This window comes from Amaranthus tricolor, chromosome 8, assembly GCF_026212465.1.
Source record: "Amaranthus tricolor cultivar Red isolate AtriRed21 chromosome 8, ASM2621246v1, whole genome shotgun sequence".
Lineage (NCBI taxonomy): Eukaryota > Viridiplantae > Streptophyta > Magnoliopsida > Caryophyllales > Amaranthaceae > Amaranthus > Amaranthus tricolor.
This window is the reverse complement of record NC_080054.1, coordinates 16,466,417-16,538,505: the sequence shown is the minus strand read 5'-3', so window position 1 is coordinate 16,538,505 and position 72,089 is coordinate 16,466,417. Positions and strand designations below refer to the sequence as shown.

The 72,089-nt window shown below is 31.3% G+C and overlaps 3 protein-coding genes across 3 annotated transcripts; 2 read left to right on the top strand and 1 right to left on the bottom strand.

Moving 5' to 3' along the window:
- The first annotated feature begins 16,796 nt into the window (after nucleotides 1-16,796).
- LOC130820953 (probable 7-methylxanthine methyltransferase PCS2) lies at nucleotides 16,797-27,216 on the top strand. The gene is made up of 5 exons (XM_057686521.1): nucleotides 16,797-17,027; nucleotides 18,427-18,538; nucleotides 19,624-20,046; nucleotides 21,535-21,807; nucleotides 23,714-27,216. The coding sequence occupies exons 2-5, from the start codon at nucleotides 18,464-18,466 to the stop codon at nucleotides 24,053-24,055; spliced, it is 1,113 nt and encodes a 370-aa protein (XP_057542504.1). The 5' UTR covers nucleotides 16,797-17,027; nucleotides 18,427-18,463; the 3' UTR covers nucleotides 24,056-27,216.
- Nucleotides 27,217-33,932: 6,716 nt separating this feature from the next.
- LOC130821359 (probable 7-methylxanthine methyltransferase PCS2) lies at nucleotides 33,933-40,240 on the top strand. Its single transcript, XM_057687089.1, has 4 exons — nucleotides 33,933-34,081; nucleotides 34,477-34,899; nucleotides 36,383-36,655; nucleotides 39,682-40,240. The coding sequence occupies exons 1-4, from the start codon at nucleotides 34,007-34,009 to the stop codon at nucleotides 40,021-40,023; spliced, it is 1,113 nt and encodes a 370-aa protein (XP_057543072.1). The 5' UTR covers nucleotides 33,933-34,006; the 3' UTR covers nucleotides 40,024-40,240.
- A 12,695-nt stretch (nucleotides 40,241-52,935) lies between these two features.
- LOC130820781 (germin-like protein subfamily 1 member 17) lies at nucleotides 52,936-55,434 on the bottom strand. The gene is made up of 2 exons (XM_057686292.1): nucleotides 55,226-55,434; nucleotides 52,936-53,755 (listed from the first exon to the last, which is right to left on the bottom strand). Exons 1-2 carry the CDS (start codon nucleotides 55,344-55,346, stop codon nucleotides 53,205-53,207), a joined length of 672 nt encoding a protein of 223 aa, XP_057542275.1. The 5' UTR covers nucleotides 55,347-55,434; the 3' UTR covers nucleotides 52,936-53,204.
- Between the last annotated feature and the right edge of the window lie 16,655 nt (nucleotides 55,435-72,089).

Below are 72,089 nucleotides of genomic sequence, written 5' to 3'. Positions count from 1 at the left end.
ATTTGAGGAAAGTGTGTATGTGTGCTTATTTCCCGAATACGATTGAACCTTTTAGGAAGTCGATTCGTGACCGGGAATTGAATAGGACGCTTGAGAGTTGGTTATCTTGCTTAAGGTATGTACACGCAGCGAAGTTCGCATTTAGTCCGATGTATCATATAATAATGGTAAACAAAAGTAAAGTATGGATTAATAGTATGAATAATGTTATCTTTCCGAATAAATAATTTTGATACATTGTTTTGATAAGTAGAGGTAGTATGACCTCACTAACCTTAAAGTGGACGTAGTATGACGTCAATTGGTGGAAATGAATTACTCGCGGTATATGGGGGCATTATGAGCCACCGCGGGGGTATGCATACTTAACCATAGGCACCGAAGTAAGGCGAGTGTCTATGGTAGAGACTTGTTTAGGGGTTAGCTTCCCCTAATGTAATTTCTCACTTATGGAGATTGGAGTTGTACCGGCAGTATGGCTGGATAGTACAGCAGTATGGCTGACTAACCCTTACATGAAATTGATTATTCTTAATTAGCGTGATCGAAGCGTATTTTCTGAAATCGACAGCTATTAAATCTTTCTCTTGTTGTATTTAATCAATTTGTATGTGACGTTTGCTGACATGTACTTTTGGTCTTAACGACCCTGCGATGATGTTGTTTTCTTTCTGGGCAATGACTAGCAGTAAGTTAAGTTGCAGGTCTGGGGAGTGAGGATTGAACTTGGAGAAATAAATCGTTAAGATACAGAAGCCTTGATAAGAATTCGAATAAAGTTTAAAGAATATTTGGTATTATGAGGCGATTTTGTTCTCAAGTTATAATAAGTAGATTTAGTTTTACATACTTATCCGCTGCTAAAAAATTTCTTATATCTAGTGGTTTATAATGACACTAATAGAACTCGATCCGCAAGCTTTCTTTGATTTCAAATCCGTTCTATAACTGTCTTCTAACATCCTGGTTTGACTCGAACTTTATTTACCTTTCTTTTTTTTAAAAAAAGCCCTCTTTTCTTTTCAAAAAATCCGAGTTTTTCCGAGATGTTACAATTGGTATCAGAGCGGGAGTTTTATTTAGTGTTATTTATCTAAATCGATAGACTAACGCAAAAAAAATGATGACGAGAGTAAAGGGGTAGACATTAAGGGGATATGATGTGTTTTGCTTGGTGTCTTTAAGCATGATGTCATGGATAATTTTGATTTGTGCATTGTAGAATTTCTGTGTATATATCTCTGATACTCTGATTTATCTATCTTTGTCTTATCTCAGAAATTAATTTTCTCGTTTTCTTTCTTTGTGAGTCAGAAATTTCAATTATTATCTTTTCTTTCATGGATAAAGGAAAGAGACCGGCTGAGGAATGAATTAATACCCGAGAGCAACCCTTGAGAGCTTTAGTTAATGCCCCAGCCTGGGCAGAAATAGAGGCTTTGGGAATTTGGGACAGAAAAGAGGGGGAAAGCGATTTGGATTACACCCGACGAATGGAAATGATTTACAAGAGATCTAAACAAGTATATGAGGGGATAATGGACGAAAAGATGACTGAATTGAAAGAGAGGAGTGAACAGTTTCACCTAGATCTTGACAGAAGGGTTAGAGCAGTGGAGACTGTGGGTCGGGATGGATTTGACGTTCCAGAGTCTAGTGGGGCAAGAGCAAATATTATTGAGGAGGTTGTTCTCATAGTAGACCCAAACCCAGTGTTACTAATAAACTTCGATGAGTTGGATTTCGAGGAGGATTCCGAGGAGGATCTAGAAGAGGACCCGGAGGAGGACCCCGATGAGGACCCAAAAGAAGAATCTGAGGAGAATTTTGAGGAAAATTTCGATGAGGAACAGGGAGAAATTATGGAGGAAGATTCCTTAGGAGTGGTAGAAGAACCTTATGAGGATAACTTGGGAGATGGTTATAATGCTGATGGAGAAGGGGGAATAGCTGATAGAGATGATATTATGAGCGATACTGATAGAGAATTATTCTAGGGGGTTGGCCGGTGAGGCGAGAAGATCTTATGAGTGAGGAGGAAAGTGAAATCATTATGTGGGAGGAAAGATCACCTGAACCAATAATTGTAGAACTTTCTGATTCCATAGGGCGACTTACTATGAGTGATTCCTTATCTGTAGGAACCCCTTCTGATTCTGATAGCACGTCTAGCGATGACTCTGGTGATGCTGATTTTGACCCTGATCGATACATGGAGGATCAGGACCGTCTGGATGCGTCGCCTTTATTTGCCTGATTGTTTCTAATTTATTTGATTATGCATGTGTACGAGTTCGTATGTCTAGTTCCTTAGTAAAAATAAATTGCGAACAATTTTGTTGGTTGAATGATTTGGCTGTTTACTTCGGACTTTTGTAGTATTTGAACAGTGGTTATGTGGGATTTTATACCCAAGAATATCTTTTTAGATTGGAATAATATGGTATTACTATTTTGAATTCGATTTTCGTTTTTAAAAGTTTAAACATTAGTAGGTAGAATCGATTAAGTATTGAATCTATGGAAAAATGTGAAGATTTGATTATGGCCTCATTGTTCAAACTCTTTACCTTTTAGGACTATTACCTTGTTTTTTTTAGAGCAATAATAGTATGAGTTTTTCCTTAACCACAAACGCTGTAGAAATGTATTTACATACCTTGTTTAACCTAATGCAGTATACCTGCCAACATGCCACCCTTTTTGAAAAGGTCCGTGCCAAGAGGAAACTCTGACCGTGTGCTTCGAAACTTAGTTAAGGCCCTAGCTGGCGCAAGGAATCCGAGACAGAAATCCTTGGAGGAAAAGGCTTCATCAATTAGTAAGAGAATAGCCCAGAGTAAACCCTCGACTTATAATGGAAAAGGTGAACCTTCTTTGTTGGAAAACTGGCTGAGAGAATTTGATAAACTCTTTAGTGCGGTGAGATGTCTTGCCGAGCTCATGGTGGACCAAGCCGCGTTTTTCCTATTGGAAGACGCTGATTATTGGTGGACACATAGTAAGATAAGGTTGATATCAGAAAACGATGGTGACTTAAGCTGGGAAGGTTTTAAGGATGCATTAAGGGACCAATTCTATCCGCCTCATGTGAGAAAGGACAAATCAAATGAGTTTGCTAGGTTCGAAATGGGAAACTTAACGGTGGATGAATATTATCAGAAGTTTATGGAATACCTGAAGTTTTGTTCTGAGGACGTCCCAATTGAGGGAAAGAAAATTCAGCGTTTTGAATTAGGTCTATCGTATGAGATTCAAAAGCACATTGAGACTGATAGATATGATACTTTAGACAAGCTATACAAGAGAGCTGCGCAGATTGGAAATGTTATTAGGAAAGAAAAAGAGAAGATGAGCCATAGCGGGGAAAAGAGGAAAGAACCCATGCTTCAGAATGATATGAATATGAGTAATCAAGTCTAAAATCAATTTAAGAAGCACAAACCGTTTGGAGGCTTCCAGGAAAAAGGTTTCCATTCTGGTCAGAACAGCAAGAGTGGGGGAAATTCGAGACTAGAGGCTAGAATGCAGAAGCCTTTGTATGATCGCAATGGGAAGGAAAGAATTTATAATTGTAGGAGATGCCAGAAGAATCACCCAGGAAGGGATTTCCGGGGTGCGTTAGTGAACTGTTCTTACTGTGGTAAGCCGGGCCATAAAATGTATGAGTGTTATACTCGCATGGGACAACAAGAGCTGCAAGGGGGAAGTCATAAAGACTTCCAACAACAATGTCTCAATAACGGACAGAGTGGTAATGAAGCTGGAAGGAGGAACCACAATGGTGGTAGTCTTGGCCGAAACTTGGGGGGTGCCTCGAACCCTAGGTTTCAGGGAAATCACTCCGGTGTCCAGCAACGACAGGGGAATGATAGAAACGAGAATTTCTTTTCAAGTCAACGTGGTAATCAAGGAGGTGTTACTACTTCTACTCAGAATGATGGCAGACTTTCAGCAGTTAACTCGAGGGAAGCAGCGCAAGCGTCGGATGTGGCCATAGGTACGTTTTGTATTAATACAAGGTCCGTTAAAGTACTTTTTGATTCTGGTGCATCGTGCTCGTTTGCTTCAAAGTCTAGAGTTAAGGACTTAGAATTGGAGAACCCCGAGTAAACATCTTTTTCAGTCGCTACTCCTTCTGGGGAGATTTTTCATTGTAATATGCTGTTCCGTGAAGTGCCGGTTAAGATAGGAAAAGTAAAATTTCCGAGTGATTTGTTCTCTCTAGATATGGATGATTTGAATGTAATACTTGGGATGGATTGGCTAAGTAGATATAAAGCAAAAATAGATTGTGAAGAACAGTCAGCGACTTTAAGTGGACCTAGGGGGGAGAAGGTTAAATATAGGAGTCTTCCTAAGGGACCGAGGATAAAAATCGTGTCGTCATTGGAAGTCAGGAAATTAATCAAGCAAGGGAAACCGTGGTTTCTGTGTAGTATAAGTAAGGTGAAGGAGCGGGAGGTGCGACTTGAGAACATTCAGGTGGTCTGTGATTTTAAGGATGTTTTTCCAGAAGAACTTCCTGGTATGCCGCCAAGAAGGGACGTGGACTTTTTGATTGACTTAATCCCTGGGACAGGGCCAATTTCAAAAGCTCCTTACCGAATGGCCCCAAGGGAGGTGGAAGAATTGAAAGTCCAATTGGAGGAGTTGTTGGAGAAGGGTTATATAAGACCCAGTGTGTCACCCTGGGGAGCCCCAGTGTTGTTTGTAAGGAAAAAGGACGGAACGATGCGTCTTTACATTGATTACAGAGAACTTAATAAGGTCACTGTTAAGAATAAGTACCCATTACCACGGAATGATGATCATTTTGATCAGTTACAAGGGGCAGGAGTCTTTTCCAAGATTGATCTGCGGTCAGGGTATCATCAATTACGTATTAAGGAGGAGGATATTAGTAAATAAGCTTTTAGAACCAGATATGGACACTTTGAATTCACCGTGATGCCTTTTGGGTTGATCAACGCACCAGTGGCGTTTATGGGATTGATGAATCGGGTTTTCAACGCATATCTCGATAAGTGTGTGGTGGTGTTCATTGATGATATCTTGGTGTATTCTAAGAGCCCAGAAGAACATCGAGAACATTTAAGGATAGTCTTGCAGATTCTGCGAGAGAATCAGTTGTATGCTAAGTTTTCGAAGTGTGAATTTTGGTTAGAGCAAGTGGCTTTTCTAGGTCACATTGTTTCTAAGGAAAGAATTTCCGTTGATCCAGCAAAAGTAGTAGCTGTTCGGGACTGGTCTACACCTCGGAATGTTACAAATATTCGAAGTTTCTTAGGATTAGCAGGGTACTATCGTCGTTTTATGAAGGATTTTTCTCGTATCGCTCGTTCGCTAACATCCTTGATGAAGAAGGAGAAGAAGTTTGAATGGACTAAGGAGTCTGAGAAGGCATTTCAGTTGTTGAAGGAGAAGTTAACTACAGCCCCAGTGTTGACCTTACCTGATCCATCTTTGGAATATTCCGTCTACAGTGATGCTTCCAAACATAGATTAGGTTGTGTTTTAATGCAAGATAGGAAAGTGGTGGCGTATGCTTCGCGTCAACTAAGGACTCATGAGGTGAATTATCCAACACATGACTTGGAATTAGCGGCTGTGGTTTTTGCATTGAAAATCTGGCGACATTATCTTTATGGTGTCAAACGCAAGATCTTCACGGACCATAAAAGCTTGCAATTTTTGTTCACTCAATCTGAGTTGAATTTGCGCCAACGACGTTGGTTAGAACTTATAAGTGATTATGACTTGGAGATTGCCTATCACGAAGGCCGTGCGAATGTAGTCGCTGATGCTTTGAGCAGAAAATCGAGGCATTCAGTCTCAACGTTAATGACCTCTGAGGAGTTGTGTAAGGAGTTTGGGAGAATGAACTTGGAGATAATCCAAGAAGGGGAGTTGGAAGCCAAGTTGAGTGCATTGTCCATTCAGCCTACTTTTTTTGAAGAAATTATGGCTAAGCAACTGGAAGACCCCAAGTTCATTAAACTTCGGGAGCAGATCAGTGAAGGGAGAGCTGAAGGTTTTACAATTCATGAGGACGGTAGTCTTCGTTTTAAAGGACGGTGGTGTGTACCGGATGGGTGTGACTCATTGAAGGAAAAATTATTGAATGAAGCCCATTATTCTAGATACTCGGTTCATCCTGGTGGAGATAAGATGTATCAAGATTTAAAATGCATGTTTTGGTGGTCAGGTTTGAAAAAGAATATTGCAGATTTTGTTTCCAAGTGTTTAACGTGTCCAAAGGTTAAGAGTGAACATCGAAGACCAGCTGGGTTACTGCAACCTCTAGAAGTCCCGGTATCGATGTGGGATTACATTTCTATGGATTTCGTATTAGGTTTGCCACGAACTAAGGCTGGTAATGATACTCTTTGGGTTATTGTGGATAGGCTTACTAAGTCTGCAAGGTTTATTCCGATGAACTGTAAGTGGGATATGGAACAACTTGCTCATGCCTACATTAGATACGTTGTTCGATATCACGGGATACCTCGTACTATTGTCTCCGATCGTGATACTCGATACTTATCACATTTCTGGAAATCATTACAACAGGCTTTGGGAACCACTCTTCTTTATAGTACGTCTTTTCACCCTATGACTGATGGTCAGACTGAACGTGTCAATTAGATACTAGAGGACATGTTGAGAGCAATAGCCATGGAATGGCAAGGTTCATGGGATGAACATTTGGATTTAGTATAATTCTCTTATAATAACAGTTATCAGGCAACGATTCAAATGGCTCCGTTCGAAGCACTTTATGGTCGTAAGTGCCGTAGTCCTGTATGTTGGGATGATTTTACTGATTCTGTCACCTTAGGACCTGATATACTTGTTCAAATGACTGAGCAAGTAATGTTAATTCGCGAGAAAATGAAGGCAGCCCAGGATAGACAAAAATCATACGCTGATCTCCAACGTCGACCTGATGAATACGAAGTAGGCGACAAAGTTCTACTCCGTGTGTCTCCGATGAAAGGTGTGGTTCGTTTTGGTGCTCGTGGGAAGTTAAGCCCACGTTTCATTGGCCCCTATGATATTGTGGAAAGGATTGGGAAGTTAGCTTACCGGTTAGCGTTGCCTAATGCGCTGGGTAAGGTTCATGACGTTTTTCATATCACCCAGCTAAAACGTTATGTTGCGGCTTCTTCGCATGTCTTAGACCCGGAGCCGTTAGAGCTTGATGAGAGCCTAACCTATGAAGAACAACCTGTTCAGATTTTAGATAGAAATGTTTGTCGTACTCGGCGAAAGGATGTTGCAATGGTTAAGGTTCTATGGTCAAATCATCGGTCACAAGAGGCGACATGCGAAACAGAAGCTTCCATGCGAGAGAAGTATTCGTACCTTTTCCCACATGTTAGTAAGTTACGGGGATGTAACCTTTTAAGAGGGGTAGAAGGCGATAGGATTTTCGTGCGATTCATGTTTTTGGGTTATTTTGTGTATGTGTGCGTTGTTTTGTGTAGGTGTGCATAGGTGATTAATTTTTTTTAATTTCGTTCTACTTGTTTTGTGATTATGTGTGTAATTTTCGTGTTATGATAAGTTGTGGTTTTGGGGTCAAAACCCTTTTAAGTGGGGTAGTCTGTAACACCCTGATATTTTTTCCCGATATTTTTCCTCGATAAATTTAATAGTTTACTAGTAATAATAATATTATTATTATTATTATTATTATTCTTTTTAGAAGAGTGTATTTTTATTTGTTATTGGGTTAGACCATGAGATTTCAACTCTTTAAGGCAATTAAAACCATTTTAAGCCCAAACCTTTTTCCCTAACCTATCTTTATTTTCAAAAAAAAAATAATAATAAATAAAAGAGGGAAATGGCAAGGGTTTTTGCCGGCCATATGGGGTTTTGGTGGGATTTTGTAACTCCCATTTGGGTTATTGAAAGGTTAAGGCAATTAGCACATATAATAAATCTCACATATTTCCTTAATTATTTTCTTACCTTGTATCCTTTCATTTCAAAAAAATTTGCAAGAAAACTCACTCAAACTCCTCCTACCACACGCCTAGTATCATCATCCTTCATTAATTGGTGTTTTGTTCTTTTGCAAATTGCGAGTAAAATTCTCAATCTAATTTTATTTTTAAGTTTTAATTTAAATTTCTATGATTATTATATGTGTTATCTTATAATTTATGATTAGTTTATGATTTAAAATTCATGTATGAAAGTGTGATGTACTTTTCTATCTAAATTAATGTATGGTTTTTAGGGTTTTAGATATGTATATATGTGTGTGAAGGATTTGTTTGATGGATGATTGTAAAGTATGAATATAAAAAATGGATGCTCATAAAAAAATGTATGTGGTGTTAGAAATTTATTTTATTGTTTGATAGGAGGAATTTATAATGTTGCTAGATATATATATATATATATATATATATATATATATATATATATATATATATATATATATATATATATATGTGTGTGTGTGTGTGTGTGTGTGTGTGTGTGTGTGTGTGTGTGTGTGTGTGTGTGTGTGTGTGTGTGTGTGTGTGTGTGTGTGTGTCTGTGAGTGTGTGTGTGTGTACATTTGTGTAAAAAGAATTATTGTTGTGGGATGAAAATTAATCTCATAGATGGTCATGAAAATTATGTAAATATTGTCGAAATAAAACATTGAAATTTGTATGTATTTGTAAAAAAAAAAAAAAAATAGACAAAATCCCGTAGGTTTTGAAAATGGTGAAAAAAGGGTGTTTTTGGAATATTTTTGACTTTGAAATTAGGTTAAAAATACTTACACTATGTTATAAATTATGGAAATTGGTACCCGGGGGTTTTGATGCATTCCGGACGCAACGGTGAAGTCAGATTTTTAGTTTGACAGTTTTAAATTGCGTTTCCGGACATATTATGTATGATGTCCTGTTTTGTGCGTTTACCATGTTATAGTATGTGATGGATGTTCATGATGTGTGTGGTATTCTAGGTGTGGTTGTAATTGTATGTGTGTGTTATGGTTGATTTGAGGAAAGTGTGTATGTGTGCTTATTTCCCGAATACGATTGAACCTTGTAGGAAGTCGATTCGTGACCGGGAATTGAATAGGACGCTTGAGAGTTGGTTATCTTGCTTACGGTATGTACAAGCAGCGAAATTCGCATTTAGTCCGATGTATCATATAATAATGGTAAACAAAAGTAAATTATGGATATATAGTATGAATAATGTTATCTTTCCGAATAAATAATTTTGATACATTGTTTTGATAAGTAGAGGTAGTATGACCTCACTAACCTTAAAGTGGACGTATTATGACGTCAATTGGTGGAAATGAATTACTCGCGGTATATGGGGGTATTATGAGCCACCGCGGGGGTATGCATACTTAACCATAGGCACCGAAGTAAGGCGAGTGTCTATGGTAGAGACTTGCTTAGGGGTTAGCTTCCCCTAATGTAATGTCTAACTTATGGAGATTGGAGTTGTACCAGCAGTATGGATGACTAACCCTTACATGAAATTGATTATTCTTAATTAGCGTGATCGAAGCGTATTTTCTGAAATCGACAGCTATTAAATCTTTCTCTTATTGTATTTAATCAATTGGTATGCGACGTTTGCTGACGTGTACTTTTGGTCTTAACGACCCTGCAATAATGTTGTTTTCTTTCTGGGCAATGACTAGCAGTAAGTTAAGTATTGCAGGTCTGGGGAGTGAGGATTGAACTTGGAGAAATAAATCTTTAAGATACAGAAGCCTTGATAAGAATTCAAATAAAGTTTAAAGAATATTTGGTTTTATGAGGCGATTTCATTCTCAAGTTGTAATAAGTAGATTTAATTTTACATACTTATCCGCTGCTAAAAAATTTCTTATATCTAGTAGTTTATAATGACACTAATAGAATTCGATCCGCAAGCTTTCTTTGATTTCAAATTCGTTCTATAACTGCCTTCTAACATCCTGGTTTGACTCGGACTTTATTTACCTTTCTTTTTTTTTTTTAAAAAAAGTCGTCTTCTCTTTTCAAACAATCCGAGTTTTTCCGAGATGTTACAAATTTCAACTTATTGTAGAAGATTGTTAAGTTGCTTGTGGATGCTCGATTATAGTCTCTCTAACTTTGGAGAATGTAGCGAAGGATGTCGCGATTCGACCACTTTAAGAATTGTCATCATGCATTAGAGGAAAAAACCTCATTTGCTGCGTTTTTTTAGTCATAATATGCTGCGGCTTTGGCCCCAAGCATTAGTGATAGCAGCGGATGGCCGATTTTAACTGCTGCGGTTTTAAACCGCAGCAGAAAAGGACACCAAATGCTGCGGGCCATAAGAAAACCGCAGCAAATAGTTTAACACTATATGGTGCGGGCCACCAAAAAACCGCAGCATATAGTCTTAAACTATATGCTGCGGTTTTTTGGTGGCCCGCAGCATATAATTTAAACTTTTTTTTTCTTTTTTCATTTAATACTAAATATAATCCAATAATAATGTACAATGTAATAAACAATGATTAATCCAATAATCCAATGATAATCACAAATAATAAACAATAATCACCAATAATCTCTTTGTAATAATAAACTCTCGATCATATATATAATATAATAATATGTACGTACATATATACATTAAAGTCCTAAAAAATCTAAACTAATTACAATTTACCAAGAACAAAAATTAGTAAGATACGGGGCAGTCTTGTCTTTTAATTCGCGTATTTCTCCATTTCTCAAAGGGCGTGTTTCCCTTGGAATGTCGTATAAAACCTATAATATAATATAAAATTAAAAGATTAATAAACATTAGAGTTTACCAATAATAATAGTGTGTGTGTGTGTGTGTGTGTATATATATATATATATATATATATATATATATATATATATATATATATATATATATATATATATATATATATATATATATATATATTATAATTTAAGAACGTAACAAATACTTACAACATCTACATTTTCGACTCCAACCTCCTTCACGGATTTTAAAATATCATCCATGTATTTCAGAGTGTAGTACCTACAATCAACGGAATTTGAAGGTTGTCCAAAGCACTAAGAGAAAATAGATGTTAGTGCCAAAAAAGCTTAAAAACACATAAAATCTCAACTTAACACGTAATTTCTAGTATATGACTATGATTTTCAATACTAACCACTTGAACACAATAATATATACCAAATAGTGTTGTGTGCCAAGTTTCGTGCAAAACAAACCAAGTTTGAGCTACTTTATGTGCGAAAGTGCCAAAAAAGCTAAAAAACGTATAAAATCGCAACTTAACACGTAATTTCTAGCATATAACTATGATTTATAATTCTAACCACTTCAACACAATAATATATACCAAATAGTGTTGTGTGCCAAGTTTCGTGCAAAACAAACCAAGTTTGAGCTACTTTATGCGCGAAAGTGCCAAAAAAGCTAAAAAAACGTATAAAATCGCAACTTAACACGTAATTTCTAGCATATAACTATGATTTATAATTCTAACCACTTTAACACAATAATATATACCAAATAGTGTTGTGTGCCAAGTTTCGTGCAAAACAAACCAAGTTTGAGCTACTTTTTGCGCGAAAGTGCCAAAAAAGCTCAAAAACGCATAAAATCGCAACTTAACACGTAATTTCTAACATATGACTATGATTTATAATTCTAACCACTTCAAAAAAATAATATATACCAAATAGTGTTGTGTGCCAAGTTTCGTGCAAAACAAACCAAGTTTGAGCTATTTTATGCGCGAAAATGCCAAAAAGCTTAAAAACGCATAAAATCGCAACTTAACACGTAATTTCTAGCATATGACTATGATTTACAATTCTAACCACTTCAACATAATAATATATACCAAATAGTGTTGTGTGCCATGTTTCGTGCAAAACAAACCAAGTTTGAGCTAGCAATAACAAACCAAGAAACAACAAAGAGGGCAGATCAGAACAGCAATCTACCCGCTGACCAGCCTACCTTGCCGCTTGGTTTGAGCCTTAACAAAGGATACCTGGAGCCAAAAAACCATGGAAACGTGATTTTCATACATGGACCAAGCCATCAAGGCCCAAGAACCATGATTTTGGTGCACACAGCTCACTAGGATACGAGCGAGACTTAAGTGTGGATTGTTGTTTTATTTTCTAAGATAATGTAAATAGTTATAACTCAAAGTTATTTGAAGTAAGGAAACGGTTCACATAACTCTTTTATTCTTTTGTCGATGGAAAGACTTGTGTTATTGTTGAATTAACGATCATGTTTGGTGTTGAATGAGTTGCATACGTGCTAGAATTAATTGAAAACTTGTCATGACTGGATGATAGTGGTTACTTTGGCTTTTAGCTGGTATGAAAAAGTAGTTTAGGGAACTTATTAGTTCTATTCCTAACTTGCATAGGTTCCCAGTTCATAAGAGGAAAGTAGAATCCTTGTTGGGTGATTTTATAACTTTTGGTCGTGCAGTAGTGACGCTTGCAGGTACGTACACGCAGTAATTAACCCTTATACACAATTTTCCTTCAAGAGATCATTGTTATTGTTTATTGTGATATTATGCATTGTAAACTGTGAGTTACTAGTGAATATACTTTATACGAAAAGCTATCGACTATGAAATCCTTGTGTTTAGAATAGTTTTAGAGAATGAGAGTGTTAGTAAAAGGCAGGGACCACCCCCTTATTTATTTAAGAATCGGAGGCCTTACTTGGAATTAGAATGACTCCTTTATAGGTGAATTTCATATTTTGCTGAGTGGCTCAGTGGGTTTTGGCGTGCTGCTATCCCAGGGCGCTCATTAATAGTCGAAAGTGGGAATTATTCTCATCTGATAAAGTATTAGATTATGATTAGCTGGTGTGACTCAACTGGATTATGTCCGGTTGATTTAGTAGTCCCTTAGGTGAGATCCGACGGGATCACCGTAAGGGGGGTATGAGCATGCTTTTGTCATTGGGCGCCGAGTGGCCGATACTGCCCCTTGACAGAGGTGTTACCATGCGGGCCTTGCAAACCCCAATATGGTGGCCTCTTTACTAGTTTAGTATCCCAGTGTATTAGTTTTCCTCTAAGGTAGGACCCGAGAAGGTCAGTTGGAGGGGGAATGAGCTCATACTTTTCCATGGGCACCGGGTGGCCGATAACGTCCTTGGCCGTGTCACTATGCCAGGAAGTAGAGAAAAGATCCTCTGATAGAAAGTTATTCAGTGATAGAAAGTTTATTCATTGATCGAAATTTATTTAATGATAGAATGAAGGTTCATTCTTTGATAGAAAGCTTACACATTGATAGAACGTTTACTCGTTGATAGAATAGTTTATGCTAGTGAGAAGTGTGCCTAAGTTAAGTTACCTCAAGGGTATTACAGACTATGATCACACTTACCTTAAGATAGACAAGCTCTATAAGGTCATGTGTTAGGTATTCTGTTAATGCCTTGGTTGAGTTGATACTATACGTGTTTTGCAAGAGTTTTATGTTTTGAAAAGAGGAGCGTGAAGACCTGCAATCTACCCAAGAACACATGGTTCGGGTTGGAAAGGACGTAATGAGATCAAGAAGTATAAGTGGACGATAAACGGTTACTATCTTGCTTGTGTCTTATGAAATCATCTTATGTTGTTGTATAACATAATGTTATCTAGTAGTTGGCCTTATTATATTTGATGCTAGTTACTGACGTGTACGTGTTTGTGTTTATGTTTGATTGTTGATGACCTTCTATGATTGTCTTGCTATGTCACATTGGTCTTTTGTCAAATGTCGAGCAGCAGAAGGATCATAGACAGGCGTAGCAGGTATTGGAGCTTCTTTTGCATTGCATTGCATTGGGAGAGAGGGATGAGGGCGAAGCATAACCTGTGTCATACCGTTGTCTTTTGATTTTGTAGCTCTTTTTATCTTTTGTAAACTTTAGTTGTATATGTTTTGTTATGAGGCCTTGTGTCGTCCCTTGTATATTTGTATTTCCGTTGCGTATTTTATAACTTTGTATGGTTTTAAGGAGTTAAGTCATTTTAAAACGCAAGCGTCGACACTGGAACCACGATCCATGCTTGGCACCTTGATTTGAGAAGTCGGCGATGAATCATTCCGCCGTGGTGTGAGATTTTAAAGGCAATGATGCCTTAGATTAGTTTAATGTTTTTATTGTGCTAATTGCTCTACCACATGTTCGATTTTTAGAAGAGATGCTGCCAAATTTCCACTCATTTTTTTTAAGTTAATATTTAACGTTTATCTAATTTTTTTTCCTTTTTTTTTATATAACACCTAAATTTCCTCCCGTCCTTTACGGTTTTGGTTTCGTTTAAGGGGTCGGAAATTCAGGGGTGCTACAATCAATCAATAAAATTTCCATCTAACAGGGCTACGTGAGACCTACATGTGGAATATTTCAGCTTTTTATTAAGATTTATGATTCCAATTAATAATCATTCTTATTATCTCTCATTATTATACTCTTTGGTTCCTCCTCAAATTCTAGACCAAAAGAAAGTTAAAGATATAGAGATATAGATATTCATTCTGGTCTTTAAGATGATTTTGGAGCAAATCTTTTGAGAAGGTGAAATGTAAGCCTCAAAGAGGTTTAACATTGAAAAACAAATGAAAAATATAATGCAAAGATGAACACAAGTGTATATGAGGTATCTTGAATACTTCCCCCTCAAATATAGTTTATTATAATGAATTCAACAATTACAAGTATAATAAACCTCCCTTATATTGAGAACAATCTCTCAAGATCACAAATATTAAAGCAAAGTAAGAACACTCTCAAGTTTCTAACAATGCAATAGCCCTCTAAACAATATGTGTGCTTTTTGTGGTGAATGTTACTATGAGTGATGAATCCTAATTATAGGCAAGGTATTCATCACTCTTAATATTCCCTCTTAAATCACCATAAACTCACATGTAACATTCCAATGAACACGCTAATTAACTATGACAATAAACATTACAATAAATAATAGAGTAATGCACCATATTATTGCATAGTCACTACAAATTCTGACTAAAAACAGGATCAAATGTAGTCTGCTGGACTTCCGCTCGACCGAGCCACTACCTCGCTCGGTCGAGCGAGCTTCCAGTGAAGCTACTGACTTGTTCTGGACACCTTGCTCGACCGAACCAACACCGCTTGATCGGTCAAGCTAGGCTCAACTCGATCGAGTAGTTGGTCGACCCACTCACAGTCTGCTTTTTTCTTTGTTGCTTTGATCAAGCAACTCTTATCAACCGTTCCGAACCTTAAATCACCCATATCCGACATATCTTTATCGATCCTCTTTAAAGTATAAGACAAAGCATGTTCGATTATATGTTTAAAGTAAATGTCATCATTAAGATTATTGGCACTTGCTTTAACAGAAGGAATTGAGTATTATGTTCAGATTAATTTTTACATAATTATAAATGTATTTTCAAATTTATAAAATCCAACAAATATTAAATAATCTACTCATTTTAAAAGCCTTTACGGAGGGAATAGTATTTTTACTTTAATTTTCGTTATACGGCAGTTCTCCAACTTTATTTGGTTTTGAAAATGATAAGGAATACCAGATCACTAAACAAAGTGACATTAAAAAAAAAAAAAAAGCACTGAACAAGTCAAATTAAGAAATTATCTAAAAAGAAAAGTCAAATTAAGAAACAGTTGAGTAATGGAGTGGTTGGGGATTTGGTGTAAGCTCATTTTTCACGCAAAAGGGTTTGGTCATTTAAATAAAAAAAAATCTTACTGGTCTATAAACGAATTTAATATTGAATTTTAATTAAATAAAACAATCTATTACATTAATGTCGTTAAATGTCATCGCCTATGCAGGACCCCTTAATATTAAAAGAAAATAAATTCAAATATTGCAATGTATGCAAAAGTTTAACCATCAAGTTTAAATAGTATATCGAATTTCATTTGATTAGTATTATAAATTTTATTGTCACATAAATTAATTTTTTATTATTTTTAGACGCAAATTCATCACAATAACTTGTACAAATATTTATATTGAAATTAGGGCATTCGTCCCTTCCGCTCTCGGCTCTACTCCAGATACGCAGGGTAGGTTCTTAAGACATTCTGGATAGCCGACCGCCTAGGGACCCCAAAAATAAGGGGTCACAAATATTAGTCCTATTGAGGCCCGGTTCTGAGCCACACTTTTAAAGTGATTTGTTTGTAAGCCATTTTTATATTTGAAGTAATATAATGTTACAATACATTTTGTTTTAAATTATTTTCTTGAAGTAAAATTTTTTTTATCTTTTAATATACTAAAGGGTCCCATTTTAAAAGACTTTACAAAAATAAATAAGACCTCCAAAATTTTTACTTCGCCCCTCCATATACGGTCTTGCTTGTGAAAGATTTGTAAACAAGGGTGACCTATGTGAGATGGCTCATAATATTCAACACCTCAACAACCTAGAGACTGGAGCGGTATATATATATATATATATATATATATATATATATATATATATATATATATATATATATATATATATATATATATATATATATATATATATATATATATATATATATATATATATATATATATATATATATATATATATATATATATATATATATATATTATATATATATATATATATATATATATATATATATATATATATATATAATAAAAATAACTCAAAGCTGCCTCAAACCCTCACTGCCTCAAACCCTATATATATATATATATATATATATATATATATATATATATATATATATATATATATATATATATATAATAAAAATAACTCAAAGCTGCCTCAAACCCTCACTGCCTCAAACCCTTCCCTCACTACTCACTGCCTCCTCCCTCACGAGTCAAGCCGTCATCACGACTCACTCACTGCTCACTCCTTCCCCCTCACGCAGCAGTAGCCCGGTAGCAGTCATCAGCATCACTCATCACTCGAATTTTCACAGTGACACTCGACAGCCGGCCACCGCATACTCCTCCCCTCTCCTCACAGGCGGATTTGAGGGTAATAAACCCTAATTTTGATTTTTTTTTTTCTACAATACTTTTGATTTGTGTTGAATTGTTGAGTAGTTTTTAATTTATTTGAGTTTAGTAGTTGATTTATGTTGAGTTCAATGGTAATTTTTGATTGATGTTGAGTGGTTGATTTATATTGAAATGTTGAGTACTTGAGTTCGATGGTGATTTTTGATTTATGTTGAGTGGTTGATTTATGTTGAAATGTTGAGTACTTGACTTCAATGGTTATTTTTGATTTATGTTGAGTGGTTGATTTATCTGAGAGCTGACTTTTTTTGGCATTGATTATTTGTTGGATTGGAAATTGTGATTGAATGTTGAAGAATGACCACAAATTAGAGAAAAATATGTATACAGTTTGTTGCTTGTAGACTGGTTTAGAATGGCTCAAAAGCCTCAAATGTAGGTTATGACGTTTTTTATTACACATATAGATTGTGTTGTGTTGTGGTGTTATTGATTTAGATTGTGTGAATGTAAATTGATAAGAAAAGTAATTTAGGAACGTAAAAATTATCAGCAGGTTATAAGCCTTTGGTCTTTTGGTTTTTCCAGACTATCTTAAGTTAGGAAAGATCATCAACAAGGTATCAAGAAGCAAGCTATTGTCTATTTGAGAGTTTAGATATTGGAAATCTGGATTGGAAAATCTTCAATTTTCTTAAAATAAGAATCAAAGAATTATCTAGTCCACATATTTTCACTGTAGTTACAATTCAGCTATCTCTCCTTTTGACACCATGTTCTACAATTGTTGGATAACATTGCCAACCTATAATCTTCATCTATAATTCTATGCCTAATTGGTTTTTTAGGATAAACAACAATTTGTGTGCTCTCTACTTCTATAGTGAAGATTCAAGGGCATTTGACCTAATGTTTTCACTCATAATTCTTCCAATTAAGGGTTGGTTATACAGGGATTTATAGGTGACAAGTAGTACAGAGGAAGTATAACATAGTAATAAATTCGTGCATTGCATGAGTTTCTATACGAATTTCCTATAAATTATTTCCTTAGTCTCTTTATCTCATAACTTTTGCTAAAAGTACAATTTGTAAATAATTCAAAGGAAGAGAGGAAAAGGATAATTAATATGTAAGTAAGAAAAATGTCTGGATAAGATAAAAAATTAAATTAATTAAATATGCGGATAAAATTTAAAAAAATTGTAAAAACGAATTAAAAAAATGCAAAAACGGGTAGAGTTAAGAGGATGAGTACGACTTGTTTGGTACATGCCTAAGTCAGTCAAACAAGCTACCTAAAGATAAATTTTAAAATAAAATATCATTAATATAATAATTATTATTATTATAAGAGCTTTGACTGTAATAAAGCACAAAGAATAATATCCTCTATTTATTTATGAATAAAAAAGATGAAATGAGAAGCAAGCTAGAAGGAAATAGAGCATAATGGCGATGAACAAACATTTCCACATGAGTAAAGGTGAGGGAGAGCTAAGCTATTCCCGAAACTCTTCTATCCAGGTAATTCTAAACTTGTACTCTTTTTATAACTAATTAATTTTTACCACAGGGAAACTATAAAAATGTCACTCATTTATAATTTTAGTGTAATAATATGTATATATATATTAGTTGTTTAAATTAAAAAAATTTACTTGATGATGCTATTTTTAACATCTTCTGTTAGAAATATTTCACGTGTAAAGAAGATTCCATATAACTAAAATGATGGGTTGTGAAATTGCATATAGTGTTTGTTGGTTAATTGGCCTTCTAATACCATATGGTTTTGGTAAAGAGAGAACCTCATCAAGTGTATACGCAGGTCAACACTTATTATAATTGAGTTTGTAGAACCGAGCCCACAGGTGCCTTGTGGGTATGTCCACACAAATGGGCCCATGGGGTGATTATGTGATAAATTGTCACGCCTAACATGGTATCAAAGTCGAAAATGGTTCTTGGATATGATGTGACTCACATGTGAGGAGGACTGGGTGTTGAAAATACTTTACATGTGAGGAAGATCCCACGTCACTAATATATTGGATTGTGGACTTGCATATAATGCTTGGTTGGAGGTGCACTTGGTCCGATATGGTTTGGTCTGACACTAAAATCAGATCAATCTATTTTAAAAAAACTTCATGATTTTTGATCATAGTACGGTTTGTGGTTTGGTCTAGTCTAAAAAAATGAAAAAACCGGGACCAGATCGTAAACCGTAATTCTTTTTGAAAAAAACTAGATCGAACCGTTTAGACCGTAGAGCAAACCAAATACCTAAATTACGGCTTGGCTTGGTGCAGTTTGGTTTACGGTTTAGACAAAAATTTGTTTAGCCCTATGCTTGGTAGACAATCCTAATACTCTATGATTTGGGAAAGAGTGAATCAGTGTATATGCAAGTCTACGCTTGTGGTTGGTTTTGTGGACTCGAGCCCATTGGTGCCCCGTAGGTGTATCCACATAAGCGGACACATGGAGTGATCATGACACGAATTGTCAAGAACTAACATTTTTTTTTTTTGATAAAATGAAATATAATTAACCATATGTAATGTTAATGTTACTATAATTATAATTAATGATTAATTATGTAACAGGAAACAGTGTGGTTAATGAACAAACAATTACTGGAGAGTGTACTCGAATCGTTATTCAAAGTTTCATATGGAGTTGATAAAATCTGTAATATTGTTGATTTGGGATGTGGTGTGGGCCCAGTTCCATTAGCTTTAGTATCATTGGTAAGCAATGTTATTAAAGGAAAACTTAAGGAATTGGAGTGTGATGAATCATGTGATGAAGTAGGATTTAAATGCCAGATTTACATGAATGATTTACCTTCAAATGATTTCAGTAAATTGTTCAAAGATTTGATGAGTTTAGAAGGATTACAAACAAAATATGATGGTAATCCCTTGTGCTTCTTCATGGGTGCTCCTGGATCTTATTATGATAGACTTTTTCATCATAATACTTTGGACTTTGTTCATGCTAATTATGCTCTTCACTGGTTGTCTCAGGTATTTTTTTTGTTAGATTTTTCTATTTTATATCAAAAAGAACAGTGTTTTGGAAAAAACACACCACCAAATTAATGAAATGCATCTTGTGTCGAACATTTTCTTCTAAATACAGTGTCTTTCTTGATATTTTGTAGGAAAAATAATAGATATGGACCCTTCTTATAAAAGATTGATTATACTGAATACATTGTCATTTATTGAAATAAATTGTTTCTTTCAAGATTCATCTTCTTCTTCCATTCTCAACCATGACTTATTTCAAAAAAGTCTACTTTAGACTCAAAGATTACATTGAACTTAGACCCCTATATATGTTGGGCCCTAGGCAGCGGCACCCCTTGCTTACCCTCAGAAATGACCCTGCCTAAATATAACTCCTTCATGAAGGTTTTCCGATGTTTTTAAGCTAAAATGTTGTTTATAAGCTTCAAATATCTTCTATGTGTTTAAAAACATGCTATAAGTTCAAAAATCTTTTTATCTATTTATAGTTGCTATAATTTATATAAAAATTAAAAACAAAAATTGTTTTTGATATAGTGCAGCAAGTTCAAAATAACTTGGGTAATATTTAACTCAAACTAAATTCAACTTTGTGTAAGGAAGTCAATTAAGTTTTATTTAAAAATAAATAATTTAATTTAGTTATTAAAAGTATTGGCAAAAGACAACAATGCAATGCGATTGATAATTCAAAGTTACTAAAATTCGAAGTTATTAGGTGGCAAACGTAATAGTCAATGTTTGTTTTTTATTGTAAGAGGTAATGAATGAAAGTTGATAGATCTAACTAGTATTTATTTTTTAGAATTATTTTTTTTATTGTTGGCTGTTTTTTATTTTATTATTTGTTTTAAAAACTCATTTTATATTTTTGTCCCTCTAAATCTCATTTACAAACTCATTTTTTTTCATTTATCTATATTTTTATTTTATTCACATGTACTTTTAAGTTATAGAAAATTTGATAATTCGCATGAAAGTTGTAAATATCAAATCAAACCAAATAATATTTATTGTTGGAATGCAAGGGCAGATCCTGAAAAAAATATTAAATTATGTCGATAATTTAAATATATAACATACATTCAACAATGAAAAAGATTACATTCAGTGTTTGATTTGGCAATTGTCCACGACAAATTTTTCATGCTTTGAATACGACGTATAATATCATTCCAAATGACTAACTAATGAATATACTTAATGACCAATTATGTTAAATAATTTTCTACAACCTACAAATAAAAATGAAAAATTCACCATTAAAATAACTTTGTTTGGTATTATTTATTCATTTTAATTTTCATCATCTTGTTTAAATACCAAGGCTATTATTATCAAATAAGATAAAAGTCCTAATATTTATTGAAAAACCCCAGAAAATAAAATCTCAAGAAAGAAAAAAACATTAAGTAAATATTTATTACATAACAAGTTGGGAGAAATAATGAAATATATATTTGATGAGTTTGTGAAATGAAGGTGCCAGCAGGTCTTTGGAATGAGCATGGTGTGCCTATAAATAAAGGGAACGTCTACATGTCCGAAACAAGTTCTAAGGCAGTTGGAAATGCTTATTGGACACAATTTGAAAATGATTTTACTAAATTTCTCAAAAATCGATCTGAGGAAGTTGTGCCAAATGGTTGTATGCTCATTACACTTTTAGGTCGACCCAATGATTCAGATTTCTTCACTTGGAGGACTGTTGAGCTCAAAATCATTAACCAATCTCTTATTGCTCTTATTTCTGAGGTATCACTATTCCTTCAACTTCTATTATTTTCCCATATTTTTCATAATTAATTGTTTTCTATTAATTTTATTCTCACACGCTAGTTTTAATGAATGAATTAATAAAAATTTAACTAAAATTTTTACGATAAAACAAAGTTGATTCCAATCTCACACGCTAGTTCTATTGACTAGTCCAACAAAGTATATTTAATTTAGGGTTATTGACACAATTCAATCACTTTAATCCTAATTTCATAAACACATTCAATAATCATATCATATTTGAATTATAGGTTCAACCCTTAACCCTAGAAAATAAATCTCCTCACTATTCTTGGTGGAAGCGATGAATACAAACCCTAAGATGATACTAAGCATGAATGAAAATAATAATATTGAAATTGCAAGGAAAAACAATAATTAAACTGCGAGACACACAATTAGAGATCCAAGAGACAAAAATATGAAGAACGATACTACTTTTAATAAATGACAATTTCTAGAAAAACAATTAAAGTTTGACAAGAAAAGATTAAACTAATACAAATTTGATAAAGAAGACTAAATTACTAGTAAGAAAGTAAATTAAAAACAAGAAATTAAAAGCTTACAAGTATTGAAAATGGAGTTCTATGGAGGAAGAAGGGATTTTTCAATCTCCCCCTTTTGCTCCCTCTTAAGGAGGCTTTTTCTAATTGCCCCTTATTAACCACTAAATAAACTCTTATAAGTTAATTAAGAATAAAGATCAAGAAAACAATACAAAATTAAAGTATTGAAAAATGGGCTGCATGGATTTCAGAAGAAAAAGCCTAGTCGCCGGCCTCTTCCACGACCACGCAGACGAGCTAGCTTTTTTGGCTGACAATTTCAGCAAATTTCAAACGATTTTTTTTTCTTGCTTGGTTATTGGAATTGGGTACATAATATACCGTTGAAAAGCTCTTGAAGTCTAGTTTCTAATGCCGCAAACCATACATTAATGTGATCTTCCTATCAAAAGTTATCAAAAGTTATGACCAAAAGAGTAGACATGTATCAAATTTCACCTCAACACTTTTGCTTTATGAATACACTTTTACAATTTTGCTCATTTTCTTTGTAGAACATCTTCACCCGAGCTAAAATTCCCTTAGTAAATTCTGTGATCATTAAAACCATAAGAATTATGCTTCCAACAATCAAAACCACTCAAAATCAACATTAATAACCAAAACTAGTAAAGTAGCATAAATCTTCAAAATAAGCACGGAATTACTAACAACGACATCATTAAGGAGTATAAAATGATATAAATAAGTGCAAATAATTGCACTTATCAATTCTATTATTATATTCTATTATTAGTTAGTCATATTGTAGCCTGGTAAATTATAACGCATCTTCTTGAAGTTTGAACATATTTGAAGTTGCAATGGTATTTACTATTAACGCAATCTATGTGTCATCACTAATAAGAATAAGATTTTCTGAATTGATCAACTCCTCAAATTCTATGTAGGTGTTAGCTATTTAATGAAATTATCATAATCAGTGCCGTTCTTGAGATTTCATGAGCCTTAGGCAAACTGAAAAAAATAGGCCTTCTTTATAAATGGTCGATTTAAACTTTAACGGATGTTTGAAAAAATAATAGAGATCGAATACTATATAGTATATTTATCATTATAAATGTAGACATGTCATATACTTCTTAATTGATTAAAAAAACTAATCATAAATTAGAAATTTTTAGTATCAACGTCATCAACCAAAATTTTCAGATATTGAGACTCTTTCTAATTTCGGGCTTTAGGCAAATGTATACTTTGCCTATGGTCAGAAACGGCCCTAATCATAGTAGAATGTGTTTGAAGTTTGAATAACATAAAATAATTATTTTCTACATGTAAGAGGAGCTAACTCACAATTCATGTTTTTATAGGGATTAGTTAAAGAAGAGAAGTTAGATAATTTCAATTTCCCTGCGTATCACCCCAGCATGGATCAACTTGAAAGTGTTGTAAAAAAAGAAGGGTCATTCTTAATTGAGGAAAAAAGAATAGTAATACATGATTCTGCATCTGAGATCAAGAACAAGCATGAAAGAGCACAAGTCTTGGCAAAGTCTACTTATGCCCTCTCAGAATCACTAATTTCACATCATTTTGGTGATCAAATTTTGCAACCTTTTTTTGATAAACTTGTCTACTTTGCTTTCCAACATTTGGATCTTGGGTATCTTGCTCAAAACCATTCTCTTACCATTTTACTTAGAAAAATTTAACACTATTTTATAAATAACTTATTAATTAAGAGTCTTTAATGATTAAGAAGAAAAAAATAATATGCTTACTTGCCTTGTTTATTATAATGGTGTTTTTGTTGTTTCTACCCTGTTTGTTGAATTACAGATCATGACTCCATCACTTTTATTCAAATAATAGCAATTTTTAAGTTGAAACATTCTATTAATTTTTGTAACATTTTGTTGTGCGGACAGCATAAACAACTATCAAAAATATTTAAGTTAATAAATAAAGACATCAGAAATTTAAGTTGGTTAACCATCAATGTGAGAGCTACGTCTATCAGACACGGAAAATATTTTTCACTATGTTAGAGATTACTAAAATAAGATGATACATTTGCTTGCTCACTAGCAATTCTTAATTTGTGGCTCTCACAATTTTAATCCCCTCTCCTTAATCCTAATTAATTAACTCAAGCAATGAGGCGTTCATATATTAACCCTCATTTACAAATAAAACTAGGTTTAAGAGAAAACTGATTAAAAAACCCTAAATGCTGAAATTTGAACTGTGCCATCGTGCCTAATTTCCGCAAAGATTAATATAATCTCAATTGAAGTCACTTTAAGTCTCGCTTGAGACTCAGCCTTGTTCAAAGTTTACTATTTTCCACAAACTCTAATCACGATCAAATCGGCCATTAGTCTCACCTAAGATTATCAATCTCGACCGAGACTAACTTAGTCTCGCCCAAGACTCCAATTGCCCAAAAGTTACTATCTTTTTCCATTTTAATCTTGAACGAGATTAATGTCAGTCTCGCCCGAGATTATTGCATGTTGATGATGGAAACATCTTTGATCATCTCTCTTTTTTCTTCCCATGTTGATGACGAGAATATCTCTTCAATGGTATTCCCCTTGTGCTTCTAGGTGGTAACTCATACCTGTTTTGAATATTAAGCACATCGTTAGACAATAGCACATCATCAGTTTGCACTGTACCGGGCATGTCAGCGGTGTTACCTACTTGCTCTGGAGGGTCCATCCTTATTGGATATATCAGCCAGCTTAGATCATCACCAACACTCTCCCCCGGAGGACTAAGTTGGGAAAAATAGTAGGAGTCTTCAAAGAATTCACAGTCCATGGTGGTATACAACTTATTATGAACTGGGTCAAAGCACCAATACCCTTTTTGAGTAACCTCATAACCCACAAAGACAACATTTAACAGCCCGAGGTTCAAGTTGGTTTCTATCCCGTTTGGGGAGATGAACGTAGACAACACACCCAAAAACACGGGGAGGTAAAGAGCGGGAGGAAGGAATAAGGGTATGAGTTTGGAGGGTATGTATAGGGGTTTGAAAGTTTAGAGTTTTTGTGGGAAGACAATTGGTCAAGTAAGTGGCAGTAACAATGGCTTCTGGCCAAAAATAAGGGGGAACATGTGATTCAAACAGAAGGGCTCGGGTAATATCTAGAAGGATACGATTTTTCTGTTCAGCAACCCCGTTTTGTTGGGGGGTATCAGGACAAGTAGTTTGGTGAATTAGGCCATGGTCTGAAATAAATTTTTTTTCATGTTTAAGTTAACATGTTTACCCCCATTGTCAGACAGAAGGATTTGTGGTTGGGTTTGAAATTGCGTGAGAATCATATGATAAAATTTGATAAACACATCAAAGACTTCAAACTTGTGTTTCAAAAAATAAACCCAACTCATTTGAGTACAATCATCCATAAACATGATATAGTACGATAAACCATGTGTATCACAAGTGGGAGTAGGACATAATGTATTAAAAATAAAGGTTTAAGACTATGAGTTGAACTAGGGGTATATGAGTGTTAATGACTTGTGGCTAAAACACACGATTCACAATTCAAGGAGGTATTGCAATTAGAAAGAGAAGGAAAAAGATGTTTTAAGTACCTAAAGAAGGATGACCTAGACGTCGGTGCCACATCCATAATTGATAGATCAGGAGACCCATGAGCAAGCGAAGTGTGACCTTTTGGAATTGCCTCTTCCACATAGTATAGGCCTCCTTTTTCAGTACCACGCCCAATTATTGTCCCGGTCTGAGCATCCTGCACAATACATCCATTATAGGTCATGAGAATAGTACAATTAAGGTTTTTAGTCAATTGACTAACAGATAACAATTTATGGGATAGACTAAAAATTAAAAGACAATTTTTTAAATAAAGAAAAAGAGAAATATCAACACTTTCACCCCGATCCACACTAACACATTCTCCGTTTGCAGTTTGTATATGATTACCAAAAGTGAAAACAATGGATAAAAAGTCAGACGGATCAAAAGTCATAGTGTCCATTGCCCTACAATCAAAATTCCAAGACGACGTGGTTTAATGAGTGAGTAAACCCACACCCTTTAAATAAGATGTGGGTGAGTGGGAAATCGGGTGGGTTTATGACTTTTTAGTAGTAGTGGCCTCTATATAAAATGCTTTGGAATTTCTCTCTCCTCTCAAAATCAGTTTTCTTTTTATGGTTTATGCTTTCTGTCTCTACTCCTTTATTCTTCACTAAAATACTACCATTGTTGCTGCTTGTGGTTTTGCTCTCTACTCCTTTCTTCTTCACTAAATTGCTGGCATTGTTAATTCTTCTCATTTCTCCCTTCTGCCTTGACGTCATTTTTAAAGGGCAGGCCGTGCCGCCGGTTCGGATTTCCGAGACCTTGGTGACGGCCTGCTCGTGGATTGAACGGGAGTAATTTTTCCTTCGCCGGAAAAATAGTAAGCAAGCAAAGGCTAACTTCGATTTGGCTGACTTTGATTTTTTTTTTTTCACTGTATTTGCTAGATTTGGTGTTGTGTTTGATTGTTTTGTGAATTTGGGTGGCTTTCCCAACTCCGGTTAGGTAGTTCATCGGAAAAAATTTCCGGTTTAGAGACACTTTTGTTGGTGTTTAACTGTTAAAGTTGCAACAAAGGTCTCGGTGAAGAAATCTGGATTTTTATTTCCATTTTAGTTAAGTTATTTCGGTAGATGATGAAAACCGATAAGGTGAGTAGGTTATAGGTCGCCGAAAAAACACCATGGGCTCTGATATTATATTATGCCATGACAATTCATCACATAATCTCACCGTTTGTTTCATAATCTCATTGTAAACCTGAACCAATTTATTATAACATTTAAGTATGATCGACTCATATTCAATCATCTTATTAGTTAATCTAATAAAATAATATATATTTTAATAGAATAAATTTTATACATACATTGTTTTATATATTTACAGTAAATAATTAATGGTTGATGTTTATTTAACTACTTTTAATCAAATTAGATGAAAATTGATAGTTATTTAATTTTAAATTACAATCAAACAAGTAAAAGTAACAAAGTAATAATCACAAATTGAGTTGCATTTTAACTATATTGCTTTAAGTAAAGGGAATCTCATCAATTAAAAATTGACTAACAACTTAATCTGATATTGACTCGATCGATATTGGTTAGCAATTTGTAGTCAAATTCTACTTGAGAAATAACCAAACTCGATCTGTACCCGGTAAAACCAAACCAATTATTAACCGATGACAACCCGAAACCGATTGACACTCGACTAGAACTTCAACCGGCATCGAACCTATGCTAATCTAATTGCTCGAATAATCGATCTTCAACCGAACCGTGACTAACATACCCGACCCGAGTGTGACCCGTCGTAACACTTATCCGAAAAATAACTGATTCGATATACAACCGAACCGAATGATATTTGTCTGAAACAGACCCGATCACCCGAATGAAAATCTCTAGTTAAAACAGAGAGACTAGGATGTTTACACATTTTAAAATGATTTCGAGTCAAGTATTTTGAGTAGTTATTGAAATGATTTCGAGTCTAAGTATTTTGAGTAGGTTCTAAATCAAGTATTGGGTAGCTGTGTTAATATTAATTTTTAGATTATTAAAGTAAATTTTTAAAGTTAGATCAAATAGAATTGTATTATTAACATCGGATAATTATTAAATACTCCACTCATTTTGAAAGCCTTTAGAGAGGGAATAATATTTTTATTTTGTTATACCGCAGTTCTCCAACTTTATTTGGTTTTGAAAATTATAACGAATACCAAAGCACTAAACAAGTGAAATTGAGAAGCAGTCAACTTAAGTGGGTTGTGTACGCTCATTTTTCGCACAACAGAGTTTGATCTTCTAAAATAAAAAAAATAAAAAAAATAAAAAAAAGCTAGAAATATACCCGTTTCTGAAATTTTAGTGGTCGTCTATGGACAAATTCAATATTAATTTGAATTAAAATAAAATAATTTATTATACTAATGTTATTAAGTGTGTTTCACCTATGCGAAGTATAAGAAAAGAAATATATTGAAATATTAGAACATAAGCAAAATTTTAATGATGAAATTTAAATAGTATATGAACTTTATTTAATTGGTATTATAAATTTTATGATTCACATAAACTAAACCATTTCTAGACGCAAAAAGTCATCCTAATTTTGATGACTTTATATCTGTCTTCTTTATAAATTCTTTTATATTTTTTAGTGTTATATAATAAAATATTCTATTATTCCAATGTCATTATGTTATTTTTACTTAGGGTGCAATTTAGAAATGTCAAATCTACGCAATCTTATTTTGTTAATGATAAAACTAACAAAGAGATTCACTACAAAAATATATCAATTTGGCGACGAAACTTAATTCCGAAGAAAGAGGTTAAGCGAAAAAATTGGCGACAAAACGCTTGATTGCAGGCTGGCGACAAAACACTTTTGTCGCTGAAAAGTAAAAAGGACAATGTCAAAGTAACTGAGCGGGAAAAAGTAAATTTTAAACTGCGAAAAGGTTTTAGTGACAAAATTTTTGTCGCCTACTTTGTCGCTAAAGCCTTTTCCATTTTGAAATTTTAAATGATTAACACTTAGCGACAAAGTAGGCGACAAAGCTTTTGTCGCAAAGATTTTAATCCGGATTTTAAATTCACTTCAATATCTTTCTCAATTCATTCTTCAAACTTATTCAGCATGTTCTTCTCCAATACTTCACTCTACTTACTAAAAATTTCTCCTCCTCTCTACTTCAAGCCACTTAATTCGGCGACTAGAGCAATTTTCTGGCCACTTTTCTTGTCTTTCCACAGGGAATCTCATCTCATACTTCATAATGTTAATATACATTGTTGTTTACAATTTAATGGCTCTTTTTATTTTTATTTTTCGAATTGCGTGTTGCTGTTTTTTATTCAATGTTTTTTGTTCTTCATGTCTTCATGTTCATGTTTATTTTTGAATTGAATGTCGTTTTTCTTAGGTTGCATGTTCATGTTCATGTATTTTGTCTTTAATTTTTCGAATTGCATGTTCATGTTCATGTTTTTGGTCTTTAATTTTTCGAATTGTACGTATGTAGATTTTCATGTTTTTGGTCTTCCATTTTCAAATTGTAAGTAAATTTTCATGTTTTTGGTCATTTATTTTTCATGTTGCTGTTTCATGTTATTATTTCATCTTCCTTCTTTATTATTATAATATTTTTTTAATTTATGGCTTTTATTTTTCAAATATTTATAGTTGTTCATGTTTACAATTGTTGTTGTTCATGGCTGTAACTATTCACGTTTTTAGAGTATTTAGTAATTAATTTTTTAATTAATTTTTTATTGTATTACTTAGTGCTGATTCTATGTGGGAGGTAGCCTTGGTGGATTTGGTGGTTCCAGAGGCTTGCATAGTACCCGCGGTGGTGGTTATTTCTAACTTTTGTATTTTTACGTTTATTATTGTATATACATTAATGTAAACAATTTTGTAATATATATATATATATATATATATATATATATATATATATATATATATATATATATATATATATATATATATATATATATATATATATATATATATATAATTTTTAATTTAATATTAATTTATTCATTAAATTTCAATTTAATTACTTTTGTTGATTATATATAGTGTTTGAGTATCATTTATGAAAAAATCGAATATTTTTTATTATTGTTAAATAATAATAGTAATAATTACTATTAATATTTAATAATAATGACAATTATTTATTTTTTTATAACCTGAAAATCAATTTAGCTACAAAATAGGCTACAAACTCTTAGTTTTGTCGTCAAGTCAAGGACAAATTAGGTGACAAAATCTTGATTAGGAGACAAAAAATTAAGCGAGAAAGCGTTTTGTCGCCTATTTTGTCGCTAAATGCCTTTTGTGAAAAAATAAGCGACAAAACAGATTTGTCCCATAAATGCTTTATATTTGCTGTGATTGTTTCTGATTGAACCATGGTAGCAAACGTTATCTGCAACTTCACATAATAGGAAGCGGCCATGATTTAGTGGGTCATTTTACTATTGTCCATTAAGATTCAAGACTAATAAACTATAAATCTTTCGCCTCATTATTAAATAATATACATTGAGTTGCAAGCAATATTGATCATTATTTATTTGAATAATAATAATAATCATTCTTATATTTACTCATTTTTACACTCTTTGGCTCCTCCTCAAACTCTAGGTAGAAAGTATGTTAAAAGATAGAGAGATAGATACGTTCATTTGGGTTATTAAAATGATTTAGAAGCAAATATTTTTACTAGGTTTTAAATCGTGTCTTATAATTTTATTAGTTTTTACAAAATTATAAATCTATTTTAAATTCAATTCAAATGGAATTTGGTTGTTAAATCAAATAAACATTAAGTAATCCACTCATTTTGAAAGCCTTTAGAGAGGGAATAATATTTTAACTTCAATTGTCGTTATATACCGCAGTCCAACATTATTTGGTTTTGAAAATGATAAAGAATAATAAACCACTAAACAAGTTTGAAATTGAGCGGTTGGTGACTTGGTGTACGCTCATTTTTCAACAAAAGTGTTTGGTCTTTAAAATAAAAAAAAAGCTAGAAATACACCCATGTAAGAAATCTTAGTGGTCTATTAATGAACTTTATACTTCTATTAAATTTTAATTAAAATAAAACACTCTTCTATATATTATACTAACGTCATTAAGTGTTTTCTACCTATGCAAAATTTTAACGACAGAGTTTAAATAGTATATTATCGAATTTTATTATATTAGTATTATAAATTTTATTATTCACATAAATTAATTTTTTACTATTTTTAGACGCAAATTCATCATAATAACATATACAAATATTTGCTAAAACCTGTTCCTTTTCGCATGTGATAAAAAATTAATAATTTTATGTTGAGATTAGTGCGCATGCCTCTTCCGCTCTACTTGCTAGAAAAAGACTTGTAAACAAAGGTGAACTGCGTGAGATATATAGCTCATAATATTCAACATCTCAACAACCTAGAAATTGAGAGCAATACTTTTTTGTTTTGGAAATTGATTGCCAATCAAAACTAATTGTTTTATAAAAATTAAGTTATTTACTTTTCCTAAGTAAAAAATAAAAATATTGTAAATAAAAAAGTGATACATAAAATAAACTAAAATGTTAATATTTAGTACAAATTAATTAATATCCTCATCATGATCATCATGCACAATATATTCTGCTAATAGAATTATGAATAGAGTTAATATAGAATTGAAAGTCCACAAACCGTTATCATAGTAGATAAAGAAGTTGTGATCAAATCCAAAAAAATTTAGCAAAATTCATAACTACGAACTACAAACAACAAACAAAAAAATCAAAAATTATGGTTAAGATAAGAGGATGAGAATCATAATTGTAAGTGTCTAGACCAGATCCTAAACTATCTGGACCAAAAGATAGTTAAGAATGTCTAAAACGAACTATATCTTATATATATGATATTTTTGTAGCTTATGATATTTTTTACTTGAGGCGTCTTTTTTTCAGTTTAAATACCGTACCATACAAAATCCAGTACTATAATAATTTGAAAAATTACCATGAATAATATAACCTTTTGCTTATTTTCCTACAAAAATATCAACTTTTGATTAACTATGAATAATACTATCGATTTAGAAGTTGGCTCCCTAGAATATCCCTAAAATGTTAAAAATTGAATTTTAGGAGATTATATGACAAAAAATTGGTAAATTAGCTAAACTAATATTGCTATTATTCTTGGAAAAAATCTCCTGACTCGGTATTATTTAGGTTAATCAAAAATTTGTATTATTATAAGAAAAATTAACAAAAATTTTTAGTATTATTTGCACGGTAATTTTTCATAATAATTATTATTAGAGGTTTGACCGTTATACGTACAACACAAGATTAATACCCTTATCTTCCTCTTGGAAATGAGTTGATTTTAAGGAAAATATACATATTTCCTTTGTCATTTTTATTTTGTATCAGTCGTAAAATAATAGATTTAAAATAGGTGAATTTAATGGAAATTAAATTTTTTATGGACGATGAGACAAAAAATAAGTGAAAAATAAAAATGAATAAATCATTTTTATATTTGAAGTAATATAATATTACAAAATATTATGTCTTGAATTATTTTCTTGAAGTGAATTTTTTTATCTTTTAATATATTAAAGGGCCTCATTTTAAAAGACTTTACAAAAATAAATAAGGCCTCTAAAATCCCTACTTCGCCTGTGCAGATACGGTGTTGCTTGTGAAAGATTTATAAACAAGGGTGACCTGTGTGAGATGGTGGCTCATGATATTCAACATCTCAACAACCTAGAGATTGGAGCGATATATAGCGATACTTTTTTGTTTTGGAAATTAATAGCCAATCAAAACTAGTTGTTGTATAAAGAATAAGTTATTTATTGTAAATAAAACAGTAATACATAAGATAAATTAAAATGTTTATATTAAGCACAAATTAATCTCATCATCATTCACATTATATTTCGCTAGTAAAACTATGATTATGATCAGTCTAGGATTGGACATCAACGAACCCTTATTATAGTATCCATATAGAGAAAGACCGATGAATGAAAATAAAAGACGAAAGAAATCTCAAAACTTATTTTTTAAGTTAATCATAGTAAAATACACATCATAATCATAATCATAATCATAAATCACAAATCATAAATACTAATAAAAATACTAAAAAATAGAAATGTCATGCTCTAAGAGTCTTGACAAATGTAGTTATTTTATTAAGAAATAGTTGATTACATAAAAATATTTACTTGATTTAGAATCAGATTTTTTTAATTGAGCTTAGTTAGGTCAAAATATATATGATTTACTATAGCAATTCTATATATCCTTTAATCATAATCATAAATACTAATAAAAGTATTGAAAATTGACAAATGTCATGATTCAAGAGTCTTGACAAATGTAGTTATTTTATTAAATAATAGTTGATTATATAAAAATATTTACCTGATTTAGAATCGATTTTTTTGATTGAGCTAAGTTAGGTAAAATATATATGATTTATTATAACAATTCTAGATATCTAACCTTTAATTTGATATGTTTAATTGAATGAAAAAGTGACATATTCGGTAAATAATTTTAAAAAAGTCATGTATTCGACAAATTTAATCATGACATTATGTACTTGTTTTATTCTTTAAAGTTATATTTTTATATATAGCATAATAATAAATTCGTGCATTGGACGAGTTTCTATACTAATTTCATATAAATTATTCCCCTAGTCTCTTTATCTGGTAACTTTTGCTAAAAGAACTATCTGTAAATAATTCAAAGGAAGAGAGGAAAAGGATAATTAATATGTAAGTAAGAAAAATGTCTGTATAAGATCAAAAATTAAATTAATTAAATATGTGGATAAGATTTTAAAAAAATTGTAAAAACGAACTAAAAAAAATGCAAAAGCTGTAATACTGTAAAATTCAAAATTATAAAACTTGTTTGGTACATGCATGCCTAAGTCAGTCAAACAAGCTATCTAAAGATAAAGACTAATATCCTCTATTTATTTACGAATAAAAAAGAAGAAATGAGAAGCAAGCTAGAAGGAAATAGAGCGTAATGGCGATGAACAAACATTTCCACATGAGTAAAGGTGAGGGAGAGCTAAGCTATTCCCGAAACTCTTCTATCCAGGTAATTCTAAACTTGTACTCTTTTTATAAATAAGAAATGAGGAAGATACTACGTCACTAATATATTGGATTGTGGACTTGTATATAATGCTTGGTTAGAGGTGCATACGGTCCGATATGATCTGGTCTGACACTAAAATAAGATCAATGTATTTTAAAAAATATTCATTATTTTTGATCATAGTACGGTTTGTGGTCTGGTCTAGTTTGAAAAAATGAAAAAACCGGAACCAGATCGTAAACCGTAATTCTTTTTCAAAAAAACCATATCTAATTGTTTAGACCGTAGACCAGACCAAATAACTAACATTTTTTTTTTTGATAAAATGAAATATAATTAACCATATGTAATGTTAATGTTACTATAATTATAATTAATGATTAATTATGTAACAGGAAACAGTGTGGTTAATGAACAAACAATTACTGGAGAGTGTACTCGAATCGTTATTCAAAGTTTCATATGGAGTTGATAAAATCTGTAATATTGTTGATTTGGGATGTGGTGTGGGCCCAGTTCCATTAGCTTTAGTATCATTGGTAAGCAATGTTATTAAAGGAAAACTTAAGGAATTGGAGTGTGATGAATCATGTGATGAAGTAGGATTTAAATGCCAGATTTACATGAATGATTTACCTTCAAATGATTTCAGTAAATTGTTCAAAGATTTGATGAGTTTAGAAGGATTACAAACAAAATATGATGGTAATCCCTTGTGCTTCTTCATGGGTGCTCCTGGATCTTATTATGATAGACTTTTTCATCATAATACTTTGGACTTTGTTCATGCTAATTATGCTCTTCACTGGTTGTCTCAGGTATTTTTTTTGTTAGATTTTTCTATTTTATATCAAAAAGAACAGTGTTTTGGAAAAAACACACCACCAAATTAATGAAATGCATCTTGTGTCGAACATTTTCTTCTAAATACAGTGTCTTTCTTGATATTTTGTAGGAAAAATAATAGATATGGACCCTTCTTATAAAAGATTGATTATACTGAATACATTGTCATTTATTGAAATAAATTGTTTCTTTCAAGATTCATCTTCTTCTTCCATTCTCAACCATGACTTATTTCAAAAAAGTCTACTTTAGACTCAAAGATTACATTGAACTTAGACCCCTATATATGTTGGGCCCTAGGCAGCGGCACCCCTTGCTTACCCTCAGAAATGACCCTGCCTAAATATAACTCCTTCATGAAGGTTTTCCGATGTTTTTAAGCTAAAATGTTGTTTATAAGCTTCAAATATCTTCTATGTGTTTAAAAACATGCTATAAGTTCAAAAATCTTTTTATCTATTTATAGTTGCTATAATTTATATAAAAATTAAAAACAAAAATTGTTTTTGATATAGTGCAGCAAGTTCAAAATAACTTGGGTAATATTTAACTCAAACTAAATTCAACTTTGTGTAAGGAAGTCAATTAAGTTTTATTTAAAAATAAATAATTTAATTTAGTTATTAAAAGTATTGGCAAAAGACAACAATGCAATGCGATTGATAATTCAAAGTTACTAAAATTCGAAGTTATTAGGTGGCAAACGTAATAGTCAATGTTTGTTTTTTATTGTAAGAGGTAATGAATGAAAGTTGATAGATCTAACTAGTATTTATTTTTTAGAATTATTTTTTTTATTGTTGGCTGTTTTTTATTTTATTATTTGTTTTAAAAACTCATTTTATATTTTTGTCCCTCTAAATCTCATTTACAAACTCATTTTTTTTCATTTATCTATATTTTTATTTTATTCACATGTACTTTTAAGTTATAGAAAATTTGATAATTCGCATGAAAGTTGTAAATATCAAATCAAACCAAATAATATTTATTGTTGGAATGCAAGGGCAGATCCTGAAAAAAATATTAAATTATGTCGATAATTTAAATATATAACATACATTCAACAATGAAAAAGATTACATTCAGTGTTTGATTTGGCAATTGTCCACGACAAATTTTTCATGCTTTGAATACGACGTATAATATCATTCCAAATGACTAACTAATGAATATACTTAATGACCAATTATGTTAAATAATTTTCTACAACCTACAAATAAAAATGAAAACCATTAAAATAACTTTGTTTGGTATTATTTATTCATTTTAATTTTCATCATCTTGTTTAAATACCAAGGCTATTATTATCAAATAAGATAAAAGTCCTAATATTTATTGAAAAACCCCAGAAAATAAAATCTCAAGAAAGAAAAAAACATTAAGTAAATATTTATTACATAACAAGTTGGGAGAAATAATGAAATATATATTTGATGAGTTTGTGAAATGAAGGTGCCAGCAGGTCTTTGGAATGAGCATGGTGTGCCTATAAATAAAGGGGACATCTACATGTCCGAAACAAGTTGTAAGGCAGTTGGAAATGTTTATTGGACACAATTTGAAAATGATTTTACAAAATTTCTCAAAAATCGATCTGAAGAAGTTGTGCCAAATGGTTGTATGCTCATTACACTTTTAGGTCGACCCAATGATTCAGATTTCTTCACTTGGAGGAATTTTGAGCATGCAATCATTAACCAATCTCTTATTGCTCTTATTTCTGAGGTATCACTATTCCTTCAACTCCTATTATTTTCCTATTTTTGTTCATTTTTATTGTTTTGTACATGATTATAAGTTTGATTTTTAGTTTTATTTTTCAATAGTTTTAGTTAAAATTAAATCAAACTAAAATTAAAATTGGAGTCAATTCAAATCCATTAGTAAAATATAGAAGCGTTATAAATCAATAGACTAGTTTAATTAACTTTTAATAAATATATAATAGAATATACAAAAAGTATAAGAATTTAATTAAATATTTTATGATAACAAACTATTGTGTTTTCAAATACTAAATATCAATTTTAAAATAGAAATGCTAGCATATAACTGCACAAATTTTTTGGAATTCTCAAATACTTTTTCCGTTCTGTAATGCTTACTACATTACAGTCATTTACATTAATGTCGCTTTAGTTTAGTTTATACTTCATATTGCAGCTAATGTGTAAGAATAATTATAGTCATGTGAGATTTTGTTAAAATCTTCTAGTTACATACTTTTATAATATTAACTTTTTATAATTTTTAGATGTGTATAGTTCAATATATATCATCAATATAACACGTATATTAAATTGAATAAAAAGTCAAATTTAACAAATATAATAGAACAAAAAAATATTAACATTTAGATTGATTTGTCATCCATAGATTTTAGTTTTCCATATTATACTTAAATATCTCAATCATATCTTTGTGCTAGATCTCTATTGCGATCTTGGAGCTAGAGTTACCCACTTATAATCTGACACCCAAAATCTAAAGAGTATGACTAATTTATAATTTAATAGTTTACTTCATCACCTACTAACTCATCAAACTTATGAGTGGTCAAACTTTTCATATATGTGTAGCCCAACAACAAATACTTTACATGATGTGACTTTTGATGTGCAAATTTTATTTGTCTGCAAGCGTACGGTGCTTTTGTAGTCGTGAGTTGAACGCAAAGAGGTTAGGATAAAAAACTTGTTAACCTCTACTGAAAATATTGAATAAAGAAAAATGCTTGATTGATTTTTGTCTAACAAACTAAAAATTCAATATGAAATGAGTTTAAACTATATGATGAAGAGATCTAGGGTCTCGAAAATCCCCTAAATTCTTGTATGATCAAACTCTTATTAGTGTCTATGAAATGTCGAATTAATTATATGATTGAATATGATCTTGTTAATCTCAAACTCCCACTTTGTTGATACTATTAGATTTAAACTCTATTAATTCGATTCTCATACGCTAGTTTTATTGAATGAATTAATAAAAGTTTAACTAAAATTTACCCTAACAAAGCACATTTATTTTAGGGTTATTGTCACAATTCAATCACTTTAATCATAATTTCATAGACACATTCACTAATCAAATCATATTTGAATTATAGGTTCAAACCCGAACCCTAGAAAATAAATCTACTCACTATTCATGGTGGAAGTGATGAACAAAAACCCTAAGATGATACTAAACATGAATGAAAATGATAATATTGAAATTTGCAAGGAAAAACAATAAGTAAACTATGAGACACACAATTAAAGATTCAAGAAACAAAAATATGAAAAACAATACTACATTTAATTTAATAAATGACAATTTCTAGGAAAAACAATTAAAGTTTGAAAAGGGATGATTAAACTAATACAAATTTGATAAAGAAAGACTAAAATACTAATAAGAAAGCTAATTAAAGACAAGAAATTAAAAGCTTACTAGTATTGAAAATGGAGTTCTATGGAGGAAGAAGAAAGAAGGGGTTTTTCAATCTCCCCCCTTATGCTCCCTCTCAAGAAGGCTTCTTCTAATTGCCCCTTATTAACAACTAAATAAACCTTAAGAAGTTAATTAAGAATAAAAATAAAAGAAAATAATACAAACTTAAAGTATTGAAAAATGGGTTGCACAGATTTCAGAAGAAAAAGCCTTGTCGGCGGCCTCTTCCACGACCACGCAGCCGAGTCGGCTTTTTTGGCTGACAATTTCAAAAAACTTCAAAAGATCGTCATTTCTTGCTCGATTATCGAAATTAGGCATATAATACACCGTTGGAAAGCTCTTGAAGTCTAGTTTCCAATGCCGCAAATCTTACATTAATACAATCTTGTTACCAAAATGTATGACTAAAAGAGTAGACATGTATCAAGTTTTACCTCAAAACTTTTGCCTTATAAACACACTTTTACTCTTTTGCTCATTTTCTTTATAGAACATCTTCACCCGAGCTAAAATCCCCTAAGTAAACTCCGTCATCATTAAAACCATAAGAATTATGCTTAAAACAACCAAAACCAATCAAAATCAACATGAATAACCAAAATGAGTAATGTAGTATAAATCTTCAAAATAAGCACGAAATTAATAATAATGACCATCATTAAGGAGTATAAAAAGATATAAATTAGTGCAAAGAATTGCACTTATCAATTCTATTATTATATTCTATTATTAGTTAGTCATATTGTAACCTGGTAAATTATAACACATCTTGAAGTTTGAACATATTTATGTTGAAGTTGCAATGATATTTACTATTAATGCAATCTATGTGTCATCACTAATAAGAATAAGATTATCTGAATCGATCAACTCCTCAAATTCTACGTAGGTGGTAGCTATTTAATGACGTTATCATAATTAGTGTCGTTCTTGACATTTAATGGGCCCTAGGCAAACTGAAAAAAAGGAGCCTTCTTTATAGTGGTCGATTTTAAACTTTAACGGGTGTTTTGGAAAATAATAGAGACAAATACTATATAGTATATTTATCATTATAAATGTAGACATGTCACATGCTTCTTAATTGATAAAAAAAACTAATCATAAATTCGAAATTTTTAGTATCAACGTCATCAACCAAAATTTTCATATATTAAGACTCTTTCTAATTCCGGGTGCTGAGCAAATGCATATTCTGCCTTTGGTCAAAAACGACCCTAATCATAATAGAATGTGTTTGAAGTTTGAATAACATAAAATATTTATTACTTTCTACATGTAAGCGGAGCTAACTCACAATTCATGTTTTATAGGGATTAGTTAAAGAAGAGAAGCTAGATAATTTCAATTTCCCTGCGTATCACCCCAGCATGGATCAGCTTGAAAGTGTTGTAAAAAAAGAAGGTTCATTCTTAATTGAGGAAAAAAGAATAGTAATACATGATTCAGCATCTGAGATCAAGAACAAGCATGAAAGAGCACAAGTCTTGGCAAAGTCTACTTATGCCTTATCAGGATCACTAATTTCACATCATTTTGGTGATCAAATTTTGCAACCTTTTTTGGATAAACTTGTCTACTTTGCTTTCCAACATTTGGATCTTGGGTATCTTCCTCAAAACCATTCTCTTACCATTTTACTTAGAAAAATTTAACACTATTTTATGAATAAATTATTAATTAAGAGTCTTTAATAATTAAGAAGAAAAAATAATATGCCTTTTAATGGGCATTTTTTTGTTGTTATGCTATTGATCGAATAACAGTCATGGGTTACTTGCCTTTAATAATCAAGAGTGTTGGGTTACTTGCCTTGTTTATGTTGGATTTATTATAATGGTGTCTTTGTTGTTTCCTTTGTTTTTTCTACCCTGTATGTTGAATTATAGATAAATAAAGACATTTTTATTCAAATAACAGCAATTTTTAAGTTTAAACATTTTATTAATTTTGGGGAAATTTGCAAAGAAACACCTTTTAAAACCTCTTTTTTGTAAAGAAACACTTTTTATAATTTTTTTTATAAAAAAACACCTTTTAAGAGACTTTATTTTAAAAAAAACACCTTAAATCAGTTTCCGGTGACTTTTGTCAACTTTCCGGCGTTGACTATGCCAGTCAACACCGGAAAGTTGACAAAAGTCACCGGAAACTGATTTAAGGTGTATTTTTTTTAAAAAGTCTCTTAAAAGGTGTTTTTTTACAAAAAAAATTATAAAAGGTGTTTCTTTACAAAAAAAGGGGTTTTAAAAAGTGTTTTTTTTAAATAATAAATTTTTTTTTTTTATTTTTGTTTTTATTATTATTATTATTATTATTATTAATTTTTTTTTAAAAAAAATCTTTTTCATATTATAATAAAAATAAAATTTTTTTTCAAAAAATAATATTAATAATAAAAATAAAAACAAAAATTTTAAAAAAAGTTAAAAAAATTTATATAAAATTAATAATAATAAAAAAAATAAAAAGTATAAAAAAATATAAAATAAAAATAATAATAATTAAAATAATAATAATAATAATAAAATTAAAATTTTTTTTTTTTAAAAAAAAGAATAATAATAATAATAATAATAATAATAATAATAATAATAATAATAATAATAATAATAATAATAATAATAATAATAAATATTTTTATTCTTTTTTATTAAAAAAAATATTTTTTAAATTTTATATTTATTTTTAATTTTATTATTATTATTATTATTATTTTTAATTATTATTATTGTTATTTTATATTTTTTTATACTTTTTATTTCTTTTATTATTATTAATTTTTTTTAAACTAATTTTAAAACTTTTGTTTTTATTTTTATTTTTGTTTTTATTTTTATTATTAATATTATTTTTTAAAAAATATTTTATTTTTATTATTATATAAAAAAAAAATTTAAAAAATTTTCTAAAAAAATTAACAATAATAATAATAATAATAATAATAATAATAATAATAATAATAATAATAATAATAACAAAATAAAAAAATAATAATTTTTAAAAATTTTTTTTTTGTAAAGAAACACCTTTTATAATTTTTTTTGTAAAAAAACACCTTTTAAGAGACTTTTTTTAAAAAAAAACACTTAAATCAGTTGCCGGTGACTTTTGTCAACTTTCCGGCGTTGACTTGCCTAGTCAACGCCGGAAAGTTGACAAAAGTCACCGGAAACTGATTTAAGATGTTAAAAAAAAAGTCTCTTAAAAGGTGTTTTTTTACAAAAAAAATTATAAAAGGTGTTTCTTTACAAAAAAGGGGTTTTAAAAGGTGTTTCTTTGCAAATTTCCCTTAATTTTGTGACATTTTTGTTTTGCGGACAGCAGAAACAATTACCAAAAATAATGAAGAAAAAATAAATAAATAAATAAAGACACTGGAAATTTACGATGGTTAACCATCGATGTGAGAGCTACGTGTATCAGACACTGAGAAAATTTTTTACTATGTTAGAGATTACTGAAATAAGATGATACATTTGCTTGCTCACTAGCAATTCTTAATTTGTGGCTCCCACATTTTTAATCCCCTGTCCTTAATCCTAATTAACTCAAGCAATGAGGGGTTTATATATTAACCCTCATTTACAAATAAAATTAGGTTTAAGAGAAAACTGATTAAGAAACCCTAAATGCTGAAATTTGAACTTGAAAATGTGCCATCGCGCCTAATTTCCGTAAAGATTAATATAATCTCAACTGAAGTCACTTTAAGTCTCGCTTGAGACTCAGTCTTGTTCAATGTTTACTATTTTCCACAAACTCTAATCTCGACCAAATTGGCCATTAATCTCACCCGAGATTATCAAGTCTCGACCAAGACTAAATTAGTCTCGTCCAAGGCTTCAATTTCCCAAAAGTTACTATCTTTTTCCATTTTAATCTCGAATGACATTAATGTCAATGTCGCCCGAGATTATTGCATGTTAATGACGGAAACATCTTTGATCATCTCTCTATTTTCTTCCCATGTTCCAGACTTATTTCAAGTCACCAAACATCACCAATTTTTACCTTGACGCAAACTCATCTTCAACAACAAATTCATCAAACACCATAGTGAAACTACCATCTTCAGCCTCTGCCTATACTTATTAGCTCATGCATAAACGATCGAGCATCCCAACAAATCAACAACCAATCATCTCCGACTTGTCAATAAACAAACTACTCATAATGCTACACCTGCATCAAAAGTTCATATAACCCACTCATAATGCCTCCACCAGCATCATGAGTCCATGTAAAAGAAGTTTTTTTTGTTAGAAAATGCATCAATTACCACTATTTAGCGTCAAAAACCAAATAAATTTAAATTTGAGCGAGCATTTGTTTACGCTTATTAGAAGTTGTAAGACGGTACTTTTTTTTTGTTTTGAGAAATACTAATTTCCCAAGTGACAGAATACAATAATCAAATTTCAATAGGCTTTATTATTATAAGTAAAAAAATTTAATCAGTACTCTAATACTAATTGTAACATTAAATATCTATTTATCACAAATCTAAAATATAAAGTAATTAATTAATTACTTTGAAGTTGTTATTAATATATAAAGATATTAATTTAAATGGAGTAATACCAAAAAAATTAACAAATCACTTGGTGATAAATGTAATTATTTGCACTTAATTATATCATTTTATACTCCTTAATGATGGTTGTTGTTATTAATTTCGTGCTTATTTTGAAGAGTTATGCTACTTTACCCATTTTGGTTATTCATGTTGATTTTGAGCAGTTTTGATCGTTTTTAAGCATAATTCTTATGGTTTTAATGATGACAGAGTTTACTAAGGGGATTATTTCTCGCTTGAAGATGTTTTACAATGAAGATGGGCAAAAGAGTTGAAAAGTATTTAAAATGCAAATGTTTTTAAAGTTAAATTTGATACATGTTGACTCTTTTGGTTATAACTTTTTATAGAAATATTGCATTAATACAAGGTTTACGGCATTGGAAACTATACTTCAAGAGCTTCCCAACGGTATATGATATGTCCAATTCCGACAATCGAGCAAGAAATGACGATCGTTTGAATTTACAGCGATTTTTCAGCACAAAACGCCGACTCGGCTTTTGTGGAAGAAAAGTGACCGCCGACTCGGCGGTAGTGAAACAATTATAAAAAACGACTCTGTTAAAAATTTACTATTTTAATAAGTAAAATGAATTTGTCATTCTAAAGGTAAAATTTTTACTACGATTTTTAGATATTAGTTTTATTATTTTTAGGGACCAAATAAAATATACGACGAAAAATATGGGTGTATTACCCATCTCATATTTTAATGAGTAGCTAAATTACCTACAATAACTTAAATTTTTTTTATTTCCTATATTAATTTATTAAAAATAAAGATATATATAATAATAAAAAAAAAAAAAGAAAGAATATCCTACAAGTTATGGAGTTGGCGGCAAGCAATGCTAGGTGAACTCATCCTAAGATAAAACCTAGAAGAAAAAAAATCTTGGATTAATTATAATTTAATTTTCCTGCCCATGAAGGAAAAAGATTAAAATAAATAAAAAAAAATTTACAATCCTTGGCTTATATAAAGCATACCGTGAGTTAAAATAAGAGAAGGAAATGAGAAAAATTAATTCATAAAAGCTAATTCCTAAAGAAAAATTCTAAAAATCCTAGAAAAATTCCTAAAAATTCTCAAAAAATTTGTAATAATAGTATTTAGTGTTAATTATAGTAATTCAAGGGGAGGAAGCTAATTTTGTGACTAGAAATTCTACAACAAGGGGAATTCATTAATAGTGAAATTATTAAAGGTATAAATTCTTACATATATTTATTTACATAAAATTATGCCCATAAATTTTATATGTGCTTAATATATATAAATTATATTTTTTGGAAATTTTGGTGAACTAATTCGTTATAATTTAATTTATATGATTTATTCATTTAAATTGTCAAAAACCGCATAATCGGAAATAACTTTAATTAAAATAGTAAATATTAATATTTTTAAACGAAAATTTTTGTGTACATATATATATATATATATATACACACACATACACACACAGATATATATATATATATATATATATATATATATATATATATATATATATATATATATATATATATATATATATATATATATATATATATATATATATATATATATATATATATATATATATATATATATATATATATATATATATATATATATATATATATATATATATATATATATATATATATATATATATATTATACACACACACACACACACACACACACACACACACACACATATATATATATATATATATATATATATATAAGTTGTGTATTAATTCCGTGAATTATAGTGGAGTATAAATGTTATTATTAATTTTGCTAAAAAAAACGCATAAAATAAAGATTTTCATAAACTGGGTTAAAAATAAATAATTCTGGAATTTATTTTATTGTTGCTTAATTTTCTTTTCATTCAAATTAATTTTGTGCAACTTTTTGATATTTAAATTTTAAGGAAATAAATTAATAATCTAAATTTGTTATTATTAGCGAAAAGAAAACATGGAATATCGTTGCAGTGGGAAAACTGATGTGACATATTAACTCTCTTCAAGAGTCACTTTGGGTCCGTTGGGTTTATGGGGTTTACACCAAAGGGGCATCTTGGAGACTGTTCAACCCACCAATCACTTCTAGTTGGTCTTTCAAGAAAATATGCAAAGTGAAAGACAAGTTACACCCTTGGATCTATAACCCTATTTATCGATGGGATGCTTTTGTTTGGAATAGACTCTCTATTCCAAAGGCTCGTTTCATTGCTTGGTTGGCTCTCTCCAGGAAGCTTAAAACCAAAGATAGGGTCGTGCAGATGGGAGTCCTTACTAAGAACATTTGCCCTCTTTGTGGTCTGTATCCCGAGTCTGGAGCACCTGTTGTTTGATTGCTGTTGTAACACCCCGAGATTTTATGACGTCATTAATTAATATTTTAATAACTTTTGGGGATTTTATAATTATATTAAATTAATTTACAAGTAGTTTTAATAAACTCCTTTCGTATACGAATTTAAATATTAACATATATTTATATTAAAAAAATACACTTAGATTTCTAAATAAAGAGGTTCGGATCAAAATTACTATTTTATTAAAATGTGTGAGCATACGTAGGTGAGTTCTTAATTGGGCCTTGCAAGAAGATGAATCTAGATAAATAAATAAATAAATAAATAAATAAATAGATAAATCATATAAAAAGGATGAGTTAGGGTTTTATTTTAAAAAGACTAAAACACTCCTTGCCTCATAAGTCTCACTGTAACTCCCCAGAATTTCCGACCCCTTAACAAAACCAAAACTGTAAAGGACGGGAGGAAATTCGGGTGTTACATAAAAGAAAAGTAAATGGGACACATAAGCTGAAAAGGAGGGAGTATTAGATAACAAGACATTTCGTGTTGTCACGAGTTCAAGTGATACACTTTTTAAAAGCCACATCTGCTAGATCTGTTACTTTTGTAAACATTGAGGAGAGTTGTCTTACTAAGAGAACATATTGAGACCTAGATACTAGGGTGTGTAGTACTGAGATCAAAGATATTAAATAATTAGAGTTTCATGGTCTAACGACACTATCCTTGCATATGTTTCGAGGTTAGTGAGTTACGGGGTCGTAACTAATTTGTAAGGGGGGTAGAATGCGATAGAATTTCGCGCGTTTACATGCATTTTCTCCTGCGTTTTCACGCATTTTTGCCTCTATGATAACAACCTATTACAAACTTACATGCTTTTGATTGATTGTTTTAACCTATTTGTGTGATATCTACATGCTTTTGATTGATTGTTTGAATCAATTAGTGTGATATTTACCTGCTTTTGATTAGTTGTTTGAGCCAATTTAGGCGATTATAAATACTCGAAATGAGATATGTATGAATATTCTAATAGATTGAGTATCCTTTTGTTTTCTACAAAGGCGCACAGTTTTGCGTCAGATGCTGCCAAAATTTCCACTCACCTTTTTAAAGTTAATATTTAACGTTTATCTAAATTCTTTTCCTTTTCTTTTATGTAACACCCGAATTTCCTTCCGTCCTTTACGGTTTTGGTTTTGTTAAGGGATCGGAAATTCTGGGGTGTTACACTCACGCCATTACTTTTCGTCTCTCTCTCTCTCTCTCTCTCTCTCTCCTTCTCCCTCACGGGTCACCACCAAAGCCAACAGCAGCAACAGCCGCGATTTCCTCCACCAGTCTGGCGGCGTTTTCCCTTCCCAACGACAGCCACTAGCAGAACCGATAACCGCCCTCCCCTCCTCCACGAGCAGTCCCAAGCAGCAGCAAGCAGGCTGCGTGCCTTTTCTCCTCCAAAAACAGCCGGCTACTTGTGGGTGTGCAGCCAGCAGGACAGCAGCCGCGTGGTGGTTCCTCCAGGATCCCACACAGCCCTGGTTCACCACCACCACAACCTTATCCACCTCTTCACCATTTTTACTAGTTTTAACTTTGTAAGCCATCTCTTCTTCTTCCATTTGATTCTTCTGGTTTCAATTAAAAGTTTTATAAAGTTTATGTGTGTGATGTTGATTTTTGTGTTATTTTCATTGAATCTTTTTGTGGGTAAGAGTGTGATTGATGAATGGAATATATTTATGATTTAGGGTTTGAAGTGTGATTAGAAATTATGGTTTGTGTTGATTGTGTGTTACTTTCTTTGAATTTTACTATGAGCAACAATTAAAGGTGTTATCTTTGAAATTTATAATAGTGTGGACTATCATGCATGTACATTATGATGGTGTATTAGTTTATTTATTCTTGCTATGGATAAAGGTTAAAAGTATTATCTTTAAACATGAAATGACTACGGTTTGGATTTAGAAATGAAATTACTAATGATGTGTGTTTTATGCTATATTTTGGTGATTATTGATTAAATAACCTTAAAAGTTGTTTTAAAACTTAGTCGATTGGTTATTGTTGTGATAATTAGTAATGGTGATGATTTTAGTTGACTATAGAAGTGATTTTTGGTTGTTAAATTGGGAATAATAGTTACTAATTGTTGTGGTTTGATTGTTGTGAATTATAAGTACTCTTATTAGGTTTTTATTGAAGTCATAATGTATAATGTTAGTAAGCCAAGAGTATAATGTCAATTTATCGTCGATGGTTGCTAAAGTTACTTGTCGTGTTTTGATTATAATTCTTTCTAGCTTTGGAGAATGTAACAAATGATATCATGATTCGATACTCTAAAATTTGCCTTATTGTTGTATAAGTGTTATATTAAAATTGTAAGGCTTAGTTGTGATTAGTTATTTTTCGTTAACGCGAACCGATATACTCAAAATTAGTTGATGAAAGGAACGATTCATATATGCTTTTGCTTTTAAATTGGTGAAAAGACTTATGTTGTGTTGAGTTAATGATTTTGACTTGTATTGAATGAGTTGTGTACGTGCTAGAGTAATCGAAAAACTCATGTTGAATAGGTGATAATGGTTACTTTGGTATTTAGTTGGTATGACAAAGTAGTTATGGGGATTTATTAGTTTTATTCCTAACTTGTATAGGTTTCTAGTTCATAAGAGGAAAATAGAACCTTAGTTGGGTGAATTCAGTAACTTTTATCATGCAGTGACGCTTACAGGTACGTACACACAGTAATTAACCCTTATATACAATTTTCCTTCAAGAGATCATTGTTTATTGTTTATTGTGATAATATGCATTATAAACTATGAGGTACTAGTAAATACACTTTTTACGAAAAGCTATCGACTATGAAATCCTTGCGCTTAGAATAGTTATAGAGAATGAGAGTGTTAGTAGGAGGCGGGGACCACCCCCTTATGTATTTAAGAATTGGATTATGCCTTACTTGGAGTTAGATTGACTCCTTTATAGGTGAATTTCATATTTTGTTGAGTGGCTTAGTGGGTTTTGGCGTTCTGCTATCCCAGGGCGCTCATTAATAGTTGAAAGTGGGAGTTATTCCCATCAGATAAAGTATTAGATTATGATTAGCTGGCGTGACTCAACGAGATTATGTCCGGTTGATTTAGTAGTCCCCTGGGTGAGATCCGACGGGATCACCATAAGGGGGGTATGAGCATGCTTGTGTCATTGGGCACCGGGTGGCCGATACCGCTCCTTGACCGAGGTGTTACCATGCGGGCCTTGCAAACCCCAATATGGAAGCCTCTTCACTGATTTAGTACCCCAGTGTGTTAGTTTATCCCGAAGGCAGCTAGAGGGGGCATGAGCTCATATTTTGCCATGGGCGCTGGATGGCCGATAACGCCCTTGGCCGTGTCACTATGCTAGAAAGTAGAGAAAAAATTCACTGATAGAAAGTTATTCAGTGATAGAAAGTTTATTCATTGATCGAAAGGTATTTAATAATAGAAGGTTCATTCTTTGATAGAAAGTTTACACATTAATAGAACGTTTATTCATTGATAAAATAGTTTTTGCTAGTGAGAAGTGTGCCTAAGTTAAGTTACCTCAAGGATATTACAGACTATGATCACACTTACCTTAAGATGGACAAGCTCTATAAGCTCATGTGTTAGGTATTCTGTTAATGCCTTGGTTGAGTTGATACTATGCGTGTTTTGCAAGAGTTTATGTTTTGAAAAGAGGAGCGTGAAGACTTGCATTCTACCCAAGAATACATGGTTCGGGTTGGAAAGAACGTAATGAGATCAAGAAGTATAAGTGGACGATAAACGGTTACTATCTGTGCTTGTGTCTTATGAAATCATCTTATGTTGTTGTATAACATAATGTTATCTAGTAGTTGCCTTATTATATTTGATGCTAGTTACTAACGTGTACGTGTTTGTGTTTATGTTTGGTTGTTGATGACTATCTATGATTGTCCTGCTATGACACATTGGTCTTTGGTTTAATATCGAGCAGCAGGAGGATCCTAGAGAGGCGTAGCAAGGATTGGAGCTTCTTTTGCATTGCATTGCATTGGGGGAGAGTGATGAAGGCGAAGCATAGTCATACCATTGTCTTTTGATTTTGTAGCTCTTTTTATCTTTTATAAACTTTGGTCGTATATGTTTTGTTATGAGGCCTTGTGTCCTCACTTGTATATTTGTATTTCCGCTGCGTAGTTTATAACTCTGTATGGTTTTAAGGAGTTAAGTCATTTTAAAATGCAAGTGTCGACATTGTAACCACGATCCATGCTTGACACCTTGATTTGAGAAGCCGGCGACGAATCATTCCCCCGTGGTGTGAGATTCTAAAGGCAATGATGCCTTAGATTAGTTTAAGGTTTTATTGTGCTAATTGCTCTACCACATGTTCGATTTTTAGAAGAGATGCTGCCGAAATTTCCACTCACCTTTTTAAATTAAATATTTAACGTTTATCTAAATTCTTTTCCTTTTCTTTTATGTAACACCCGAATTTCCTCTCGTCCTTTACGGTTTTGGTTTCGTACAAAGGGTCGGAAATTCAGGGGTGTTACAGCTGTTTTAGTATGCAATGCCTTCTTAAGCTGCAATCTTGGCTTGGCTTTCAATTCCGCACCTCCTCTTTACATGCGCTGGCTACCAAGCGATGGACAATTTAGAAGATTTGAAGGAAGATACTGTTCACAAGCTAATGCAGTCTTTCTTATCATGTGTGGACGGCACGAAATGATGCAGTTTGGAAATTTTGTGTTAGTTCTATAGATTCTAATATGTATAGAATCGATTCTGAGGTGAAGTGGAGGATTGTCTCCCTTCAACCTAAAGTTTTGTCTTAGCATAGCTGGATCAAAGATATCCTTGATCATGTATAGGGTGTACTGACTTTTCTTTTGGGTCCACCCCTCTCCCCCTTGCACATGAAGAGTGAGTTGGTTCAATCCTTCCTAGAAAGTGGGTTCCTTCTCATACCGATGCACCTTTTGGTGGTCCAGGGCTGTTCCTCGTTTGGTGTTTGTATGGTTTTGTTCGGTTCAATGAAAATTTCATTCTCCAAAAAAAAATAACAATAATACACTAAGAGGTAGGAGTGTTATGTTATAAGTACAATAACATAGCTTAGAATATCACTAATCAACAGATGGCCTACTTGTTGGAGTGTGGATGTAATATCCATGAGATCTTGGGTTCGAACCTTTCTCAAGACATTTGTGTGTAAGCTGATTGTTGGGTGCCATGTAGGTTTGATGTTGTACATTCTCTCATCCAATTTTTTTTTTCCGACCAACCTACTGGTCGGAAAAATGGTCGGAAATTTTTTTAAAAAAAATGGTCGGAAATTTTTTAAAAACCTTTTTCTTGTCATTTTGGGATAAAATCTGAAATAAATTCTGAAATAGAATTTTTCGACTAATTTCCGACTATTTATTAGTAGGAAATTAGTCCGAAATTTCCTACTATTTTTTGACTAATTTGGTAGTCGGATTTCCGACTAATTTTCCGACTGTTTTCCTACTAAAATGAAATTCCGACCATTCTGAACCGACTATCTCAAAATAGTCGCAAATGAGTTGGTATAGCTTTATACCGACTGATTTCCGACTGTTTAGGCAGTCGGAAAGTTGTTTTTTTGTAGTGCAACATAGATGAACTTGAAAGTGTAGTAAAAATAGAAGGGTCATTCCTAATTGAGGAAAAAAGAACATTTATACATGATACTGCATCTGAGATCAAGAACAAGCATGAAAGAGCACAAATCTTGGCAAAATCTACTTATGCCTTCTCAGGATCATTGATTTCACATAATTTTGGAGATCAAATTGTGCAACCTTTTTATGATAAACTTGTCTACTTTGCTTTCTAGCATTTGGATCTTGGTTATCTTGGTCAAAACCATTCTCTTACCATTTTACTTAGAAAAATTTAGTATTATTTTATGAATAAATTATTAATTAAGAGTCTTTTATTAAGAAGAAAAAATAATATGCCTTTTAAATGGGCATTTTTTTGTGCATTTTTTTTGTTGTTATGTTATTGATTGAATAAGAAAAACTTGGCTTGTTTGTTGGGTTTATCATATTGGTGTCTTTGTTGTTTCCTATTGTCCCCCGATTGTTGGATAAATAAACAAAAATCATGACTCCATCACTTTTATTTCACTTTTATTCAGATAACTGTAATTTTTAAGTTGAAGCATTCTACCGCTTTTGAAATATTTTCTTTTTGAAAATAACTATTATTATTATTGTTTCTCATTTACACTATTTTTCTCATTTAAAAGTATCCACATAATTCAAATTTTTTGTCTTAATATTATCTCAATGATTTAGGGGTAAGGTTGTAATTTTTTCGGTAATTAACATATAGATTGCTGGCTTGTCGCAAAGTTACGCGAAGAATACATGGTGCATGGGACTTTGAAGGAAATAAAGTTAAAGAAAGTTGTTGGTTCAGTTGGTATATTTAAGGTACGGAGATCCTTAAAGATGATTGGAGTAAATTTGTTAATTGATTTATTCAATAAAATTGGAGGAGAAACATAATGCCCAATGACCGGCAAGGTACTCTATTGCGCCATACTATGAAGTAATGGGCAAAAGCAATAAAGATACTTATTAGGAGATGTACCTCTATTCAGAGAATCAATTTGGATTCAGATGAGATCTATAATAAAAGTAATTAATCTTTTGCCGCAGTCTAGATGAGATAATTCAATCAATACAAAAAGACATGCCTTGGTGTGTATATTTTTTGTTTATGACATTGTTTTGATAGAAGAGACAAGAGAAGGAGTAAATGCTAAAAGTTTGAATGCCGGAAGCAAAAATTAGAGACATGAGATTCCAAATTAATTCGGAGCTAGACAAAGTTTATGAAATATATTTTAGAATAAATGAGACAATGAGACGCACTATATAAGTAGAATATAAATAAATTGCTCAAGTGGATATTCGAAAAAAGAAAATAAAAAAAGTTAAGATTGAGATTGTTCCTTGTTACTTTAGAAATCATCAATACATATCAAAATACCTATCTGTTTTATTTTTTCAAATGTCACATTTACTTTATACACATTTGTCAATGAACTAATCCAATATTTAATAGCGATGATTGTGTATAATTAAAAATTATAAAAACTAGATATTAATAAGCCTTTTGTTGAGACGAATCAAACAAGATCTTATTTGATTATTTTATAATGCATGGATTAAAAATAAAATCAAATTAAGAGTGATTGATAAATAGTAATCCAAAAGCAAATAGGACATTCGAAAAAAAAAAGAAGAGAGTACAATTTATTAAAACTTATTTCCATTTCAAATATATTATATATTTCCTCCATTCTAAAATACTTATAATGTTTGACTTCTCATGTAGATTAATGCACTAATTATAAACAAAACAAGATCCTATTGATTATATTTTAATTTATAGATTAAATATTAATCACAAATTAAGAATGATAAACGAATAGTGTTATATTTGCAATGTTAGAAGTAATTTGAGACGGAGAAAGTATATTTAATTATTGTAAATCAAAGCTTGTATTGGTTGTAAATTGACCTGACATGATACATAGACATTAATATGAAAAGTTAAAAATACCATGAATTATAACTTCAAATAATAATAATTATTATTAAATAACAACAAATAATTATGTTAAATTTATAAATTAAAGCATAACAAGATTACATTTTCTTCTATGTAACGTGAAGCAAACAATTACACCAAGAGCACATAATCACTTGGTTGATAAATAAAACATACAAGCAAATCAATTCAACTATTACTTCATCTCATTTATGTTGCTCCATTACATCAATATTTTTTATTCATTACATAAAAATCCCAATTCATACATAAACAGCATTAAATCAAATCGAGTGATTAAATCTTATGATGCGGTTATCCAAACATGCGGGTCTGAAGGTACTTAACGATCTTAGGATCAAGCTGAAAAGATTTACTTAACACATCAACTGAAATCGGCGGTTTAGCTCCAAATATAGCACTAGCCGTAGTAACAACACCAGGGTTTTGACTACTAAATGCCGAAAGTGCGACCGCAGGAGTTTTACCAATATTAGTCTCAAAATGAATCAGTCCTTGTGGGAATATAAAAACATCTCCTTTTTTAAGAACCTGAGCAAATAATTTATTCTCACCATTTGGTTGGTTCGACGTAACGAAAGCAGCTAGAAATGTTCCTTCGAGAACAGTGAGGACCTCGGTGGCCCGAGGATGATGGTGAGGAGTGTTAACACCGTAAGGCGCGACGTCGATACGAGCCAAGGATATGCCGAGGGTGTTTAAACCGGGTAGGTTCATTGCGGTCACTCGTGTCACGTTTGATCCTACGTTGTTGTTTGTGTCTCCCGGAATGTGTAGCCCTTGGAAGTGAAAATCTTCGATTTTTACGTCCATTGGATTCTTGCAGAACAATCCATTCACAAATACTGCATATTATTCAATTACTTGTTTACTTCATTGACTATAATTAATTGGAATAATTGACTTTAATAATTCAACTTTTCACCCATTTTATGTGAATAATTCTAACTTTTTATTATCTTTTAATAAATTAATTTTTACTCTTGATTTGCTGTCAGTATATTAATAGGGTATGTTGATAGCAAATTAAAGGCAAATGATCAGTTATTAGAAAATAAAAGGCATGTTGACAATAACCTAAAGACAAAATTTTAAAAGAAATTCAAAGGTCAGATAATTTACAACAAATAAGTAAACGGTTGGATTATTTATATCAAAATTTCCTAATTAGTAATTAATGGTGTCACAATTATTTCTTTGGAGATTTACGAAATAAAGTAATACTTTCTTCGTTTTTGTTCAAATTTTATATTTGTTTTTACGTACTATTTATTAATCACTTTTATTTTGTATTTTATTTTTAATTTATGTGTTATAACAAAGTCAAGTAAGATCTCATTTGATTCATCTCAACATAAGGTTTATTAATATCTATTTTTTATAATTTGAATTATACACAAGTATTACTATTAAGTATCAAATTAGTGTATATACAAACACGCAAAAAGCAAATAAGACATTTGAAATAAAGCAAATAAATATGTGTATTCTTATATGTATAAGTCTAAAATTTCAAATTAGGTATTACATATAACAATTTTGGAGGTTTAAAAAAGCATTGTGTTATGTCGCCGTTAACTTTTTTTTTTTTTAAAAAAAAAAATCATTTCAATGAATGTGTTTTGTTTTAAACAAGCGTCAGAGAAAGTTCACTCGCATCATTCAGACAATCACCTGAATTTTCAACATCTTTTTGTTTTAATTTGAATGAACATTATATCGCTAATGAGAAGCATAATAAAAGTTGCAAAGGGATGAGACAGGGATCATATACCTAACATGAGCTATACCATTGTCTTGTAAATGCATAATACAACTAGTCAAAGTCCTCTTGTTTATTTTTATCAAAATATATAAAAGTTCCTAAAATTAATCGCGTAGTAAGTAATATAATATTTTTTTTATTTTTTTTATTGTTGATATAACTACTTTTTAAAAAAATAATAATATTTCATATTATTTAGCATAAAATGTAAATTATATTTAAATTTATTTTAAATTAATATCAACCTTGTATATAAAGGTTAATTTATTGGACCTTAAAAATTTGAGGTCGTGGACAATAGTACCAATTCTTTGCTAATCAACGGTCATGCAAATAATTAAAGTTGCAAAATGTATCTATGTAATTTTATTTTTTACAAAAAATTTTTATATTTCTTTTTGGATTTATGAATGGGTTCATATTAGTTTAACTCGCTAAACGATCATACTAAATTTTAGTTCATTAAACCAAAAACTTAAACGTATAGTAAATTGGAAATTAAATCATATATACAAAAATTTGATAATTAAAGAATAAATCGGACACTTACAAGCATTATGAGGATCATTTGTCCCAACACAGAAATCTTGGAGTTGGTTTGGATCAGTTGCTTTGGCTATGCATGAAAATATGGCTACCAAAGCTAGGAAACAAAATAAACGAACACCCATTTTTTTTTTTTTTTTTGTTGTTGTTATTGAATGGAAATTTGTTTTAGTTTTAGTTTTAGTTTTAGTTTGAGTGTAAGGGTCTTGAGTTGAAGTTAAGATAAGGGCATACAAAATGTTCCTTTTTATAGTAGTCGATATTAGATTTCGTCGTTAAGAAATGGTCAATAATATTGAAAATTCTTTGTTGATTATTAGTATTTTCAATTAGAATATTTATGTTATGTATTAACGTTTGAAATTAGTAGGTATTGACCTTTAACTACTTCCAAACAGCTGTTACTTTATAACTTATTTTATTCTTAATCATCTTATGATAAGATTTATTCAAAAAATATTTAAAATATTCTTATGATAAGGTTGATTATTGATACAAATGTTAATGTGTCCATTATTATTCACATGTCACTCGTCCTACATTAAAAAAAAAAAAGAAAATATATCACTTTATTAACTTGATAAGTAAATACTACTACTATTAATTGTTTTACTTTTTAGTAGTGAATCTCTTTTGGATTTGGATGTGGGTTACTTCTTCTCCTCTTTGTTTGGGGTGCCAAACTCATTTTCTAAATTCTGTTATGGTGTCAGAGCCCAATTTGTTATTTGATCTTTATAACTGGTAATTTAATCATATCAACGGTTAAAGGGCTTTAAATTGGATATTCATTTCGAATGAGATTTGGGAGTAACTCCTACTACTATCAATTGATTTCAAAACTAAACCTCCTTTAATTTTATATGTGGGTTAACTCTTCTCCTTATCTTTAAACTACCCAAACACATTTACTAAATTTATCTGAAGACAAGAAAAGATCTTGTAAAACGATTATTGATCTATGACTATTAGTGCAATAAATTCTAATCAATAACCGTGATTTGTAAATTACCATAAAAGCACAAAAAAATAATAATAAAATAAACAAAACAAAAAAAGGTAAATTAAAATTATAAAACTCTTACCCTATCAATCCTACCACATAAAAGTTTAACAAATTACCATTATTTACTGAGACCACCTCCTATTAGTGATGGCATCTAAAATCATGACATGCATAGATTGTTAATATATAGCTTAATAAATCTCGTATTCTCATTAAACGTTTCAGTTTTTTAACATTATTTACTAATCATTTTAGATTGTATTTTATCTTCAATCGATAACTAAAAACATTATCATCATCAACTTTTATAATTAACAACGCACAATTAAAAATATTTTGAATTAAAATAGTGCATTGGACATCGACAAGCATGCTAAATCTAATGTGAAATTTGATCATAATAAGAGAGTATATATTTACAAAAAAGGTGATAATAAAAGAAATTAAAATTTATATTGTAATAGAAGTAAATAACATGTTAGTAAAGTCTAGGAATGTTGTAGGCTTCTAGCTATTGTAAAATAATAATAATAGTAATAATAATAATAATAATAATAATAATAATAATAATAATAATAATAATAATGAAAAATTGTGAATAATAAACTATTTTTGTTCGATCCGCTGAAAATAAACAAAATTATTATTTAATTTTACATAAACCCACCTAGTCGGTATGTTTGCTGAAAAAAACTCAACTAATGTTTATTTTTAAGTCCAGAGTTACAAAGAAACTTTGAAGATGTTTATAAACAATTAATCTGTTTATTTTTTGCAAATATACCTAACATGCGGGTTTATTGAAAAATAAATATTAGTTGGATTTTTCAGCAGATTAAACAAAGGTTAGTTTATTATTAACAATTTACCCTAATAATAATAATAATAATAATAATAATAATAATAATAATAATAATAATAATAATTATTATAATTATTATTATTATTATTATTATTATTATTATTATTATTATTATTATTATTATTATTATTGTTGTTATTATTATTGTTATTATTATTATTATTTTTTATTTTTTATTTATTTTTTATTTTTTATATATTTTTTTTTGTTAATAAAATTTTTTTTTCATTCACCAAAAAAAACACTATACAAACCGAAAAAAGGACTTGCCTTTCTTAATATGCATTAGTATGAAAGTAAGGCACCTTCTATGAAGGGTTTCGTTACCTTACTCTTCATGTGCATAAAAGAAAAGGCCATGAAGAAGTAAAACCATTAAAAAATGGCATCAAACACCAAAGGAGAAAGCTACACAAAAAGACTAACAAACAAAAATACAATCCAATCATGCAATATCTACAACTAGGAAAGCCTCATATCTCAGCTCCAGCTATGTCAGAGAAGTATAACGACTGTATTTGGGATGAGTCTCTAATTGTAGTGCAGAGAGTTTAAGTTTTATCTCCTGTTGGATGCTTCTAATGATGTGTGTAGGCTGTTTCACTACACTATTCCAAACTGCACCATTTCTACATTGCCAAATGGCATAAATGGTGGATGCATAGATGGCACACATGATATTCTGCAGAAGTTTAGTGAGTTTGAACCTCCGGAAGTCCATAGCAACGAGTGGCTTAAATTTGATCCCTACCCATTTAGCCATGTCCTCAACACATCGAATGCTGAACGGGATTTGATAGTTTAATCCATACTAAATTGTTCCATTTAACCTTTAGGTTCATCTTGAAGGTTTCCATGTAGATCTCTTTTGATGGAATAAGTATTACAAAAGATCTATTTACTCTATGTATCTTTGATAAAGCAAAGTTTCTCCACTGCACAACTAATTGTAGGCTGAGCATTATATAACTCTCATCTGTCGCCTTTGGTATAAACACTATGAATCCATCTAACCCACAATGAGTCTTTCATCATATGAATATGCCAAGCAATTTTCCCCACTGCAATTTGATTCCACACATGAATATCTCGAATGCCTAAACCTCCCACCTTTTTAGGCTTGCAGACATCTTTCTACTTGACCATGCCTGGTCTATGAGACTCAGATACGCCAAACCATAAGAAAGATCTATAGATTGAGTTAATACAGCGAATAAACTTCTTTGGGAGAATAAAGATTTGGCACCAATATGTAGATATCCCTATCACAACTGATAATGAGATGTATTCGAGCTGCATAAGAAAGATTTTTGGCTTGCCACCTCTGAATTTTACTTGTCATTTTATCAGCCAAAGACTCACACTCAACAATAGATAACCTCCAAGAGGAGAGGGGGATACCTAAGTACCTGAAAGGAAGAGATCCAAGAGGAAAATGAGTCAAATCACTAATAGCCTGCTTGGTAGGAGAATCAACACTTGCTGCATATACTGCTGATTTAGAGGCATTGTCTTGTAAACCGAAAGCTTGGGAGAAAGACTGGATGCACTCACAAAGCACTCTAACTGATGAAATATCTTCCTTGCAAAAAAGCATCAGATCATCTGCAAAGTAAATGTAACAGACTCAAAATTCTTAATTTTAATCTTCCGATTAATTATTCTGAATTTTTTATTCAAATCTCTAATCCTTTGATTATCCATTTCAAACCATCTTTTATTCCTAAATCTTTTCCGATTTTGTAATTTCTTTCAAATATTAAACTTTAAAATAGTATTTTGTTTAAAATCTTTTTATAAGCACTAGAATATTATTTTATTATTTTATAGTACGAAAAGTAAGATTTTATTATTATATTCACGGTTTTGTAAAACGTTACTTTGTAACTTTCTTCCTTAAATTAACATTACTACTTATTATTTTAACCTTATAATTTTGATGTAATTATTTTATATATAAAAATGAATCGTATACATTAAGTATAGTTTAAGCAAAATTTTAAATAAACTACATATTTTCATAATCAAATTTACCCATTATTTTAAAGTGTATTCACTTGTACATACTAGAATAAAATTTTGATGAACCAAAATCCTTTCTATGGTAACCCATGATGTTCATCACTTACACAAGCTATCACCATTTCCTTACACAAGCTAACCTTTCTTCTACACTCTAAACTCTTACACATTCATTTACACACTCCAACTCTTACACATTCACTTACACACTCTAAATCACTTACACAAGTTAACCTTCTTTTATACTCCTAACACTCTTTTTCATACAATCTAATAAACTACAAAGTTGCCCAAACCCATTATAAATACCCTCCTTAGCCATGAGATCACTTACACTACCATCATCAAATCTTTCTAACATTCTTTTTTATATTTTCACTTCATTAAAATCTTACTACATTAATACCTTTATTAATTGAAGAAATTAAAGAACATGGAGCTTAGAACACTCTTTATTTAGCTTAAATCATCATCATTATTTTGGAAGTTGGGATTAATTATTCTTTGGAGCATTATTATCTATCTTGGAGGATCTTATTTCTTATTATTTTCCTAATTAGTACTTAGTACTAATCCTTGGTGTTAGTATGGTATAACTTCTTACCCTACTCTTTTTGTGGAATTTTACATTATATTTACTTTATAATATGCAAAGTATGAAATATGTTGATATATTTTAGTGGAAGTTAGTTTAATGAAATTATGGTCTAGATTATATTAAGTATGTGTATGCTAAAAGTATTTTCAGTCTGTTAATTTAATAATCTTTGAACAAGTTTAGCAAGTTGAGTGCAAAATTATATTCTAGTCATATTAAGCATGATTTATGTTATAAACTAGTGCTAGTATGTTTATGAGTTATGTGTTACATTAAAAATGTTATTATATTTAAGAATTTGTTTTATGTTAGAATTTTGTATTAATATGTTTATGTTAGCCTTCAAACTAGCTTATAAGGTAGTAAGTTATTTTATGAACGTATTTTACTAAGTATGATTATATTAAGAATATTGTTATTATACTTTATTCTGAGATTTAAGTTTATCCTTAAAGTTATAGTAAATTTCTAAGTTATTGTGTAAAGTTTTTATTTTTTTTAGTGGTTATGTTAATTATTTAAATCTTGAATTTACTATAATAATTTAAATGAAGTTGTTTTGTTAGTGAAAAAGGCCCCAAAATACTCATAGGCCATTCGACCATTATCATATTAAAAAGAAAAAGAGTTTGATTTATTTTTTATATTATTATAAGCTATTCTGTGATAATATTAAAATAAAATCTTAAAAGTTATTTTTGAGAAAGCTTTATAAGTTATTAAATATTGAAGTGATTTTCTTGAATATATGAGATTTCATAATTACAAAAAAAATAACTTTTGCGACATTTAATTACTATTAGTACAAAATAATATTTTATCTGCTAACTATTTGACCAAAATTTATATAAAAAGATGTAAAAGTATTTTTAGTGAACTTGTTCTTAAACTATGTGTGAAATATTGATTTTTTTGAAATTATAAGTTTTATTTGTTTTATAACTAGAATGTTGATTTTTGAGAATCTAATAAGTTTACTTGTTTTTCAAAACTTGAAATAATTATTTTTGGTAAACCTGTTGAATTTTGGAAACTTATCCAAAGGTTGAAGTTTAACTTGAATTTTAATTAGAATGTTTGATTTTGTGAGGAGAATAAAGTTTTATTTATTTTAACGTTGGAAATTTTAATTTTGGGAACTTATTTCAAGAGAAATAGATTTTAGTAGCTACTTGTGGAAAATACTAATTCGGAGACTATTAATAAAATATTAAGTTATTAGTGTGAATTTAGTGACCTATTAAAATAAAGTTGTAAATAAAATTTAATGTGTAAAAATTAAGTAATGAACATATAAAGACGTAAAGGTAAATTAAATGTTATGATTAAGAATTATATTAAATAAATGAAGTTATCACTTAGGTTGGTCAAATTCAAATTCAAAGTCAACTTGGAGTAATAAAAATGTGATGTACTTGTGTGAAATATATTGATTGAATGACCTTGATAGCAAGGTAATGTCGAACCATGGACCGGCATGTAAAATCCCGGCGTCCGTGTTGGCCGGCACGTAAAATGCGGTGTAAACAGGGGGTTCGCTACATATCCTGTAGAGCTCGAGCACAAATATTGTATTGGAGGGGTGACGACTCCCACCACAGTTAGGGTTTTAGGACTACGGTTCTCACCTAACCAGACCCTTACATATATCAGGTGTCATATTGATGTGCTTGTTGATCCGTGATAAACTTGATTAGTGTTGATGTTGTGATGCATGGTACGGTTATGAGTATTAACCAAATGAACTTACTCAAGTGTTAAGATTACCGAATTGTATAAGTGGCAGTAACGTACTTCTGTCAGGATCGAGAATGGTATCTTAATGACTTAAAAGTATGTAACAGAAAAAGAACATGGTAAAAGTATACAGTGGTGTCAATTAAGTATAAGTTCGTACTTAAATTATTATTTTGTAAATGTAGCGCATAATTTCCGTATTTTGAGTTGGATAGGAAGTTATGCTCGGCGTAAGCGCTGATCGATTCAATCGGCTGTCATCCGTATCATGGATAGCAGCATTTTGCAGGATTTAGTTTAGGTTCCGATCCAGGCCACAACAATTACTATTTATCGAGAACTTAACTGCTTTTTATATCTTTATTGATGACTTGATGATGATGTATTTTTTTCTTTTTGAGCAAATAATATTTCTTATCAGAGATAATAATATTTTACTTTTGTTTTAAACCGTTTTAGTTTTATGATTTAAAGTTTTTAACAATTCGGCATTTTGAGACTTTCGCAATATTTTTTTGTATTAAACATTATTATTAAATGTTAATTATGTATCGAGATTTCCGCTCTTGTTACAGCAAAGGTGAGTAAGCTTGGTTCTCCTGCACCGAGGGTGAAAACCATATCTATCCTCAACACTTTTCAAAGAGCGAGACAAATATTCCATGCCAATCACAAAGAGCAAAGGGGATAAGGGATCTCCTTGGCGAAGGCCTCTCTTAGCTTGAAAAGGTGGCGTAGAGAGCCATTAATCGTAAGCGTATAGCTCATGGAGGTAATGCAAGTCATAATAATATGAATGAAATGTATCGGAAAATTAAGAGCCACTAGCATATCCCTTATAAACTGCCAATCCATGGTGTCATAGGCTTTGCATAAGTCAATTTTAATTAATAGCTAGGAGCATAATAATACCTGGAGTGTTGTTTAACTCGGTCCTGGCACAAAAGAATATTATGCATAATGTTGCGATCAGCGACAAAAGCCCCTTGCGCTAGATCAATTATGCTTCCAAGGACCAACTTCAGCCTTGAACAAATGAGTTCGGATATACATTTATAGAGGACATGACAACAAGAGATGGGTCGGAAATCACCGGAATGAGAAGGATATTTAACTTTGGGGATCAAGTAATAGTCGTGGTGTTCCAACTTCGAGACATCTTACCACTACAGAAAAATTGATTGATGGCTGCAACAATATAATCACCCATAATTTCCCATGCTGCTTTGTAGAATTTACTATTAAAACCATCCAGACCAGGAGCTTTGTCCTCAGGATTGCTCTACATAGCGGCCTTAACTTCCTCTCTACTAAATGAGAGGGTCAACAAATCTCTATGAGCATCAGTTAGGATGTGATCGTTGTAGACAATATCTAGATTGATTTTAGTTCTGTTAAAATCAGCATAAAAGAGATTAGTATAAAACTGATAAAACTCATGCTGGATTAAAGAAGGATCAGTGATATCCTATCCCCTAAGATGAAGACAAGTAATACGATTCATTCTCTGACGATGCTTAATGCTTTGATGAAAGAAACGTGTGTTCTCATCACCCAACTTCATCTTCGCTTACTGGCGTAAGGCAACCTCAAAGTATTAGAAGCTTGTTGTTCTAGGGTATCCAGCTCCTCATTATTAGGATCCTGATGAAGTTGTTCCTGGAGCTCATATAAAGAGAGACGGGCTTGACGAATATCCCTTTGTTGCTTATCTAAAAAATCAACTCTAGTTACCTGAAAGTTAAAGAACCTAAATGGCTTTTTCCCTCCAGCAATTGTCATAAAGGACACCACCATGGGAGAATGATCAAACAAACCCTCAAGAAGAAAGACAACAGTAGTAGTAAGTAAAGCCTCTTCCCATAAGTCATTTCCAAGAACCCGATCGATTTTACTCATGACCTGACTCTAACCTGCTTGTTTATTAGACCAAGTAAAAAAATGACCTTCATGAAGATCATGCATACCACACCAATCTAAACATTCTCTGAAAGGTTTGATTTCATGAAGTCTCACGGGTTGACCATGCCTCTCATCAAAGTTAGCGACACAATTAAAATCCCCCAATATGATCCACGGAGAATTCATTGTCTTACTAATCTCTTGTAAGTCATGGAAAAGTTGTAGTCTACCAAGCTTTTTAGAGGAACCATACACAAAAGTATAGTGAAAAGAAGCACCTCAATTAGGAGAGCACTCAATATGGATAAACTGACTACTGCACCGAAGAACATCAACCAGAACATCTTCACTTTTATAACTAACAATAATACGACCCCCATCATGCCAAGCTAAATTGCTAGTGATCCACCACAAGGGAAAGATACGGAGATAGAGTGTCCTGAAAAACCTCATTTTTACCTTTTATTTGGGCATAATATTGTTTATCTATTTATTGGTTTTCGTACATTTTCATTACTTTTGGTTGGTTTTTCGCCCTTTTGTAGGGTACCATGTTTGTTGCTTGTTTTTGCAAATTGATTACCTATTTTCGAGCTTTATAGCATGCTAGAGAAACGTCGTCTAATATCCCCTAGAGGCTTAGAGGAAGTATGGATCAAAGCCAAGGGGAAGACATATTAAAAGTTGGATTCGTTAGCTTCGAATCGACTGGTCATATGTTGAATTCGGAGTTCTAACGAAGAAGTTATGGTATTTTCAAATTGGCAACGATTGAGCAAAAATGAACTTCCAAGGCAGAATGTTGAACGAGTGATCGTTCCGCATGGAACGACCAATCGTTCCTCTTAATCTAGTGCTAAACAGCAGGCAGCAGCAGCACACATGCAAAGCTTCTAACCAACTAAGACAGCACCTTCATTGTGCAATGTTTCAGCGCCAATCGAATTTAACATAATCCTTCCCAGGTCCAATTAGAGGAATTAAACCCTCTTTAAAAGAGATTTTCGAGTAAAAATTCCTAATCAATCACCATAAAAAGACAAAAATAACAATAATAAAATAAACAAAACAAAAAAAGATAAATTTAAACAACAAAACTCTCACCCTATTAAATGCTACCACATAAGGGTGATTTGTTAACCTCACAAATAATCGTTATTACAAAGACTTTCTCATTTTCGAGAACAGAATAGAGGCAGCAAGCAGCGCATAGAACAATAGCATTTTTTAGTCTTTTCTTTCCTCTTTTCCCACTTTATTCTTATAAACCCTAACTTTCTTTTCTTAATTTTTCTTAAGTTTAATTTAAGTTCTTCCATCAACATTTTATATGGTTTATTTTGGATAGATTTTTTTACTTTTATCTTTTGTTAATATTTATTTAAAGTCTCAAGCCAATTTCAAGGAGCATTGGTGATGTATTTTTATTGGTTTTTGTTATTTGATCTTCAATCTTCCTCATATTTTGTGGGTAACTTTTAATCTCATTTATTTTTAGTTTTATTTTTATTTGTTTGCTAATATTAGTTAATTTATGTTATTATTCATTTATTCTTGAGTATTTTCTTTTGTCTTGTTCATTTTTAAGTTATTGGTGGCTAAAATGGTTTATTTGTTGTTAATGGTTTTGTTAGTTGTAATGTTCATTAGAGAGTAGTAATCTAAGGTTAGGGGTTGACTCAACTTGTGCTAATGGATTGATTATGGTTACAAATGGGTTGAAGTTGGTTTGATTATGAACTCAGAAAGTGAGTCACTCCGCTTATTGTGTTGAGGTCCCCAAATCGTCTTTCAAGCATCAACGAGAGTTGGGTTTGTTGGAGTTTCGACCTCTTCTCAATGGGTAAAGTCAAGGCCACGGGATCAACGAGAGTTGACCTGTGCACTCAACCCATAGAACGTGAGTTTTACCCTTCATCTACGAGAGTAGGGAAGAATTGACAGGTTATTGGATTTATGTTTCCCATAGGTCTTGTTCTCACTCACGAGAGTGATGGGAACAGGATTCTTGGAGGCGGTCCCAAGCCCCATCCAAGATCGGATCGCTCTTCGTATTTGAATCCACACCTTTGCGATCAAGCCAAAGTAAACCCTGAATTCACTATATAACGTTCGTTGCGCACGAGTCAGCCCCTACCCCGATTTTTGTTTGTTTGTTGCTTTCATTGTGATGACCATAGCTTAGACCATCATTTATCCCTACTTATATGATCCCCTAACACCTAAAGAGGCCTTAAGTCTCGCAACTCATCTCCCTATGGACCGACCCCCTACTTGCTACTACACTTGTGGTTTTAGTTAAGGCTGTTTAAAAATTTTGTTTTATTAGAGGCTTTAGCAACGACACTAAAAAGTCCTCTGTTAAAATGGCGCGGTTGCCGAAAAGTGAGATTTGTAAGACTTAGATTGTTTTATTTTGTGTTGATTGTATATAAAAAAAGATCAAAAAAAATCTTGTTTTCTTCAATGGCTAGTTATTCTTGTTATCAGTTTAAGCATAAATCGTTTTGGAGGTTCTTTAAGAGATATGGCGATTCCCTTCCCTATGACCATTGTTTTGAAAAGGGATAAATTTGTTTAGCTTTGTACATGGGTTTGAATGATAAGATAAGGGACCAAATTGAGACTATTTATGAGTATGAGTTCCTTGACCAACCAATCGAGCAAGGTTGGAACATATGTTTATGGTTCGCCAAGGACACTTACAAGAAGGAAATTCCTAACTCCCCTCACCTTGACATACCAACTGTGTACTCTTTTGACCTCGTTGGGAATGATGGGAATTCTACTTTGGGTTGCTTTTTGATTGATAAAAAGGAGATTGCTAGTTCCTTAACCCCTTCTTCTTCTACCCCATGCCATTAATCCATTGGTTGGTCTAGTGATGATGAGGATGACTCAATATATGAAAATGAGGATTTTAAGGAATTTTGCATGAGATTAACCGAAGCTAAGACTCAATCCTCTTCTTCACCCATCATCGAGACCTTGGTGGATGCTCTTAATAGTGGTGACACTTTGATTGAGGATACGATGGACTTTGTAGAGAGCCTTGAACCATGCAGTGAGAACTTAGAGGAATGTTTAGGACTCAATGGGCCTTTGGCCTTAGATCTTGACCTAGCATCCCCCTCTTCTATTGATTGCTCTCCCCTAACTCTTTGTGATCCTCACATAGGTGAGTCATGTGATTTTGTATTCTTTTCATGAGTCTTCTACTATGTGTATTTATGAGTCGCAACATTGCTCTCCCCTAAATCCTGTGAAGTCGCAACATAGCTCAAATCTGTGGGAATATGGCCCAATACATCAAAGGAATTTTTACTTGTTACTACAACTTCAGGAATCACAGGCTGTGCATTCCCAGCAGCTGGTATTGAGTGTTGGACACCACCTGATGCAACCTGTTGTCCCTTTAACTCAGTCCTCACAGACTGTGCATTCAATGGGATCACAGTAGACTTGGAAACCCCTTGCTATTGCTGTTCTGACACAACCTTTGTGTAGGCATTAATTCTCTCTTGGTATGGTTTCTTAAGCTTCTTAAATCCATCCTCATCATTCTCGAGTTGCGACTTTGTTGGGCGAGGTTTACGCATACGACAATCGGATTGAATAAGGCCAAATTGAGAACATTTGGTGCACTAAACTGGCACCCACTCATACGGAACAGGTTGTGCAACAAGCTCCTCATTTTCATTTGAATAAAAAATTTCATCGGGGAACCCCTCATTCACATTCATCTCCACCAATACACGCGCATACATCAATCGGGACTTAAAAAGCGTTGCATTGTCAATTTTAAGAACATTACCAAAATATCCTGCTATATTCCTCAAGGTAAGTTAATTCCAGTATATCAATGCAAGCTTAGGTAATTTAACCCAAATCGGAACAACAGTAATACTTGATTTCTCATATGAAATTTTCGGATGCTAAGGTTTAATTATGAATGGTTTCTTATCAAAAATTATCCCATTCATACTACACGCCAATTCCTGATCTTCTTTCGATTTAAACCGTACAAGAAAGACACCCTGATTAACCATGCCAATTTTATCAATATCTTGTTCTTTCCAAACTCTCCTAACAAAACCATCAATAACATGGAAGGGGGATTGGCATTTATAACATAACAAACCACAGATGTCTCCCAAAAATTAACTTCCTCTACTATATCAAATTTTAAACCTTTAGCAATCTTCCTAGACGGAGAGGGAGTACCTGAAGCACGGTTATTATTAGACACAGGATCAACCACAACCTGCTGTGTGGGTAGCATAGGCGTTGCAGGTATAACCGGCTGCTTCCCTGATGATTTGAGCATTGAGACCTAGCTGAGACCTACTGCTGACTGCGATGATGAGGAAAGGAGCAGAGTTGTTGCGTGCGAATGAACCTTAGAACCATGGTATGAAGACTAGAACAGGCACTTCTCCAGAGAGGATGAAGGCTCCCACGAAGAACGGCGGTTGATAGACGATTTCCTCACGATCGCTTGCACCTTCGCTAGCCGTCCTCTCCTGCCCATGGCCGGAAATGGGGACACAAAGATTACCAAATCTGAGAGAAAAACCTTAGAGGGAGAAAGAAGAGGGAGAAAGAAATTACTATTATTATTATTATTATTATTATTATTATTATTATTATTATTATTATTATTATTATTATTTTTATTATTATTGTTGTTGTTGTTGTTGTTGTTGTTGTTGTTGTTGTTGTTGTCGTTGTTGTTGTTTTTGCGAAGAAACTGTCAAATTTGTAAAGGGGATTTTAAGAGGGAAGTACCTTTGAATTAAGGGAAGTGAGATGATCAAATCGTTGTGCGTGGTGTACCTGCAACCACAATGAAAGACTAAATCAGGGGCTGATGTTCCGGAAAGCCCTCCGATGCTTAAGTCAGATCGGGAAAGGTAAATGTAAGTGATAAGTGTAAGTATGAGTATGAGAGTAGAATTGCATAACCCGATTTCTGCAGAAGAATGATCAATTTATAAGAGTTTCAATGTAAGAATGGTAACTGACGGTTGGTTATCTCTGTAGTGCTGCATCATGGAGAGTATGACCATGGAAGTGACATAATGACGGCGGTCATCTCGAGATGATGGGCTGTTACTCATGGAAGTGTCTTCAATTGAAGTGAAAGTGGGAAATTGCTGTGTGATGTCTAATTAGGTTGAGCATATGACTTTGAACATTATTGACTTGTACTTTTGATCCTTGGCCCATTGACCAAGAATATTTTGGGTATTTCAAGTATGTGGGATTTCTAATCCCCAATTATTATTATTATTATTATTATTATTATTATTATTATTAGCTTCCTATAAGTAACTCAATTTTTTAAATTTCAGTTGAAAAAGTTTCCTTGAGGCTTCTCTTGATTCGAAAAATTATAGGGTTGATTACTTGAGTATTAGTCATTGTGGTCCATTATTGAGAGAAACGTCTCTTTAACCAACCTTTTAGAATATGAATATGAAATGAAGTGTGAGAAAATAAAATATTGTATGAAAGTGTGATGTTCAAGGATCAAAATTAAGTTTAGATGTGTTTATTCGGGTTAATGGATAATTTTAAGTCAGATATTTTGATCGGTTTAAAATAAGAAATTATTTTCATACTAATTTTTACATAAATTGCAAATTGATTTTAAAATCAAGTCAATTTAAATTTAATTATATAATAAATTAAATATTAAATCGTCAAATTTGTTCTAATAACTCTAAGACGAGCTAGGTACGACTATAAGGAATTGAAATAGTCACACGTAATAAGAAGTAAAGTTGCAATTATAAGGAATTGAAGCAGTCGTACTACAATAAGAAATTAAGGCTAAAAATGAGGAAAAAATGTGAAAAATGTAAATAATACTTCACTTTTACGTTACCTACAGTTTTGACCTCTTCTTTAAGAATACATGTTTTTGACAATCGGGTCTTATCCCTACTCAATCCAGATTCATGAGTTGGACTCACGGTTTCATAATTAGATTATCTCATTAATTTTTTAAGAGACATATTTCAAATTCAATCCATTAAAAATTAATACCTACTTACCGTATTCTTAATATTTACTTATATTATTCATGATATTTACTTACCATATTTTATGCCTACTTTCAATAATTAAATGTCTATTTACATCATTCTTAATGCCTACTTACAATATTTAAAAAATTTACAATAGATCGATCAAATTAGAAATGGTCTCTAAAAAAGACCTCTCACAAGAATTTGTGTTATCCTAATTAGATTGGCAAAAAGTACATTTATTGTAATAAAGATATCACTTATAGTTATAACGTTTACGGCCCGTTTGGTTAGTGGTACTAAATGGTGGTAATGGGAATGATTTATAGTGTAAAGTTTCATCAAAAGTTCCATATCATTCCCATGGTAATGAAACTTTGATCACAAAAAAGTTTTTTTGTCTACAAATTTTCATTACCACCTAGTACTACCTCTCCCAATGGTAATGCCTTGAAATGAATTTTATGAAGAAAATGAGATAATTGAAGTTGGACAAGCATGACCATCAAGGTAGCCAAGAGAATTTTCAACCAAAATTACACTAGTTTTTCATTCCCATTACCGTCGTTTATTACCACCTACCAAACGGGTCGTTAAGTGATTACATATAGTTTTAAAATGATAATTTTTATAGTCTTAAAGTAACAATTTATAGTCATAAAATGAATTATGAATGATCAATTAAAAAAAATTTAATTGTATGAGTTATCTCATAATGAGAGTTTTATAGAAGACTTGGTACTTTCCTTCTCTCTTGGCCAATCATGTACTCAAAAATTTTAAAAATTAAATGATTTGAATTTAATTAATAACTAGAATGAATGGTTCTAATAATTTTGTAGGAAATTAAATGTTAATCTCTAAATTATAAGTAATATAGTAATTTTATTTTTAAAAATTAATTACATCGTAAATTGGAGTTGTTATTTCCTTTATTATGTAGTTTCATAGAAGTACATTATTATGGGTAATATTCTGGTGATTGTGATTATTGTTCTAAATGCTTGAATATTGGACTCTTAAGTTTTCAATAAAATCAACATCAACATGGAATCATGGATAATATTCTAGTAATTGTGATTATTTAATTTGAAATAATTATCAAATCTATATAGAATAATACTCTATCTATGCATTTCACAATGTCTCATTTATTTTTGCATAATTGTTATTTAAATTTTAAATTATACGTTGATAAATAAATTAAGAAAAAACTAACTAGTTAATTTAATGTAACATTTCACTAATTAATTCGTAGAATAATCTAAACCTTTAATCTATACAATATATTAAAAGAGAAGCAGACTACGTCACGTGTCACCCTATCAATTAAACGATTTCTCACCCAAACTCTACTAGAATAATGACAAGATTGATTTCTGAAAATTTTTGGTAAGTGTCAATATATCCTATGATGTGACGTGACAACATAGAGTAAATTTAGGTAAATGTCAATATATCATATGACATGATATGACAATTTAAAATTCTAAATAAAAAAATATATTTAGAGCACTACATATTCTGAACAACTAATAAAGTGAAAATTCAAGACACTATAATAATCAATTAAAAAATTTAAATAAAAATCTATTTATCTATCTATACAATATATTAAAAGAAAAGTATACTATGCCACGTGTCACTCTATCAATTAAACGAATCCACCTAAACTCTACTAGAATAATGCCAAGATTGATTTTTGAAAATTTTTGATAAGTGTCAATAAATCATATGATATGATATAATAACTTAGAGTAAATTTTGGTAAATGTCAATATATCATATGATATAATATGACAATTTAGAAAAATATCATATCAATTATTGATTTGATAACTCAAAATTCTAAATAAAAAATATAGTCAGAACACTATATTCTGAATAATTAATGAAGTGACAATTCAGGATACTATAATAATCAATTAAAAACATTTAAATAAAAATACATTATTCTTAAAATTACAAAAAATATTACATAATAACACATTTATTAATAATTTTTAAAGTAGTAAAAGATTACATAAAAAAATAATTCTATTACCATAGTTAAATATAAATACAATTAGTAATCTCAATTGATTACAATATACATATATATAAAAAATCTTTGTATTTGTAAAACACTCTCAACAGTAAAATAATTATAGAAACAAATAGTAATATAATCATATCATTAAAATTTTAACAAAAACTATGATAACAGTCTCAACAGTAAAATAATTATAGAAACAAATACCATTAAAATTATTCAACACAACACATATACTATGGCAAATACTTTATACATGGATACAAAATAATTTATTTTATCTCTTTATTTATTACCAATATATATATTTTATTCTTAAAAATATTTCCTTCCCCTTTGATGTGATAATGTAGCAAGCATTGTAGAATGGATAAAATATAAAAAGTATAATAATATTATGAATAGAGGAAGTATTAAACTATTATTATTATTTATATTACTTTTTTTGTCCTTAGGAATTTGACACACTTTTAATTAGTAAGATTTTCAATAGTCAAAATAAATTCATTGTATTTTCATATATATATATATATGGGAGAGATTCAATGAGAGTCGCAAAATAAGAAGGATGAGAAGTATTCTGAGACATTGATCTGATTTAGATTTAATGGACAAAATAAAAACTACCGAGCCCGCGGTTTACAATCAAAAAACATGCGCTACTCTGTTTCTCTTTG

Excerpts from the sequence above, each read along its gene's own strand:
- LOC130820953 (XM_057686521.1), top strand. The coding sequence starts at position 18,464 with ATGGCGATGAACAAACATTTCCACATGAGTAAAGGTGAGGGAGAGCTA. Across the intron at positions 20,047-21,534 it reads CTCTTCACTGGTTGTCTCAG|GTGCCAGCAGGTCTTTGGAA; the intron begins GTATTTTTTTTG and ends TGTGAAATGAAG. Across the intron at positions 21,808-23,713 it reads TTATTGCTCTTATTTCTGAG|GGATTAGTTAAAGAAGAGAA; the intron begins GTATCACTATTC and ends ATGTTTTTATAG.
- LOC130821359 (XM_057687089.1), top strand. The coding sequence starts at position 34,007 with ATGGCGATGAACAAACATTTCCACATGAGTAAAGGTGAGGGAGAGCTA. Across the intron at positions 34,900-36,382 it reads CTCTTCACTGGTTGTCTCAG|GTGCCAGCAGGTCTTTGGAA; the intron begins GTATTTTTTTTG and ends TGTGAAATGAAG. Across the intron at positions 36,656-39,681 it reads TTATTGCTCTTATTTCTGAG|GGATTAGTTAAAGAAGAGAA; the intron begins GTATCACTATTC and ends CATGTTTTATAG.
- LOC130820781 (XM_057686292.1), bottom strand. The coding sequence starts at position 55,346 with ATGGGTGTTCGTTTATTTTGTTTCCTAGCTTTGGTAGCCATATTTTCA. Across the intron at positions 53,756-55,225 it reads AAATGATCCTCATAATGCTT|TATTTGTGAATGGATTGTTC; the intron begins GTAAGTGTCCGA and ends AATAATATGCAG.